Source organism: Poecile atricapillus, chromosome 1 (assembly GCF_030490865.1).
Source record: "Poecile atricapillus isolate bPoeAtr1 chromosome 1, bPoeAtr1.hap1, whole genome shotgun sequence".
Classification (NCBI taxonomy): domain Eukaryota; kingdom Metazoa; phylum Chordata; class Aves; order Passeriformes; family Paridae; genus Poecile; species Poecile atricapillus.
Genome location: NC_081249.1, coordinates 88,498,858 through 88,566,412, shown reverse-complemented (window position 1 = coordinate 88,566,412; position 67,555 = coordinate 88,498,858). Strand labels below are relative to the sequence as shown.

The window sequence follows — 67,555 nt, the reverse complement described above, 5'->3', positions numbered from 1 at the left end:
TCTCAGGTAAGCTGTATTTATTCCGCTTAAGGCTATAAGGGGGAGGAGTTAATCACATTCCTCAATTTGTCAGCATCCTTTTTGGAGTACACAGGTAAAAATGGCATGCACTACTCCCATAATTGCCTTACTAATCCTATATATAGTCAGGTAAAAATCATCTCTCTTTTCCTGCTCCTGAAGAATATTCCTTTCCCTGTGCACCAGTGGATTTCACTCATTCAGGAAAAGCCGCTTCAGAAGTCTTCTGCTGAGAACTGATGTTCCAGCCACTAATTACAAGGTCTTTTCTGATCTTCTGTGTATCCTTGGATTTTCATCCTTGGAAGCATTCTAGGTTCTTCTGTTCTTGACGTAAAAATCTTGGCTATTTAAGACACTTGTCTGGCTGCACGACCCCGTTGCAGCAGTAACACCAAGTGGTCTGTGCCAGAGTTTCCATGCCATCATTTACCATCTCTGCCTCACCTGCACACCTTTATTCAGCTTTCTGAAGACTTTGTTCAGTCGGTGCCTTCACCAGCTACCAGCAATATTCCACGTTTGGCTGCCGTTGCCTCTGACTGATGGGGCCTTGCATTGTGACAGTGGATCCATGTGTGACATCTTTTTTTTGGGACAGGTCGTGCTCGTGCCATAGCTGTGCACCAAGCTTTATCCCACACCTTGGCACATGCTGCTTCACAGAGATTACCCAAGGCATTAAAAATATCTCAGGCTGTGGTTTCTCTTTCTCTGGTGCCTTTTCTTGTGAGAGGGCAGTCCGAGTCTGGTTTGGGCTCAGTCTCTGGGCTCTTGAGTGGGTGCCTACTTGAGAGTCAGAGGTTTGTGTCTGTGCTTGCTAAGGCAGGTTGTACATCTCTATAAATGACAGCACTTCAGCATAGATGGCCTGCTTTGAATTCTCTTGGGATCACGGAGAATTTTGAATGCTTTTGACTTCTAATTCTTCTCTGATGTCATGACCAGGAAGACTGTGATTTATCCACAACCTCTTGTTTTCTGGTTTCATGAAATCACAAGGGCTAAAATCACCATGAGCTTGGTGAAGTGTGTAAGACAAAATCTCTCCTTCCTCCCAAGGGTGGTTCAGCGCTGGCACAGGTTCCCAGGGAGGGTGGAGATGCTCAGTTCTCTGAGGTGCTTGTGATGACCTTGTCTAGCTTTGCTGTTTGCTGTGAACAGGGTGTTTGAGTTAGACCTCCAGCAACCTCTTCCAAGGCAAATCTTCCTGGACACACCATGGGGTTTTTGTTTCTTAAGCCTCAGGGATGAGGGCAGCATCATCCCACTTGGCCAGTCCTGTAGACCAAGGAGAAGCTGTGGGATCCCAAGGCTAGGAGTGACTCAAAGTTTACCAGCGGCTCATATCTCCTGAACTATTGTTCCTGTGCCCATTTCCCTGGTCCCAGTTCACGTCTTTCATTGTGGGTGTGTCTGTCCATCTCCATTCTGTTCACATGCTTGCCCTTGGCACACATGGCTCTCGTGTTGCCTTTGTTGTCAGTCATGAATCCCTAGAAACAGAGAGTCTAAAGGGTGTCCTTTGGGTCAGTAGCTGCAAAGTCATAGAATCATTTAGGTTGGAAGAAACCTCCAAGATCATTCGGTCCAACTATTAATCTAATACTGTCATTTTCTAATCTAATCTAATCTAATCTAATCTAATCTAATCTAATCTAATCTAATCTAATCTAATCTAATCTAATCTTAATCTAATCCAATCCAATCCAATCCAGTGCCATTTTCCTCTGAAACTCTACAGCTTCCAGCTGTTTTCAGTGGAGGACCTGCCATAGACAGATAAGGTTTCTAGCTATCCAGAAAGTGCCAGTGATTTTTGCTTGAATGAAACTCTCCAGTCTCCCATCAAACACATAGAACCTTCTAGCACCCATGGTGTCCTTTAATTGGAAATTCTGCAGCCACCTGTTTCAAGAGCTACTCTTTCATTTTAGTGGGTTTTGAATGTGTTTGTAGTGTTGTTTGATGCTCATCAAATTTGTACTGGAAAAGACAGTAAAAAATTATTTCCTACCTAGCCTCTATTTTTCATATATGGCTTTATGGTCCGCAGTCACATCCTCACTTCCATAACCTTTTCTCTGGACAGAGATGTCTAACCCACTCAGTCATGCCTCTTCATTGCCCCTTCTAGTTCCCATGGAAAAAGCAGAATTGCACACACATTTCAAGATATGGGAAAGCCATAGGTTTCTGTGGGGGCATAGTGACAGTCTCCTCGGGAAATTCTAGCATGCAGTTTGCTTTCTCAATGGCTGCTGGATGCCAAGGTGCCATTTTCATGGATCTGCCTCTTATATCCAAATGGTATCTATTACTCTTGAGTTGCTCTGGTCAGCTCAGAGTCCGTATGTCCCTTCCAGCTAGCATCTTCCTTTGAGTCTCTGGGCAACCATCCTGTGGTGTCTCTGAGTAATTTGCTTTGCCTTCTTAGCAAAGGGACGTCTGCCTATCAAAAGAGGGGTGCGAGGTATTACAGTAGACCCTTGGCCCCTAACAGCTCCACAGGTAAGGTGTGCTCAGGTGTTGCAAATACAGAAGATGCTGCACTTCATAAAGTAATGAGTGGCAAGTGTGGTATGTCCTTCTTCTGGATCATGTATCTGTAGGCTCCATCCCACTTGCAGAAGGTAGAGCCCAGTGTGTTTTGTTTCGTGATCTGGATCTGCCAGCCTGTATCTCTGAGAGATCTGGAAGACCTCCTCTGGGGAGACAGAATGATTCTTCTGGGATTTTTAAGTAAATCTGTTACATACTTAACAGTCATTTTACTGTGCCCTCAGGAATTGTTTTATGATTAACATAACCTTCTTTAGTACATCTAACCTTCATTTAGTGAATCAAACTTTATTTTCAGTTGCTTTTGCAAAAATTAATATCTTCTTCTATGCTGTAAATTAAGCTATTGTTAAATGCATGAATGTTCTTATTATTTATTACCTTGCTTTAGCTCTATTATTTAGTTGTTAATCAGAATTTTTTTCTCAGATACATTTTTATTTGAATGGAGGTTCCAGAATTAGAGTTTTCATACTCAAAATAGCATTCTTGCTCCTCATGGTTGTGCAGAATTAAGAAAACAAAACATTAATATAGGCTTAATAAAATGTAAACTAGCTTTATCTCCTAAGGCTGCCAGCGCTCTGCACAGTTATTTTTAGTATTCTTATTTGGCACCCTTTCCTGAAGCGTGAGCATTTTAATTTTTCTTTATTATTTTACTGCAGAGAAGGAGTGCATAGGTAGCCTGAGAAGTGAACTTGTCAACAAGTACATATAAGAAGGATTGAAGCTGTTGCCTCAAGATGAGCTCCTTTTTAGCATGGGAGGTGTTATTTTGGCATCATTTTAGGATATTTTATACAATGATGGACTGGTGTGGGTTGAAAGGGGCCTTAAACATCATCCAGTTAACAACCTCTCTGCCATGGGCAGGGATACCTTCCACTAGACCAGTTTGCTCCTGGTCCCTTGCAACTTGGCCTTGAACACTTCCAGGGTTGGGGGATTCCACAGCTTCTCTGAGAAACCTCTTCCTGTGTCTCACTACCCTCATAGTAAAGAATTTGTTCCTTATATCCAACTTAAACCTGCCCTCTTTCAGTTTGAAACCATTGCCCCTTGTCCAGTCACTGCAGGCCCTGGTAAAAACAGTCTCTCTACCTTTCTTACTATCCACCTTTATATACTTAGAATCTCAGAATCACAGAATCATTAAGGTTGGAAAAGACTTCCAAGATCATTGAGTCCAACCATTGACCAACCATTGCCTCGTCAACTAAGCCACAGCACTGAGTGCCACGTCTGGTCATCTCTTGAGCACTTCCTGGGATGGTGATTCCACTGTTGCCCTGGACAGCCCATTCCAAGGCTTAACCACCCTTTCAGTGAAGAAACTCTTCCTGATGTCCAATCTGAACCTCCCCTGGCACAGCTTGAGGCCATTTCCTCTTGTCCCATTACTTGTTGCCTGTCTCCACCTGGCTACAGCCTCCTTTCAGGGAATTGTAGAAAGTGATAAGGTCCCCCCTGAGCCTCCTTTTCTCTAGGCTAAACATCCTTCAGCTTCTCTTCACAGGACTTGTGCTGCAGACCCTTCACCAGTTCCATTGCCCTTCTCTGGACATGCTCCAGCACCTCAATGCCCTTCTTGAATTGAGAGGCCCAGAACTGGACACAGGGTTTGAGGCGTGGCCTCACCAGTGCCCAGTACAGGGGGACAATCACTGCCCTGATCCTGCTGGACACGCTATTGCTGATCCAACACCCAGAGTCTTTCCCCCATCTGCTAGGCAGGTCACCTGATTGTAAAAGGAGGTCAGGTTGGTCCAGCAGGACCTGCCTTTTATGAACCCATCCTGGCTGGGACTAATCCCCTGGTTGTCCTGTACGTGTCATGGGATCACACTTGGGATAATCTGCTTTATAACCTCTTAGGGCACTGAGTTCCAGCTGACAGGCCTGTGGTTCCTCTGATCTTCCTTTGGACCCTTCTTGTGGATGGCCATCACATTGTCCAACCTCCAGTCACCTGGGACCTCTCTGGTTAACCAGGGCTGATTATAAATCATGGACAGTGGCTTGGTGAGCTCTTCCATCAGTTCCCTGAGCTTAAAAGTTACCAGAAGGTCTTTCTGGAGCCTTCTCCAGGCTGAACAACCACAGCTCTCTCAACCTCTCTTTGTAGGAGAGGTGCTTCATCCCTTTGATCATCTTCATGGCCTCTTCTGGACTCCTTCCAGCAGGTCCATGTCCTTCCTGTGCTGGGGACCCCAGAGCTGGATGCAGCACTCCAGGTGAGGTCTTGCCAGAGCAGAGCAAAGGGGCAGAATTCTGTCCCTCACCTTGCTGCCAGTGCTGTTTTTGATACAGCTCAGGACATGTTTGGCTTTCTGGGCTGCAAGTGCACATTGTTAGCTCATGCCCAACTTTTTGTCCACCTGTGTCCCCAAGATTTTTGCCACAGGCTGCTCTCAGCCTCTTCAATCCTCAGCCTATACTGATCCTGGTGATTGCTTTGACCCATGTTCAGGACGTGCACTTCACCTTGTTGAATTTCATGAGTTTCACATGGTTCCACTCCTCAATCCTGTCAAGGTCCCTCTGGATGGCATCTCTTCCCTTTAGCCTATCAACCACTTGGTGTTATCTGCAAGCTTTCAGAGAGTGCACTCAATCCCACCATCTGTGTCATTGATGAAGATATTAAATAGTATTGGTCCCAGATCCTTGGGGGACTCCACTGGTTCAAGGTTTCCTCTTTGACATTGAGCTGTTGTCTGTAACTCTTTGGATGGAGCCACCAATCCAGTTATCAAGTATCACGGAGACTGGTTTGGCAATTATGTCAGCCAACTCCCTCAAGACCCTGGGATGCATTCCATTAGTCCCAGGGACTTGTTCATGTTCAGTTTCCTCAGGTGGTCTCAAACGTGACTTCTTACAATGAGATTGTGAATCAGCTCTTACATACATGATAGATCTAAATCAAGAGAGTCCATTCAGCTTGTGTATTAGAAGTGTGTGTAATTCACCCTCTGTCACAGAGTGAAGTTTCTGAAAGCATATTATTAAGCAAATTTATTTTAACACATCTCATAGTGACCCATTCTCTGCCATATTTTGAAGACAGAAGAATACAGTGAAATTCCAGTATACTGCCAATATGAAATCAATGTATTTATAGAAAATAACAAAAATTGACAGCTGTCACTGTTTTCATACTGGATTTATATTTTGACCTCTTAAGCAGTAGTCACAGTTGGCACTTGAGTTGCAGGTGTTTCTGTCTGAGTTTGCCAAACCTCCCTGGCAGGGCAGGTCTCAGCCCTTCCTGGCTGTGTCCAATGGCTGCTGGTGGTTGGATGTGCCAGCCAAGCCTTGTGGATGGGTCTGCAGAGGACTGGTGGGTGTTCTGATCCTGGGGTCTCTGTGTGCAGTGACCCACATCAGAGTGATCTGCAAGAGTCCTGTTCCTTGATTAATTCACTTCCTAGCCTGAGTTCACAGCTCTTGCATCCACAAGTGTTCTAGTTATTTTGCAGGAGACAGAAAAATGCCTTCGTTTGAAAACTACTTTTCATTTGTATACCTTTTGTATATTTATTCTTAACAACATTTGCTGAATATAGAAGATTTTCCAGTCATGGCAATGTTCACATCCAGTATTAGCCACAAATGTTTGCCATCTTGGTATTCAGCCATTTTGGTGTCCTAATCCCTTTGCTTGCAGAATCATTTTCCCTTTTACAGTAATGTCACGCTCCAAGTATGTATCAAAGACTGTGACATGCAACCTGAACCCTGACCTGTTTTTTCATTGCTGTCCAACACTGAACACCGTGCCCTTCCCCTTCCCTCTCTTTCTCCATCATGCCCTATAGTAAAATGCCAGGGTTCAAGCATGAAATCAGGTAATTAGCTGTTGGGAAATGCTGTACTTCGGGTTGTCTGATTGCAGTATTTGGGACAAAACTTAATGTTTTCAAGATCCTACACAATTGTTAAAACTGATTGCATTTCTGGACATTTTCCCTTCATTTTACAAAATGAGGGAGATTGAGACAGGAGTTAAAAATATTTGGGACCATAATCCATTGGGCAGTCATACATATATATAGATATAGATATAGATATAGATATATAGATATATAGATATATAGATATATAGATATATATACTGCACTTCTTAGTGATCTTTACCCATCAAGGGGGATCCATCAGTTACCATTCCATCTTATTTTCAGGGCACTTTTCAGCATCTGCAATGTGTTAGAAAGCAGCTGTGATCATTTTGCCACCCTGGGTCCTCCCTCCAGTGCTAGTCCATCCCTTTGTAGAAGTGGGAAGAGAAAAAACAGGATGGGAACAGAGAGCTATTGAATTGCAGAGAACCAGACTCAGTTTAATTCTCACATCTGACTTCTGAGTCTCTGCCTTTGCATACCAAATGCCTTGCATTTCACGTAGGGTTTTGGATGTGATTCCTGCATTTCAGAAAATTACTTAATGAGTAGTCACTGTGTACTTTAAACAGTTCCCAAATGAAGAAGACAAGAGGTTTGCACTTCAGAACATCTGTACATAGGCTAAAGCAGGCATTCCACTGACTCCTTACTCCAAACTTGCATGGACTAGCATCTAGTGGAAGATGGCTTTGTCTATAGTAAGTAAACCAAAAAGGGGGTAATGTTAGCTCTTTTTCTTAAGTGGAACTGATGCTGGGAGCCCTCAGCTCTCCCTTCTGCTGGCACTGGCCCCAGAGAGGGCTAGCTGGACCTTAGGTGGCATTTGACCTTCTCAAGCAGCCTAGAGCCCTGGACTTGGGCTGCCCATCCTGGGGCTTGCTCTGCCATTGAGCATCTGCTGAAGCATCAAAACCCTCCATGGCTTTGGCAGCATTTCCCTGTCTTCCTGGTCTCGGTGGAAACGGGTTCCCTGCTGCTGGACATGTGCTGGGTGTACCTGTGCCTGCAGCCCAGCATGTGCAGTGCTTTGGGCATGTGACTCCTTTGTCATTTACAGCTCTGGCCAAGCCCTCAAACACCACTCCAGAAATTTGGTTCCCGTTTCCTCTGCTTCTTTTGCCATCTAGGAAAGTTTATTTTCGCAAACCCACAGCCTAATGTGTAAATGCTCTCCTGAGGCAAGGACAAACATTCGGCCTGCTTCCTAAGAAGTAAAACCTGAGTGCTTCTCATTTGAGATGTACTTGTTTCCAGTTTGGTTTCCTGGGAAAATTGCTCCACATGACAGCCTGGGAAGGCAAGAACCTGTCTGTGTCCTTCAACAAAAGAGGAGCTGGACCTCTTAAGTTTCTGGCTGCTGGTGCAGGACAGTCCAGGCTTTGGGAAGGAGAATTACTTGGAGCTGGGGAGGAGGAGGAGCGGGATCCATTTTGAATGGGGGATGCCTGTTGAGTGTGTGCTCGCAGGGGACTTCACCAGGGCTTACAGGAGAATATGGAGGGGTTTGGGCAATAAGCCAAGCCAAGCTGGGTTGTATGAATCTCAAACAGAAAATACCAATTCGCAATGCCTCATAACTCAATTGAACCCGAAAAGGGCTTCACAGGGCCAGGGAAAGGTTAACCCTTCCACAGCAGCCCTGTCACATCTCACCTCCTAACCAAAACCATGGAGCCCTAAAAACCCCTCAGGGTTTTGCAGGGATCTTCAGTGATGGGAAGGGTTAGGTGTAACTTGCTAATTGTAAAGGCTCACATTGCAAGCTTTGATTTCATACATGTTAAAATTAGAAGGCAGATTTGTGATCCTCTCATCTGGCCATAGCAGTTGCTATACTGAGCCTAATAATGAGTGTGTCAATTCTCTTACATATTTTAGTAAAGTCTTCACTGTCTAAGTGACAGAAACTTCTCCCTCAGTGGTTGATTTTGTCTCTTGAAATATCACTATTTGTTTCTGGCTTTGTTTGTTACTACATATTCAGTGGTTGGAATAAGTATGGAGTGGGTATCCCTTTCAAAAATGGAAGTTTCTGTTTGTTGGCTGCATGTTATTTTCCTGACTAGCTTCTCTGGGAAGAAGATGGTAATTGTCATTCCAGGGTTGCTGGAAAACTGAAGTGAGACCTGTGTGCTGCGGTTATCACTCTGGCTTCTTTGGTGTGGGAGGCGTGGGTGGTATCCCTGTGGAATGCAGGGAGCAGTGACATTGGTAGCGTGCTGCTACTGCTGCTGCTGTGCCTTCAGAGCTGAGCTAATACTTGCAGGTTGCCACCATGGTGTGAGTCAAACTTGAGTTAAATTAGGATCACCTTACGTACTACAACCTTTTGTTTCACGTAAGAAATGTTGATTCTGGGTGCTTATCTAGAATAGCATCAGTGTAACTGGCTGAATTAGCAACCAAAGGCCAAAGCGTGACAGAGACATGAGGCTGTAAAACAAGTCAGCGGGTGGGGATTGGGAGTGGGCTCTGCCTCCATTAGGTCAGTTATAAACCATTATCAGCTATTTTTCTATTAAAGAAGAGGTCTCACTTAATGAATTGATGTGTCTGGGAATTAATGCTGGATGAGTCCCCCCGGGGCTTTCATGATGAGGGTCAAATAAAATATTAATGGAATTAAAACAAACAATCCCCTGATTTTCCTAAGTACCTTCCGGATGGGTTTCTCTAAGCATTGGTCAGGGAAGATGTGGAGCCTCAGGAGAGACAGGCCGGTGTCATTACTCTCATTTCATGGTCAGGCAGATGAAGGCAGTGGAAAGCACTGACCCTGGGGCCACACAGTCCAGCAACAGGGCTGCACAGGAGGTCTGAGAGTTCTCCTGTTGGGTGCTTTTGCTGTTTTCAGCTCCCTTCTCAGAGATATGAAAGTCATCCCGATTACCCCTGCACTGCGTGGCTGGAAGCTGATCTTTCCAGGTGTGGGATGGTCTTCAGGAGCCCCAAATCCATAGGCTTCTTATTCACAAAACTTCTCTGTGCTTCCAGATGAGAAAATAAAACCCAGTAGTTGTGGCTTTTTTCTCCTGGTGCCTCTTCCATGGGATGCATTCCCTTGTCTTCAGATTGTCCATTCCAGAGGCTGAGTATAGCAACTCCAATAACAGGCTTGGGAAGGATAAAGTCTTTTTGGTTATGTGTATGCAGTGCAGAGAAGTACAAAAGGTCTTTAGCTTGCTAGATTCAAGCAAGCTAACTTCAGGAGCAGTACCTCTGAATAATTTCCTCCAGTTCCCAAACTAACACAAACATGGTACTTTCATACTCCAGAGTAGGAACTGTGTGATAGAACAGGGTATTAAATATCTACAGCAAAATGCTTTTGGACATGGCACAAAGCTGTAAATTGTTCCAGAGGGATCTGAGAAATCTGCTGCTGCTGCAAAGTGTAAGGATGTACTCTGCATCCCTGGGTATGACTTGGTCTGGTACACTGAGAAACATCCAATGTATTGAGGAGGAGAAGACCCTGGCAGGCACTCCAGGCTAAACAGAGCTGATGACTGTGTCGTGCAAAAGCAAAGATAATGTGTTTTCTCACACCTATTTGTGTACTTTGGGCATGGAACAGCCCAAGCAAGACTTGGCATATTTTATGCAGAACATGGTGGTGCATGAGTGCATGTGGATGTGCTCTGGAGAGGGCAGGGCTGTACAGTGCCCTTCAGAAAAGGCCACTTTGCTGAACGACAAATGACACAGGGCTAGCAAATGACAGCACATGGCCAGGTAAGGGTGGTGTGACTTTCTGCACTGACAAGTGAGAAGACGAGCTAACAAAGTCAGAAAAATTGTAATTGGGAGCATTTTAAAGCGCTTTCCTGTTATTTTTTTTCCCAAGGAAAATACTAAAATTATTCCAGAGGACAGGTATCCTGATAATCATTCCTTCTTGCATCCTCCAAAGCATCATTATTGGACCCCGAATGATAGAAGTAGATAATCACAGAATGGCTTGGATTAGAAGAAGCCTTAAAGATCATCTACTTCCAACACCCCTGCCATGGACAGGGACATCTTTCACATGACCAGATTATTCAAAACCCAATCCAGCCTGGCCTTGAACACTGCCAGGGTTGGGGCATCCATGGCTTGTCTGGGCAACCTGTGCCAGTGCCTCATCGCCCTCAGAGTAAAGAGTTTCTTCCTAATATCTAATCTAAATCTGCCCAATTTGAAGCCATTAAAAATGAGTACCTCACATTGTGCACATATCACTCCTATAGATTGGAAATCAGATATGGCAGTGGGCAAATCTTTTCCCACACTGAATGGAGAGTTTATTGCATTCTTGGTAAACATCCTTGAGTCTCTAAATAAGGAAACAATAATAATTTTGTCATATTTCTATAGCAAACCACAAAAGGATGTTCTATAGTCCACTCAGTCTTTCTCCCCGCTCATCTGCTTGTCTGCCTTTCAGGATTCAGTGGGATCTTACTGCGTGGCTGGTGTAAGCCCCACTTCCAGAAGAAGTGCCCACCTCCATCTCCTCGGAAACAGCCGAAGGGGGTTGCGGAGCCATAAATATTTATGTTTTCATCAAACCGGGCCAAGGAGAATGGGGGTCCCACACCCAAAAGAATGAAGACACGACAGAACAAGGACTCAGTACGTGAGGTGGGAGAGGGGGGTGGGACACGAGAGCCAGACCGGAGCTGTGGGTTGGAACTGAGGCTCCCTGCAAAGCAATGCCCATTCCTGTGGGCATGAGTTTGGCACAGTGGAGTGAAAGGGATTCAGGGGCTTTAGGAGGTTGGGCACAGAGCAGGAGAGGTGGGACATGCAAAGCAGGACTGACACAGTGATCCCTCTTTTAGATGTCAATGCGGAGTGGACGGAAGAAAGAGACTCCGGGGCCCCGAGAGGAGCTCAGGTCACGGGGTCGAGCTTCCCCTGGTGGCGTCAGCACCTCCAGCAGTGATGGCAAGGCTGAGAAATCCCGACAAGCAACAAAGGTAATATCAGCTAGAACACAAGTGTGGGGTGTGCAAGGACTGCCTAGACTGGGTGGGATCCATTTGAGGATCCAGGGACACAGAGCAGAAGAGATTCACTAAGGAACCCATGCTGGGTTAGCTTCCTGAAATGGGCAGAATCCCTCTTTGCTCTCATCCTCACCATCTTGCACTTTCCAAAGAACTGGTGTCCAGCCTTACCAGACCCTTTTAGGGCAAATTTTTGCCATATCCTGGGTCCACGTTTCTCTGCTAGTGTTATCAACACATGACCTGCTGCAGTCTGTGAAGGCCTGTTGGTTTGGAAGATTTCCCCACAACCCTCCACCTCTCTGTTCTCCTTGTCTCCATGCAGAAGGGCCGGTTGGAGGAATCCTGCACCCCCAAGAGCAGCAAGCAGGGCCGAACAGAAGAGATCTCAGAGAGTGAAGGGGAAGACACCAGTGCTCCCAAAAAAACCAAAACTGAGGTGAGCTCTCCCTGCTATGATTGCTGGCATGTGCCCAGTCCAGAGCAAAGGAGTCTCCACAGTTCCCTATCTGTGCTGCTCATGCCTGCCCAGCTTGAAGTTCCTGCTGACTGGGAGCCCTGACACCTTGGGTTTTGCACTGCAGCTCTTCCAACATAAACAGTATCTCCCTGGCTACAGAAATGCCATCAGGAGTGATGACTGAGCAGATGGAGGCTCTCTGTTTCATTTGCCTTGTGTTCAGAGGACTGCTATGCTGTAGGAGCTGGGGACGTGTCCTGCCTTTTCCAGCTTAGTGGCAAGAGCCTGGCTCCATGTGCAGCCGCAGGTTGGGTCAGAGTTGGTCCCTTCTGATCCCCAGCGCAGTGTGAAATGGATGTGCTTAAATCACCATGAGTTCCAGGTGACAGTCGTGGAAAACCTGCTCATGCACACACAGATTCGTGGCAGGGCTTTTCCAAAATGCTGAGAGCACCAGGATGAGTTGGTGGTTGAGTGGTTGGAAGACTCAGCTCTTCTGCTTCTTCATTCCCTGTTAACCTGTTCAGGGATCTGGCCTTAAAGGCCTACAAACATGGGGATGCTTGCTCACATCAAGAGGTCGTTATAATTCAACCACCTTGGTTACGCTTCTGTAATTTCTCCATGTGGACAATCTGTTCAGCTCAAGAGTGATATTCTTTCAGCTTGGCCTCCCTTGCTTAGAGTTAGTTACCCTTACCCATAATGACTGCTTAGTCACCAATGCACATTGTCTGAGGCAGCAGGTGGTGGAGAGGAGCAGGGTTGGGAAGGAGGGGGAACTCCTGGAAATATGGAGTGGAACAGCGATAGGGGTCTGGTGGGGAGCTGGTCTCCTTGGCAGGGGCAAGAAGAGCAGTTCTGGGTCTGGGGCCTGTGCTGGGAACACTGTGGTGTGTGCTGCTCCATGCCCGTGGTGATACCATGTCCTGGCCAACAGCCCATCCATCACCTGTGCTGTATCTGTTCCCTCGCAGCCTTGTGTGTAACAGCTCCCTGCCTTCCCTCACTGCCTCTTCACACAAGGTACCCATTGTTACCTCCTTCCTGAACATGGAATGCTTATGAAGGATCTGAGAGCACTGGGAAGGAGGCAGGAGGACTGGTGTTATGTATACCTTGCCAGACAATGTCTCCTTTGCTCTGTGAGGTTTTCTAGTGCTGGGGTTGGCAGAGGAAGGTCAGGAAACGAGTCCTCTGGGACCTCCTTGATGTGTGTCACGCGTGGTTTGGGAGGCCTCATAATGCCCCTTTACTCCTTCCTACTTCAGGAGCTGCCCTGTCCTCCATCCCCATCCGATGTTGACAGCCTCGATGGCCACAGCTTCAACGATGAGATGAGCAGCGACCCACGGGACATTGACCAGGACAACAGGAGCACCTCGCCCAGTGTCTACAGCCCTGGGAGCGTGGAGAATGACTCCGACTCCTCTTCTGTGCTGTCCCAGGGGCCGTCTCACTCCTACCACCACCCCCCGCTGTTCCCCGAGAGCCCGCCGGTAGCTCCCCCTCCCGACGGCCTGGCCCGCCCACCAGAACCCAGCTTTGGGCTCCCGGGCGAGGTGCACCCCCAGGGAGCCCCAGCAGGAAGTTACCATTCCCAGCTGGAGGGACAGGCCTCACGCATTTTCCAGGCTCAAGCCCCACAGACACCCGCCTCCTCCTCCTCCGCTTCCTCCTCCTCTGCTGTTGCCGCCCCTTCTGCTCCCCCTTCCTCCTCCTCCTCCTCTTCCTCCTCCTCCTCCTCCTCCTCTTCCTCCCACACTCCCCTTTACCCTACGGCCAATGTGGTCCAGGTTGGGGCCAAAATTGCCGGTGGTGTGGGGGGGCTCCCCGCACCAGGGGCCCGTGAGCAGACCCTCGGCGCCAAGCACAATCCACCACCCACCACCCCGATCTCACTGGCCTCGGTAGGAGGAGGGCTCCCCCCTCAAAAGACACCCCCAGCCAACCCCCCAGCTGCCCCCCCGGCCTCGGCCCCTTCCTTCCCCCACGTCTCCTCCAACCTGCCTCCTCCGCCGGCCCTGCGTCCCCTCAACAACGCAGTGGCCGCCTCCAGCTCCCCGGGCATGGTGGGGCAGGCCCTGAGCGGCCACCTGCCCCCTCCCCACAGCATGGGGCAGGACAAGGCACCGGCCCTGGCCCCCTCCCGCTACCCCTACGCCCCGCCACCGCTGCCGCCCTCCAGCTCCTCTGCCCAGTATCCCCAGCCCTCCCCGGGCCAGCCCCTGCCCAGCTACAGTGCTTCCTATGGGCACTCCTTCCCCCCGCCCAGCGGCCTCTCTGTCTCCAGCCAGCCCCCCAAGTACACCCAGCCCTCCCTGCCCTCGCAGCCCGTCTGGAGCCAGGGGCCACCCCCTTACAGCCGCCCCCTGGGCAATGCTGGCTCCCACCCCGCTGCCCCTTTCCCTGGCCAGTCCCCCCATCACCAGCAGCCGACCCAGCAGCACCACCACGGTCACGGGAGCAGCGGGGGCGTCTCCCCCGCAGCCACCGCTCCTCCCCAGCCCCCCGGGGGCTATCCCCACGGCCTGGAGTCCAACAGCCATCACCCTTCCCACCCCACCTACGGCCTGCGCCTCTACCCTCCGCACAGCCAGGCCGCCTACAGCCAGGCTCCCTCTGCCACTGCGGCCGCTGCCCCTTCTTCCTCCTCTTCGTCCTCCTCCTCTTCCTCTTCCTCTTCCTCCTCTGCTGCCTCTTCCCAGGGAAGCTACCCCAGCATGTGCACGCACCCTCCGGGGCAGAGTCCTGCCACGTACACTTTCCCCCCGCCACCACCCCCTTCCCCTGCTCATGGGGCTGGCCCTCCAGTCACCTCTGCTGCCACCACCCTCTCCACCGTCATCGCCACCATGGCCTCCCCCTCCGCAGCCCCCTACAAGACGGTCTCGCCTCCGGTACCCCCGTCGGCTGTGGCCCCATATGGGAAGCGGGCGGCCTCCCCTGTCCCCACCTTCCAGCCCCCAGCCCCCTACAAGCCAGGCTCGCCCCCCACTTCCTCGGCTGCCCCTTTCCGTGCAGCCACCCCTCCTGGCTACCGGGTGGCCTCTTCCCCTGTGGCGGGGGGCTACAAAGCCCCCTCGCCCGCCCCCTCTGCCCCACCACCCTTGCCAGGGAGCATGGCTGCCCCTGCCCCGCCGCCACCCCCGCTCCCCCTCAGCGCTGCTCAGATCAAGCAGGAGCCGTCGGAGGAGTACGAGCCCCCGGAGAGCCCCGTGCCGCCTGCCCGCAGCCCCTCGCCGCCCCCCAAGGTGGTGGATGTGCCCAGCCACGCCAGCCAGTCAGCCAGGTGAGGGGAGACTGGTTTCTCCAAAGGATGGGGAGGGATGTATGGAGCAGGGAAAGGAAATCACCCCAAGCCTGAGGTGCAGCTATGCCCTTTCGCGTTTTTCATGATGTCCTGCACATTCCCACGGTGCCTTTCCCACAGTGCCTGGCCCTGTCCCCATCCCTGCACACCATCCCTGTCAGCACTGATAGGCTTCACCTCTCATCCCCAGATTCAACAAGCACCTGGACCGTGGCTTCAACTCCTGCTCCCGCACAGACCTGTACTTTGTGCCCCTTGATGGCTCCAAGCTGGCCAAGAAAAGAGCAGACTTGGTGGAGAAAGTGCGTCGAGAGGCTGAGCAAAAGGCCCGTGAAGAGAAGGAGCGTGAACGGGAACGGGAGCGGGAGAAGGAGCGGGAGCGGGAGAAGGAACGGGAGCTGGAGAGGAGTGTGGTAGGTCTGGGGGTCCCACTGCCACAGCGCAGCCAGGGCGGATGCTCAAGGGCCCCCTCGGCCTCTTCCCGCTGGGACCCTGAAGCCGGTCTCTCTGCTCTTTTGCAGAAGATGGCCCAGGAGGGCCGTCCGGTCGAGTGCTCGTCCCTCGGGCCGGTTCCCCACCGCCCCTCCTTCGAGCAGGGCAGTGCCGTAGCGACTGTTCCCCCATACCTGGGCCCTGACACCCCGGCTCTGCGCACCCTTAGCGAGTACGCCCGGCCCCATGTCATGTCCCCCAGCAACCGCAACCACCCTTTCTACGTGCCCCTGGGCGCCGTCGACCCGGGCCTGCTGGGGTACAACGTGCCAGCCATCTACAGCAGCGATCCAGCCACGCGGGAGCGGGAGCTGCGGGAGCGGGAGGCCCGCGAACGAGACCTGAGGGACCGGGACCTGCGTGAACGTCTCAAACCTGGCTTTGAAGTCAAACCGGCCGAGTTGGAGCAGCTCCATGCCGTGCCAGCTGCTGCCATGGATCCGTTCCCACGCCACGGCGGGCTGAGTCTGCAGACGGCCCCTGGCCTTCATCCCGCTTTTCCCTTCCACCCAGGGCTGGGCCACTTGGAGCGGGAGAGGCTGGCGCTGGCAGCTGGCCCGACCCTTCGTCCAGACATGTCCTACGCCGAGCGCTTGGCGGCTGAACGCCAGCACGCCGAGCGGGTGGCTGCTCTCAGCAATGACCCTCTGGCCCGGCTGCAGATGCTCAATGTGACACCTCATCATCATCAGCATTCCCACATCCACTCTCACCTCCATCTCCACCAGCAGGATGCCATACACGCAGGTAAGGGCCGCATGGCGGTGGTGCCCTGTACAAAGCCCTGATTTCTGTCCCCCTGTGACTTCCTTGCGCTCCCTCCCTCTGGCTCTGGTGAACCCTAAAAGCTGACGAGACTAAACTTTGAGGCCATAGATCTTCAGCCAGAAGAGCCAAACATCATGGTCATTTTTCTTTGCCCCCACTCCCATCCCACCAAAGGATTTGACTCCACTGATCAGTGGCCAGCAAAATTGTTTGCACTGTGTTCTTTTGTTCTGGATCTCTGGGGCCACAGTACAAGGGCCAGAGTCACACTGACTGCCTGGGTGGTGCTGCTGTGAGCTGCATTCCTTAGACTGGAGTCTGCAGAGGGAGCGGGAGCCCTGCGAGAACAGATTTGGCAGTGTCCTTAGGACTGATGAAATGTTGGTTCTCAGGTTTGCTCCTATGGCTGCAGATAGTGGGATGGGATGGGAAAGGAACTGGAGACTGCTGTTTTTCCAAACTGGATGGTGGTCTTTTCCATTTCCACATCCTACAGGAAAGCAAAGTAAAATGTTTAGGGATGAAGATCTCAGGGAAGCAAAGCCCAAGCTACAGTGCAATAGGAAAAAAGTGTTGTGCCTGCTCAGGTGCTGTGAGCAGTCAGTGGGGTCTGGTAGCAGTCACAGGCGGTGGCTCTGAGCAGCTGCAACTGCTCAGAGATGGCACAAGGTACAAATGAATGTCCATTTTCCCTCCAATCCGTGGCTGGGCACCTTACTCTGGCTGTGAGTCCAAACCACTAGAAAGAGAATCTGTCCTGGATAAGACCTGGAAAAGAAAGCACCCAGTACAAGCGTGCATGTGAATGGCTGTCAGGGTGACAGATAGGCATGATAGGGGTGCAGACCTGATTTCAGAGCAGGTCCTTGCAGAAGCCTACTGAAGTTTTAAGAAGCTGTACTTCTAAGGAGCATTATTTCTTCCCAAGGTGTGTAGGGACAGAGCTCTGCCAGACTGGTTCACGTGGCAAAAAGAGTAACGGTCAGAAGGAGATGACACGGTGTTGTTTAGCTGTGAAATCATCCCATTCCTAAGACACCCTGACCCTCTTTCTCCATATCTGTTTTATGTGGCCCTGTGCCTGTCTCTGTGTTACCTGCTACAAAGACTGGGGCAATTATCTTGTGGTATCTTTTCTTCCCAGCCTCAGCCTCCGTTCACCCTCTAATCGACCCCCTCGCCTCGGGATCACACCTCACCCGGATACCATACCCAGCTGGAACCATCCCCAACCCTCTCCTGCCTCACCCTCTACATGAGAATGAAGTGCTGCGCCACCAGCTTTTTGGTAAGGAAGTTCACAGGGACTGCTGTTCTCCTCCAAAGAGCATCAGCGGAGTTCCGAGGGGCAGGGGCGTCCTGACGGGTCACAGGACCAAACTGAGGTCTGTTAAACAGAGCATAGGGCAGGCCCACGCTGTCAGGATGAGCAGGTCCTGCACATGGGCAGGGATGGGAATGGGAGTGCAGCAGGGTCTTGACTGAGCTGCGGGGGCCTTGGATGGGGCATTAACTTGGCTCTTCTCTGTGTCACCTTTGGCTGCAGCCGCACCCTACAGGGACCTGCCAGGCTCCCTCTCGGCACCCATGTCGGCGGCACACCAGCTGCAGGCCATGCATGCGCAGTCGGCTGAGCTGCAGCGCCTGGCTCTGGAGCAGCAGCAGTGGCTCCATGCCCACCACCCTCTGCACGGCGTGCCGCTCCCCACGCAGGAGGACTACTACAGGTGTGTGGAGCTGCTCTCTCCTCACAAGAATGCCTCCAGGCTCAGCCCGGGTGTGGGGCTGGCACAGGCAGTGGGAACAGGGAAGCATTGCCCTTGGAGCAGGTGACTGTGCCCAAGCCCACACCAGGAACAGGGACACTTTGCCACGGGGCACAGCTGTGGGCTGGCCCACAGGAAAGTCATACTTGGCAAGTGGATATTCAGTGGCTAATCCCTTGTGAGGTCTCAGCTCCTCCCCTCCGACTGGGGAGATAACTTATATGTGTTTCACACATGTCAATGCAGTTATGACTAACCAACACCCCTGCCAAAATACAAAACATTTATAAGGGTTTGATGGTTTTACCAGGCAAGGCATTCACAAGTGCATGGGGAGGCACACTGGGAAAGAGAGGTGCAATGTTGTACGTTTTAAGTTGTATCTCCTACTTCAAGGATCTACAGAACTTCCCAAGCCGGCAGTGTTGTGTGGGTCTAGATGAACAAAGGCAGGGGAATGTAGTAAATTACCTTTTTCCCTTTCACTCTCACCTTGTTCCTCTTTTTTTATCCTAGCCACCTGAAGAAGGAAAGTGATAAACCCCTTTAAATGGACTTCTACTGTCAGTGTGACATCATCATGTCTTTCTCTCAAGAGGAGCAATCAATCAACCAAATCCTGGGGGAGGGGAAGCTGCAAAGTGACACATCCTGATCGCACCATGCAGTAGAGTACAAGAGAAGATGACAAAAAGTACAGGATGGCATCCTGGGAAAAGTGGAGGAGAGAAAATGGGGAGGGACTGAAACACCACTAATGGACCTGAAGCGATCAGAACATGATTTCAGCTGAGCTCTGAAGAAAAGAGAATCGGCATTGCACAGAGCTCAGAAAGACAAAAGACTGACGTGAATTCAGGGTGGCAGCAGCTCCATCCTTTGTTTTGGGGGAACAGTTGCATTAAATAAAAAGTGCAGAGCATTGCAGGACTTCATGTACAGGATGCTCCTGCCTTTTCTGCTTCTGCAAGGAGGAGGTGCAGCCAAGAAATAACTGCAAACCCAAAAGAGCCTTTTTTCAAGATGCCTCCTCAACACCCCACCCCCCTTTAGGTGTAAGATACTGCTTAGCGATACAGAAAAGCAACATGGAACTTTTTCAGATTAGCCAGAGCAGCTTCCCATTCTCCCAACATCCCTTCAGATGCAAACAAAGCGTTCCAGGCCCCTTCCTGCCTGTGGAGGGTCCTGTCCCAGCCATCGGGGTGCAAAGCACCGCAGGACTGTTTGCAGGACGGACGGTGGCTGTGCTTTCCCCAGCTGATGGGAGCGGGCACGGCCATGAGGTGCGAAGCACCAGCAGACTGTTTTGGGGACTGCTGTCACCACCGTGACCCCTCTGAGCCCAGTGGGGAGAGCTGGCGTGGCCGAGCGGTAACACCGCGTCCTGGGACTGTCTGTAAGATGGTGGCTGCCCCTTTCCCTTCACCCATCCTAATTGATGTACTTTAACTCATGCACATCCTATTAGACGTGGCAGTTTTATGTAGCAACTTGTGACTCCCTTGACCCCGCGTGCGTGTTCTGATTTCACAGTTGTATCTCTCGATTGGTCCCCCATATATATATATATATATTTACTTAACCATTAAAGGAAAAAACAACCAACAACCCAGCTATGGAAAAGAAAAAGAAAACGACCACCCAAACGACGTTCCCCACGCACTCCCGAGCCCCGACACACATTCTAATAATTTATATATATAAATATATATATGAAGCTCTTAAAAAAGGGAAAAAAAAAAAAAAAAAGACAAAAAAACCCTTCCAGAAACGGGACTCCCGTGTGTTCATTTCTTTTCACTGGGGCCGGGACGGGAAGGGCATAAACACTCCCGGGAGAGGATGGAAGTGGGACCCGCCTCGGGAAAGGCGCGGCGGAGCCGCTGGGCGGGGAGGGGCGGGGCGCGCACGCCGCGGGCCAATGAGAAGTGAGAAATTTGCATACGGTCCGGGCGGTGCGGCGGGGCCCGTTCGGCGGCGGCGGAGGCCGGCGGTATCGGCGCGGATCGGGGCGAACGGGTGGCGCCGGTTCGGGGGCCCGCGGGGGAGATAACGCGAGAGAAGAGCGGCACTCGCCCTCACCCAGGGTGGGTCGGGCCGGACGGGGCCCTCGCACGGGCGGTAATCCCGGCAGTGATTTCAGCTCTTTTAGAATTTGTCCAGTAAGGTTTCCCGCGCCCGCGGGAAGCCGCCCCCTGACAGCGGTGCAATGGCAGAGCGGGGCGGGGAGGCGCAGGCGCGCTGGGGCCACGCCGGGCTGGGGCCGCTGCCCGTCCGTGCGGGACCGGAGCCGCGGGCGCCCCGCCGCGCCCCATGGCGGCCTCCGCGCAGCCCTCGGTGCCGCCGGCGCTGAGCGCGGAACAGGCGAAGGGTGAGTGCGGGAGGTTCCGTGTCCCGGGCGGGCCGGCGGCGGAGTGCCCGTACGGCGTAGCTGGATGCGGGAGGCCGGCGGGCGGCTGAGTGCCCGTGTCCCGCAGCGGTGCTGGCCGAGGTGATCAAAGCGTTCGGGGCGCCCGAGAACGCGCAGCGCATGGAGGAGGCTCGGGACAACGCCTGCAACGACATGGGCAAGATGCTGCAGTTCCTTCTGCCCGTGGCCACCCAGATCCAGCAGGACGTGATCAAGGCCTACGGGTTCAGCAGCGACGGCGAAGGTGGGTTGTTCCCCCGCCGGGCGGGATGCTCCGGGCCCGCCGGGGCAGCGGGGCGTCCCGCCCACCCCATTGCCTTGCAGGCGTCCTCAAGTTCGCCCGGCTGATCAAGTCGTACGAGTCGCAGGACCCGGAGATCGCCAGCATGTCGGGAAAGCTCAAGGCCATGTTCCTGCCGCCCATGACGCTGCCGCCGCACGGGGCCGGCACCGGCGGAGTTGCTGCCTCCTGAGCCCGCGGAGTTCTCCCGCTGCTCCTTCCGAGGTGCAGGTCCTGTCAGCCCTGGGTGCGGGGCACTTGAACAAGGGAGACGCGGACCTGGAAGGAATGGGATGCTTCGTGCCCGCTCGTGTGTTGCTCGTGAATAAAACCTGTATTGAAAATGCCCGTGTTTTATGAATGAGCTCAGCAGTGCTGCTCCCTGGTGCAGAGGCAGGTTCAGCAGTGCTCTCTGCATTGCACTTGAAATGCTGTTTTGGGAGTCCACGTTCTGCAGAAAGGTTTGTGCAGATCCTCGGTGTGAAGCCCTAGGACCTGATATCAGAGAGACAGCTGTTAAGCACTTTACAAGGGCAAGCGTTTTCAGATGTGCTGTTTGAAGCGTGCTAGGAAATGTGTCCCTCAACACGATCTAGTACCGTTCTAGTACAGCAGGTGGTGTAAATGCCATTGAGGCCCCTATCCCCAGCAGGGTCAGTGATAATTTATTTCTGCTTGCAGTGCCTGTGGCTGCCTTGTTTTATGGCTGGATGTGCAATCCAGCACATTATCCTTAGTGAAAAAGGCAGCACAGAGATGCAGCAGGGAGCGGCTGAGCGTGGGAGGGCTGGGCTTGCCCCATTTGGCTGCAGCCTGGATTAGAACAACATAAACAACATAAAAATTTTATCTCACGTTTTTTTGGACTGCAGAGGGATCAACCTAGTGGTGCAGCCTTGCTCCTTCGCGATGTTTCCTTTCCAGTGTGATTCAGAGGAACATCGGGTATGCCTGCTTGCAGCCTCCTGCCGTTTGCCGCTGTTGCCCGTGGAAGAATTGAGGTCTTTGGCGGCGGGGTGGGGGGGAAAAGGCTGCGAGTGAAGGAGCCTGGGAGAGCAGGGAGCTGCAAGCCAGGTGTGAGGAAGCTGTGTCGGGTTCTGCCTTCTGTGCTCTGAGTTACAAACCGGGCAGGAATGCAGCCAGCGAGGGCGTGAGCTCAGTGGATGGGAAGCAGGAAGAGCAGTCGGTCCCTTCCGTCTCCATCTACCTCTCCGAGCTTGGCCTTGGCCTTCCCCCACCCCTCTGATTATTCATTAACTACAGTCCAGGAAGTGCTTTGCAAATGGTGAAAATTAAGCCCTCAGCTTGAGGCCTGAAGTTTGCCTGACCTGGAGCTACCTTCTTCTTAGTCCGCCTGGGAGCAGGCGGAGTTCGGGGCTTTGCCTGTGCGGATCAGGCTCAGGTGAGTCACGGAAGGTGCTGCAGCCGCCAGCACTGCCAGCTGCTGCTCCAGCACCGCCATGAGCATCCAGCCCTGCCGGGAGGGTGCCAGGCCACCTCTCCTCTGTCAGGGTCTTTGATCTCTCTCCCAAATCCGTCTCAAGAGCCTTTCTTGGTAATTCCAATATTGCTTTATTTTCTTTAGTAGGACCCCCCTTGGTTGAGGGCTGTGGTACTTCCTCCACCAGCTCCTGTCAGTCCTCCATCAGTGGGGATCTGAGAGACAAGACCCTGATGCCATCCCGTGGGTGAGTGCTGTGAATGCTAGATAGGGCGAGAAAACAAAGAGTTGTAAAAGTATCAGCAGTAGGAATCAGGCACAGAAAGGAAAAAAGCCCACTTTCCAATAGGAGCTGCCTATTACAGATAGCCAGAGGGCCTGCCCTCTGGTAAGGGTAGCCAGAAGACTGGAGCTTTCTGTGCTTTATATTGCTGCTGTTGCTCCTTCTCACTTTGTTAACGAGCAAGCAGCATTTGTGATGTCCAGTCTGCTGCAGTTTCGCTGCCACCCTGCAGCTGCAGCATCTCTGAAGGGTTTTGCCGAGGGAGATGTCAGCTGCCTGGACTTTTAAATCCTGGTTATTCCTTTATTTGCTGCAGTCTTTCTAGCCCTTTAAGGAATGAAGAGTGGGACATACAATCCCCACAGTCAGTCCAAACACCCACCCTGCTCTGGAGACTGCCGTGGCAGAGTGTCAGGAAATGGGATTCGCACTGGCATTACTCTCTGGTAAGAATTTGGGCAACCACAGTGGTCCAGCACTGTCCTGGAGCCCCATGGCCTAGTGGAGAGCATGTGGCTTTGGCAAGTCACAGGAAGATGGTCCATCTGCCCATTCCCGGGCAGCCTTTGCTCTGCACTGATGTCTGAACTACAACGGAGTTCTGTAGAGAACAGCAAAACCTCCTGTCTGAAATCATCTCAGGGCTTTGATTTAGAAGTAACAAATGCAATGCTCATTCTCAGAAAGGGCTCCAAATTAGCTCCCCTCAAACGTGAGGGAAGCATGGAATGATAAAGTCATTATCTGAGCAAGAGGGTACACAGTATAATGGGGAAAGCAATGAATGTGGTATTGAAGAAAGTGCTGGCACCTGCTTTTGTAGAGGCAAATATGGTCCTGTAAAACTGGAAGGTTTTGAGGGAATTAGCAAGCTTGTGGATAAGGCAAGTCTGGCCAGTACAGTTTGCTTGGATTTAAAGAATTTGACAAGATTTTCCCATCAAAGTCTTTAAATAAGGCTGAAATCACGACATTTAAACCAAAAAACAAACAAATGGGTTTTCTTGAGTAAAGAATTATTAGAGAATAGTAAATGGAAGGTGGGAATTAACATCTCATTTTTACAGCAAAGGGGAGTCATGAGTGGTCAGATCACTGGGGCTTAATCTGAAGTACACACTGTTGAGTATTGCCAAGTGACCTGGGAATACAGCTTGGTGAGGTGAGCAAATTGGATGATGGTAGAAAGTTATTCAGGATAATAAGGTGGGAGTTGACTTGTGAATAATTTCGGAAAGACCTAGTGGCAGTGAATGAGTGGGCAGTAGAACAGCAGATGAAAAGGCTTATGTAAAACAGTGTTCATACAGAAAAATAATAAAATAATTGCATACAAAACAATGACTGTGAACTAATTGTAACCTTTCTGGAGTGAGACTTTGATTATAGAAGTCCATGCAATTGTTAGCTGAATGCTTGATTGTGGTGAACATCAGAAGTCATTGCTGTCCATGACTCACCAGCATTTTGAACACCACGGTTCTGTGCCCACCTTCACTATTATCTCCAGATCAAGATGCCAGAATTGGAAATATCGTAGAGGGACAGCAGAGGTGTAGAATAGTTCTGTCCAAAAAGAACCCCTTAGTAGGGCTGGAGTCTTCAGCCTGGCAAAGAGTTGAGGATGGACATGGATGTTTCAGGTCCTTTACCACAAGCAGCTTAGAGCAGGGGAGAAGAAACAGGAATCACCCCATGACTTTCTTTTCTTTACAACAACCAGGTGTTAAAAAAGAGGCAGGGAGCAGGTTATAAGTGAGTCAAAGGAGGGAGTGTTTCTGTAACTGAGCAAAGAAACTCTTTGCCAAAGGATTCAAAATTTGTTATGCGTTTGACAGTTGACTACAAGTACCTGATAATGGAGGCTTAGGAAGTACAAGAGCAAAAGAAACTCTATACATAATCTTTCTTTCTGCTCTTCCTTTGACAACCATTTTGACCTCAGGATTGGCTTGTCTCACCCCCTGCTCACAGCAGTGCTCACCCCAAAACCAGCTCAGGTGGCTCAGGGCCTTGTTCGGGTGAGTCCTGGCACCTGCCATGGTGGAGATTCTTTAGCTGTTCTGGGGACCTAAGTGGCAAGTGCTGAACTTCCTTTGCGGGGGAGCGAGCATGTGTGCAGTTTTTCCTGATACCTAATCAGAATTTCCCTTGCTGCAAGTGATGCCTGTTGCCTCTTGTCCTTTTATTGTGTCCCACAAAAAAGTACCTGACTCATTTGTCTCTAAAACCCCACAGCCCCTTTTAGGTAGTCGCAGACAAATGTTAAATCCCTCCTTAAGCATCTTTTCTTAAAGCTGAATAAAAACCCAGCTTGCTCTCTACTATGCTTCAGGCTCTTCATTGCATTAGTGGCATTATGCTGGATCCTTTCCAGTTTCTCAGGGCCTTTTTTTTTCTTGCAGCAATCCAGATGTGTGTGTCTTTTAATTAGCTATTTCTTTTATCTTGTGCTGTAAATTTGTTACTGCACTAGCTGTGGCCTGGTTCCATGAGGGATTTACAAGATGAGGTTCTAACACCTGTAAAGCCAAACAGTGTAAGAGTAGTCTCTTTGCTGAAATCTCTTGACCTCTTAATTATACTAAAAAAAAGTGTTTTAGTGGCTCAATTATAGTCTTATTATATTTAGTGGCTCAGCTGTTCCATGCTGCAGCCATTTGGGAGAGCAACCTCAAAGATACCAACTGATGGCTTCTCTAGGGTGACATTTCCATCCCTTACTGGTAGTTTTTAATTAGATGGCCCAGATCAAAGACATCAGGGCAGCTGCATGCATCCACTCCTTTCTTAAAATGAAACCAAGCAGAAGCATAAACTCATCCTGTAAATTATGTGATACGGGATTTGTGTCCACAAAAATACTGTCAAGATATTACACTGCACCCTCTGGCTTGTCCTTCTGGAGGATACTTAGTTACATGCGATAAGTGCTCTCTCACCCCTTCTTATTCTGGTCTGGGCTCTTGACTACCTTGTTCTTTCCCTGTTCCCTTGTGTCCAACTAATGTTCAGTTGGATCTCAGACAGATTTTCTTCAGTCAGTGTAGGGCACAGGGGTGCCTAAGCTTTGGGTTTTATCTGCTTTGGCTTCATACTGACTCAGCATACTCTAATATTCTTTTGATATCATGAATTATTTCTTGGGACTTCTCCCTGGAAGTTCCTGCCTTTTCTCCCTTAGCTGTAAACAACACTTGTTTCTTGTTCCTGCTAGATTGATTTAGGTCTTTCAGGTGCAACTTCTACAACTTTGTGCAGTTGTTCCCTTAAGTTGGTTCTATGCATTTGAAATCTCCTTAGTTTTTAATATCAGTTCTAAGTCAGTACCTCTGGCTGCCTGCAGCTGACTGCACCCCAGCTCACCATGTACATGAAACCAGAAGCATTTCTAAGGAAGCTGTTGTAGGTGCCTGGGTTGCCTTTCTAGCAATGAAGTTTAGCTTCCCACTCGTCTTTCCTGTACTTCCCTTTGTTGCTGGTTTCTGTCTTGGCCACGAGTTTTTGTCTAGGTCTAGCTAGCAGCCTGTTCATCTTTTTGCAGGATTTCCCAGTCCGGTGGTGTGTGGGGAAGTCTGCAGCTGCTGCTGCTTGAAATGATCAAGGCTCTTGCTGCTGCCCACACCACACAGGGTAGCTGAGATGGCCTCAGGGAAAAGTCAGGCTCCTTTGCCAGCTGGATTGCACTCTTAGGCCACTGCTTAGCTCCCATTCTTTAACCAGACCTGCAGACCTGGAAGCCAGTGTTGTGGACAGGGCAGTCATGGGCCACAGTTGGAAGCAGCTAGGTAACTGGAATGGTTTTCCTTCTTTTTGTACCTGGCTGTCCAGATTGTCAGCTTTGGCCTCAGTATGGGGTGCTGGGATTTTGAAAGTCCTCGACACTGCTCCCTCAGGGCTCTCTGTAGGTAGTAGCTGTTTGTCCTGGTCTCTGCCTGTCTTCCTGGGCAGCTTCACCACCCTCTTCCAACCTCCCCATCCCTTCTGAGCTACCAATGCCTGTGTGAGTCCCATCCCATGGCAGGCTGGCACTGCTGTGCTCAGAGCACTAGCCTGGACCTTGAAGTCTGCAGCTCTGGGTTCAGACGGATTCCCCCTTGTGCCTGTACAGAGCATGTAGGACATTTGGGACCATTTATGTTGCTCATTGGCCTTTCGGAGAAAAAGGGGAACAGAGGACGTGCAGATCTGAGTTTTGTGAACACAGCCAGAACCCAAGATGTATGCAAAGAGTCAGCCCTGGTGTGCTAACAACAGGGACCCAAAAATAATAGGGGCTATGGGGAGGAAAGACACAAAAGGAGAAGCAGAAGTGTATGCAAAGCAGCTTGGGGCTGCGGAGTGGATGGCTCAGAGCGCTTCCTGTTCCCGGAGCCGCGCGTCCCCCGCTGTGTACGGGCTCGCGCCTGCCTGTGCCCAGCAGCAGTGCACAGCAGGCCAGAGATCAAGGAAAATGTGGACAGAGAAGGTCTGAATGGACTGAGAGTAGACTCCAGGAGAGATACATGGCCAGCTCCCAAGAGGCACAGGAGCAGTTTGGTGTTGGGTGCCCCGGCACAGACCTCCGACTTCCCTTTCCTTTCCAGCGCAAACTGATTTTTCTTCTGAGTTTTTTGGGTTGCTTTGGTGGCAGCCACTTGGCCGCCTCTTCTTTCTCCCTCCACAATGGTGAGGTAAGAGGGTCTGAGAGGTCTGTGTGTGTAAGGAATGGGACCAGGGAAGTAGGGTGGATCAGGGCAGGGATGGCCCTGGAAGCCTCCTCTCTGATGGGAACCATCCATAGACTGGGGGAGGCATCAGGCAGGAAGGGATGCTGCTGCTGGCTTTTATTAGGGATGCCAATCAGGGACCATTCTTCACTCTACAAATCTCCACAGTAGTGCCTGACCTATTTTATTCACTTGGTCTTGCTTTTATTTTCTCTGCTAGGTGGTTTCACCGTGACCTGAGTGGGCTGGAAGCTGAAGCCTTACTGAAGGGACGAGGTGTCCATGGGAGCTTCCTGGCCAGACCCAGTCGGAGGAATCAGGGGGATTTTTCTCTTTCAGTCCGGTAAGTAACTTGAAGCCCAGCTTCTGTCTTTGCAGTGTTACATACACAGATTGCCTATATCCTCACATGTCCTGTGGCATCTTCTTCATCCTGTCTCTATTCCTTTGAGTTCTTTTCAAGCTGTAAAACAATCTCAGCTTCCCAGCATATTCTAGAGCCTCCCTCAAGTTGCCCAAGGAGCTTCTCTTTCCAGTCATTTCCATTCATGGGCACGGTTTGCTCTGGTTCCATGGTGGGAGGTAGTGCAGGACACTTTTCTGCCCCTTTTCCAGCCGCCTCATTGGACTGCCCTGTGCTTTATTCCCCAGGGTTGGTGATCAGGTAACCCACATCCGCATCCAGAATACTGGGGATTTCTATGACCTGTATGGAGGGGAGAAGTTTGCCACCTTGTCAGAACTGGTGGAATACTACACACAGCAACAGGGCTCGCTGCAGGACAAAGATGGAACCATCATCGACTTGCGATACCCGCTCAACTGTTCTGACCCCACAACAGAGAGGTACAGGGACAGCGAGGCAGCTGCTGTGTCTGTGATGAGATGTTTCATGGCCTCCTTTCTGTCTTACCTGCATCCCCAGAGCAAATCCTGCAGAAAGTGCCTCCTTTCTTAACTTCCTATGTGTCCATGGGGGCAGCATCCCCAGAAATAGCTGTGCATACCTTGATCCATCACAGCATACCTAATAGGGCTCTATTTTCACTTCTGGTTTCCGGTAGCCTTTGCTATTTATATGCTGTTTCTGAAAGCAAAGGTTGTGGTGTCCGCTGTGGGTCTGCAGTGGTCTGTGGAGAGACATGTTGTGTGGAAGCCCTCAGTCTTGCCCCAGACCTCCTTGGTTATTCTAGGCCTGGGTGACTCACGTAGCTGAGAGCAGGACCATGTTCCCCTGCTATTCCTGGCCTGCTTAGTCTCCTTCCTGTCCCCACTTTGCGTGTGTCTCTGACACCAAGTTCCTAAATCAAATCAGGTGGTTTTGCCCTTGTGTTTTGCTTTCAGGCCCTTTGATGCAGCTCGGGGGAGGTGTCATGCCCCGCTCTGGGGTGGAGAAGTCCTTTCTGCACAGGTCCTCCTTGGGCACCTGGAGGCAGGGAGCAGAGATGCCCTGAGCCGAAACATCAGGGTACACCCCAGCTTGCTCTGGGGTCAGGCTGCAGAGGGGGCAGGTCTGTTGCTGGCTGTCCTCTCCAGTCAAGGCCATTGCATCGTGGCCCTGCAGTTTCCTCTCTTCCTTCTGCGGTTGGAAACTTACCCCCTCCCCCTTCAGGCTCTTACGAAAGCTCTTCTCACTCTCCCCAAGTGATTTTCCGTCACGTGGCTTTGAAAAGCTGGGCTTTGCTGGGGGAGGGAGGAATGGGACCCATTAACCCCATCCTACATGTGGAGGAGAGGCTGGGAGACCTCTTTGATGAGCAGGAGGGCCCAACCAATCCCAAGGTGGCATCTTCAGTCATGGTGGCTGAACAATTCTCTGAGAAGAGGTTCAGAAATCAATGACAATCGTGCACTGAGAGTCACCAGCTGCTTCCTGCAGTGCGTGAAGTGAGGGTCAACAAAAGTTGCTTGCTGGTGCCAATAACGGTGTGAACCTCTTGCTGTCTGTGGAGCAGCCCCTTGCTCTGACCAGATGCAGGGGAGAATGAATGAATGCCCCAGCTGCCTCTGTGACTGGGCTATGGCCTCCTGAACTCCACCTCAGTTCTTAGGAACAAATATCCCCCTAACAATGTGAAGTTCACCAGTACCATACCAGGCCCTCCCTGTTACCTGCTCCTTGGGAAGTAAATTTGTTCCCACATCCCCATGGCAAGGCAGGAACACCTTGGTCAAATGGGGATGATTCTGACCTTCTGCTAGGAGGAGATGCTGAGTGTTTGCATTGAGGACAGGAATGTGCACATGGATCAGCTCTTGGTGCTCACTCCTGTGGCCAGGGTGATTGCTGCAGTGTGCTGTGCCCAGAGAATGGGAATTATCCTTTGAGTGAAGAGATGACTGAGTTTCAGAAAGAGGAGTTGCTGGAATGGTTCTTTAATGGATCTGATCTCAACACAACCATCTGGGTGCTGCTAAATAGGGTGGGAGAGTTTCTAACTCAGTGGGGGCTTATTTTTGTTTCCCTGGTGTTTGAGTTTGGAGAGCCCCCTGCAGCAGTAAAGCAACAATCCAAATAATACTGTGAGGTGCTGAAACACACAGACTGCCTTCTCCCAACTGGTATTCCAGGCAGTTTTACCTGTGCCAGGCACAGGTTTACCTGTGCCTATGCGTGTGTCACACAATGGATTACACTTGGTGTTTTCCCACTGTGTCCTCTGGTACCAGTCTTCTGCTCCCTAGATCCCTTCTGTCTCCACCTCATCCCTTGCACTTTCCTCTTCTGGCCATCTTTGATTTCATCTGCCTTTCCCAAGATCCTGCTCCTCCTTCCCTCTCTTATTCCTTCTTCTGTCTCCCCCTTCCTTTCTTCCTCCCTCATCCTTCCCCAGTATTGCTGTTCTTCACTCATCAGCTCAAGGGCATCCACTTTCTGCATCTCCAACTCTTTTTTGACCCTCTCTTGTCTATTCTTAGGTGGTACCATGGGCATCTGTCAGGCCCTGCAGCTGAGTCACTGCTCCAGGCCAAAGCTACTCCTTGGACCTTCTTGGTGCGGGAGAGCCTCAGCAAACCCGGGGACTTTGTCTTGTCTGTCCTCACTGACCAGCCTAAACCTGGGTCTGATGCTCCAGCTGGGGCAACCGGTGCCTCTGGGACCCGTCTCAAAGTCACACACATCAAGATCATGTGTGAGGTGAGCAGAGGGAGGGCAGGAGAGGCAGTGGTCTGATGGATGTTACCAAAATGGCTGTCACAATATCTCCTATTTCTTTCATGTGGGATGAGAAGATTCCAAGGAGAGAATGCACCTGACCTTTAAATGAGATTGGAGGGCAATACACCTTCTCAGGGCTTTGATCACTGAGAGCACTTACCCTGAGACCACTGTGCCATGAACTCCACATGCTCACAGCAAACTCTGACTTCCCTGCCAGAGGAAATGCTTTTCTAGATGGTGCAGGGTGGTGCCTATGGATCTGCACCCCAGCATTGCCTTTTTCTTGAGTGTCATCAGCTTTGTCTATGGGATAGGTGGAGAGAGTGGGGGCTGTGCAGCCTGGAGAAAGCCCTGGGGAGATGGTACAGCACCTTCCAGCACCTAAAGGAGGCTCCTGAAAAAGCTGGAGAGGGACTATTTACAAGGGCATGGAGTGATAGAGCAAGGGGGAATGCTTTGAAACTGAAAGAGGATAGGTATAGATGGGATATTAGGAAAAAAATACTTTATTGTGAGAGTGGTGAGGCACTGGCACAGGTTTCCCAGAGAAACTGTGGATGCCCCATTCTTTGAAGTGTTTGAGACGAGGCTGGAGGAGGCTTTGTGCAACCCAGTCTAGTGGAATCTGTCCATGCCCATGGCAGGGAGTTTGGAATTAGCTGCCCTTTATGATACTTTCCAACCCAAACTATTCCATGATTCTGTTATGAATGAGACATTACACATTCTTCCTCTGTTTAGAATGGACGCTACACAGTTGGAGGTGCTGAAATGTTTGACAGCTTGACAGATTTGGTGGAGCACTTCAAGAAGATTGGAATTGAGGAGATGTCTGGTTCCTTTGTGTACCTGAAGCAGGTAAGTCCAGTTTCCTGGTTTTTAGAGGTCCTTTGGAGGGACTGATTTGCTGTTTGTTTCTGCTTTGTGTCCCTTTGCTTCTTTTTCCCCATGGTGCACAGAGGACACTTTGCTCTCCAGCAGCATCTCTCATTCTGTCTCACTCTCACCTATTGTGTTTTCCCATCCCCAGCCCTACTATGCTACAAGGGTGAATGCTGCTGACATTGAGAACAGAGTGCAGGAACTGAACAAGAAGACAGGTCTCTCTGAGGAGACATCCAAGGCTGGATTTTGGGAGGAATTTGATGTAAGAAACTGCAGGGGGACATTATTTGGCTTTTTGGGAATTTTGCATGCACCATCTCATTCTCCACCCTTGATTTCTTCCTGTACTGTACACAAAGTTCTTGTGTGTCTTGTCAATTTATTTCTGAAAGAAATCTGTATTTGGAACCAGTTCCCCTGGGAAGTGAGTCTCACCTTTAACTAAGACCAGTGAGGTAGAAATGTGCTTTTTTATGGTTGGGAGAGTGAGTCACCAAGACAGTGAGGGCACAGACCTCGGACTTCTCAAGTCTAGGTTTAGTTTTCACTTCTCTGCTCCCCCGCAGCATGCCCACGTGTCATCAGAGCCACCACTGGGCCTCCTAGTGCCCACCTCCCCTGTCATACATTGTGACCTTGCCATGGCTGTTCTTTCTTCTGCTCTCAGAGCCTGCAAAAACAGGAAGCTAAGCACCTGTTTGACCGTCATGAGGGCCAGAGACCTGAAAATAAGAGCAAGAACCGATACAAGAACATACTGCCTTGTGAGTCTTGCTTCTCCACTATAAAAGAAACAAATAGACACAGGTAATGAAGAGCTGTCCAAGCCATCCCTGCCTCAGCCCACTCCATCCTCCAGAGCAGGTTACAAGGTGTTACACTGAGGATTTAAGAGCTGATGAGGGAAGTCACAGCTTTTTCCTGTCCTTGAAGGAAGGAGGGAGGGTTGCACTGGACCCATTTAGCTTCTGTGGTCCATCACAGAGGCAGAGAGATGGGAGGACAGAGAGAGATTGGTCTGAACCCAGAGAGGGAGAGCTAAGGATACAAGGCATGCACTGGGAATGATGACCAAGGTGGGATGGGGCAGTGAGTGAGCTCCGTGTGGCTGTGCATGGAGTATCTCATTGCACTGTTCATTCTTTCTCTTCACCCCCAGTTGATCACTCCAGAGTCATCCTCCAGGGAAGGGACCCAAATATACCTGGATCTGACTACATCAATGCCAACTATGTCAAGGTGAGATTCTTGAAAGATGGCTGTGTGCCCAAACACAAAGCAGGGGAAGGCCTGCCTGCTCCTGTAGCCCTCCTGACCCTCCTCTGTCCACACTCAGAACACCCTGATCAGCCCAGATGAGTGCACCAAGACCTACATCGCCAGCCAGGGCTGCCTGGATGCCACAGTCAATGACTTGTGGCAAATGGTGTGGCAGGAGAACACGCGCATTATTGTGATGACAACGCGGGAGGTAGAAAAAGGCCGGGTGAGTCTGGAGGTGTCTCTTTTCCCTTTCAACCATCACTCTGCTTTTTCTCTCTCCTACCTTCTGATCATCCTCACCCTGACCTCTCTGCCCACACAGAACAAATGTGTGCCGTACTGGCCAGAGCTGGGCAGCACGAAGGAGTACGGTCCCTACCTTGTGCAGAACACTGGGGAGCACGATGCACTGGAGTACAAACTCCGGCATCTCTGCGTGTGCCCGAAGGATAATGTGAGTGTGTCTGACCAAGGGCTGCCATCCAACCCCTGGGTCTAACAGCCACCATACACCTAAACCTGGGAACTGTTGGGTGCTGTGATGATGCTGCTGTTTTATCATTCTTGGGGCTGCTGTTCCCACCTGGTTTGGGCTGGAATCACACTGGTGGAATCACAAAGAAGTGTGCAGGAGACACTCTGGCTTCAGACCTGCCTCTCCCTGGAAGAGAGGCCAGGGAGAGGGCCGGGTTGCAGTTTTACCAGGGGGGTGGTTTTGCTTTTCTCAGGGCAAGGCTGTGCGTGAGATCTGGCACTACCAGTACCTGAGCTGGCCTGACCATGGTGTACCCAGTGAGCCGGGAGGAGTCCTCAGCTTCCTCGACCAGATAAACCAGAAGCAAGAGAGCATCCCCAACGCAGGGCCTATTGTGGTACACTGCAGGTTAGTGCAGAGGCTGGAGTTTGAAGCACCCTGCATCCCTTATCTAGGGTGAGATATGGAAAGTCTGTCCTGCTGCTTCCAGCTGTATCCCAGGACTTGTGAGTGAAGCATATGCCAGTGCCAATGTTCGCTTTTTCCTCTTCCGCCCCCACACCAAACTCCCTACTGTTGAACCCGTGACTTTTGTGGCATTGCTGAACAGCTGCTATGAGCCACATACTTCCCCAGAAGCAGCTGCATTTTGTTTCAGGAGCTGTCTTGCTCTGACCACCGCTTGTCTTCTCCTTGCAGTGCTGGGATTGGCCGCACTGGGACTATCATCGTCATTGATATGATAGTGGAAACAATCTCCACCAAGGGTAAGAGGACCCCAAAGGATCTCAAAATGAACTGGACTACCCAGTAGGGCTTTGCCTTTAAGATCAGCTGCAAAGGGATGAAAACTATCAGGTATCAGTGGGAGAAGATCCTGCCATGACCCTAAGAAAGTTGTTCTGCTGGATTTCTGTACCATATCCACTCCTTATGGTGTCAGCCTTCCCTGAGCTTTGGCTCTTCCTCCAAGGCCAGACTTGAAAGATACTGAGTAGGGGGAGAGATAGGACGTCCATACAAGAATAGAGTATGGAAAGAGGTGGAAACTTCTTGACTGTCCTCCACTGTGGCTGCTTTTGGTAGAGAACTGGGAGAGGGGGCAGTGAACATGTCCATAAGCTTTTCTGGTGCTCCTTGCTAGGGCTGGACTGCGACATTGACATCCAGAAGACCATCCAGATGGTGAGGGCCCAGCGATCTGGGATGGTGCAGACGGAGGCCCAGTACAAGTTCATCTACATGGCCATCTGCCAGTTCATAGAAGCAACCAAGAAAAAGCTGGAAGTTATCCAGGTGAGAGAGAAGGGGCTCTACTGCCCTGTGAGTCTAAGCCCTGCATGGTGCTGGCTCTGAGCCCAAGAGCTTGTTTCACAAGCTTTAAGCTAACACTCAAACTTACACAGACTACAATGGTGCAGTAAGATCTGTGTCCCTATTCCTCTCTTTGAGACTTTTAAATTCAGGGGACAAGTTCATTAGCAGCTCAAGTACCAATCCCTTCTGAACTGCTTGACAGCAGTTAAATTTTAATGCAATTACATCAACTATGTTCTGAATAACATCACCAAGTGCTGTTTTGTTACAAATGTAGTCTTATCAAAGACTTTCCCTGCCTCTTCTTTCCTCTTTGTCTTTCACATCCCAGTTTTGCAGCTGCAAGATCTTTTCCTGCTATTTGATAAGTGGTGTCTTTTCTCTCTCCTTGTAGCCTCTGGCAGCATACTGTAACTCCTGCTGTTTTAATATTCTTTAGCTGAAATTTGGCACTTTTAGGTGTTCTAGTGCCTCCAGAGATTTGTTGCCCCACTGTTACCTCCTATCCAAGGCTGCATTTGCAGCTGCTGCTCACCTCTGGCAGTGTGCTGAGCCCAGGCATTTCAGCAATCCACCAGCTTCCACTGAGATTCTGGCAGAATGGGGTTTAACAGCCAGAACTTTTCCACAGTGCCTCAAATGCATCTCTCAGACCACACTCTTCTAAGCCTGTTTTTTCTCTCCTGCAGTCTCAGAAAGGCAAGCCAAATGAGTGTGAGTATGGGAACATCACCTACCCCCCTGCAGTGAGGAATGCACACCCCAAGGTTTCACGAAAACCCTCCAAGTAAGAGCTCACCTAAAGCAGAGGCCCAGCTCTGCCTGCCTCTGGCAAGTCTGCCTGCTGGCTTGGCTGGCTTTTTCCTCTTCCTCACTTTTTCCCTGGTCTTACAGGCAGAAAGAGGAGTCAACAGTGTATGAGAACTTGGGGAAAAAGGAGGAGAAGGTGCGGAAACAACGCTCCTCGGAGAAGAAGCTGAAAGGCTCACTAAAGAAAAAATAATCATACACTGCAGGTAGCCCCATAGGGGTTTGAACCTGGGCTGCAGGACTGGAGCTCACATCCCAGCTGGCCTGTATCACATTCCTTGCTCTTGGACTGGAACGAAGCCTTCCCCTTCTCTTCCACGCCAGCTTTCAGTGCCGTGAACCAGAACGCTTTCCAGCTCAGCTGACCAACGCTGTGGTCCCTTGCCTGTGCAGGCAAAGTCTCTTGCTGCCCCCTCATCGTCCATTAGCAGGAAAAGGTCACGCCCCTCCTTTCCTTGCTCCCTGAGCACCGGCCCCCAAACTCACCTTTGGTGGGCCAGCTTCAGTGGAATTCTCAGGGAAGAGCTAAGGAAGGTCATCCCAGGAGCTACATCTCTGCCCACTGCCGTGAGTTAAAGAGTTTAGCTGGTTTGTGTTTCCTGAAGCCTCAGCCTCAGTATGGAGGTTTTGACCTGTTTCAGCTCAGCTCCTCTGCAATTCAACAGACTTCCTCTTTCCTTAATACCAACCTTCTGCCCCTCATATCCTTTTGCTATCTCATCCTTCATCTGGATGCTGTAAATATACAATTTGATGTGATGGCCATATTTTCTTCTTTGTTTGTAAATAAACTTGTATTTGTTTGACTACCAGGTCCCAAAAGTTTTTTTTCTCTAATTTCTCTGGAGTATTAGCTGTACTCCTGATTTCATTTGCAGACCTGCAAAGACTTACAAGGATAGCTCCAGCTTAAGTTTTTCTTATTTTATGTTGCCTTCAGGCTTCTGAATAGAGGCTGTGACCAATTATGGCAGTTCCTTGCTGTGAGGCTCAAGTGTTGGTGGTCATTAGGGAAGTCTGAGCACAGGAAGTCAGGTGTGACAAACTCTGACACAGCTCTTGCACCTAAATTTTACTTGCAGGTTTTCAATATGTGAACAGAAAAAGCCACAGCTGCTCTGACCTCGTGCTAGTGGCAGTGCCACTTCCAGCAGCAGCCTGGTCCAAAGGCCTCCAGAGCCCCCTTCCCACCACCATTTATTCACAATGCATTGGAGGACGGACACTGCTGTCATTTGATATGGCAAGAAAGTTGTTTGGAAGTGTTTGGAAGACAAAGGACACTTGGTGAGCAGACCCTCTTTCCTTGTGCTGGACTTTAGTTTCCCTTAGCCTGTGAGCCCATAGGCCTGTATGTGCATTTCCCAGCTGGCTTTGCAATCCCATTGCCACTAGAGGAAGAAACAGGAAAGAGGCAGTGGGGGAAATAAGGAGCAGAAGTAAAAATGGGTGGAGTGACATGTGTTTCATGATGCCAAATATCCTCTTTTAAACAATGGGGAAGGGGCTGAAGTCCTAGTCTAAGGAAACACCTACCTTTGCCTTAGACCCCTGGGTAGCTTCAAAGGACAGGATCCAATTGTCTTCCTTGTTAAAAAGCTGCCACAGCCTAAAGCAAGGCATACCAAGGGTTAGCTTAAACTCTACCTGAAGCTTGAAAATGAAGACATCTTGTGGAACAAGGTTCCTGAGAACCTCATTTGTGTTCAAATGCCTGAGCTTAATGTGTCCATAATGTCTGGTCTACAAAAAACTTAGACTGAGGAAGAACTTTCCTGATTGCCTATCAAGAAATACAGACTATCAAAAGCAGTCTACTCTTCTTTACATAAGATCTGTTACACACAAATACCTTGTGATGATTATTTGAGAATGCATTTTCAAAGCTGGATCAAAGAATTTGTGCTTCCTTGATGTTGCAAGCTATGGGCATTAGTTATGGCTCTGATTGCCAGTAAACTTTAAACCAGGAATGCATAGATTATATCTGTTCCTTTAAACATCATATGCTGTGCTTCAGCATAGGAAGACGTCCCTAAAGGCCTCTCTTCTTCCCCAGAGAGCCCAAGTTAGAGCTGTTTGTAACAAGAGATGGTTGGTTGTAAATAGACATGGTCTTGTGTGTGACTGTCTTGACAATCATGATCATGAAATAGCTGAGTTTAAAATTCTGGTGATAGGAGAAAAACTGTAAGTAAAGCTACTTCCCTGGACCTGGGGAGAGCAGACTTCAGGGTAGTAGTCAATAAGGTCACCCGGGAATCTGCTTTAGAGGTAGTGGGGTACATAAAAGCTGCTCACTTTTTAAAGGCCTCCTTTCAACAGCACAGGAGCAGGCAATTACAATGTGTCAGAAGTCTGGCCAGTGAGGCTGAGGGTTGGCTTGGCTGAGGAGAGATCTCCTTCTGCAACCTTGCTGAAAGTGTATGGACTTTGGAAAAACAGATTATACAGGAGGACAGACAGATATGCTCCTTGCCACTCTAGGGAAAAAATGCCCAAGCTTGAGTTGAAGCTGGCTAGTACTGTGGCGGGTAACAATAGGCATTTTAAAGGATGTTAACAGCAGAAGGAAGAATAAAGGAAACACTGGTCTGTCACCTGATGAGGTGGGTCATCCCCTTCCCCCAACAGTGATGAAGCAGAGACATTTAATGCTGCCTTAGCTTCTTCCTCTGACACTCGTGATGGAGGGTGGCCGGAGCCCTGGGGTGGATGGCCATGGCTGGGGGAGTATGAACTGACTTTGAACTTGTATGGGATTTGCTGTTGCAACTGAATGCACGCAAGTCTATGGGACCCAATGGGATTACTCCCAGGGTACTGAAGGGATGGCCAATGTAACTGTGAGACCTCTCTCAGTTACTAATCAACAACCTTGGGAATCTGTATAAATTGACATGGAAGCTTGTAAATGTTGTCCCAATTTTCAAGAAGTGCAAGAAAGAAGATCTTGGTAATTACAGGTCAATCAGTCTCACTCTGGTGCCTGGTAAAACTGTGGAGAAAATTAGTCTGGAAGCTATCAAGAAAAAGACTTGAAAGACAACACAGTCGTTGATCAAAGTGTGCACGAGTTCTTGAAGAGAAAGTCATGCCATACCAACTTAAAAACCTTCCACAACAAGGTTACCCACCTAGTAGTCAAAGGGAAGGCCAATGTGTTGTTTGGGTTTTTTTTTTTTGTTTTGGCAAAGCTTTTGATATTCTCACCATATCCCTCTGGACAGCATTCAGTGTACAGCCAGACATGTACACAATTTCACCCACACAAAACTGAACAAGAACAAATGCCAGATTCTGCACCCAGAATGCTGTAATCCTGGATGTAAATACAGACTGAGGGATGAGACTGGGGTGCAGCCCTGCAGGAAAGGCTCTGGGCATTTTGAGTGATGGCAGGCCCTGACATATATTATGCTGTACTAGGCACAGAGTAGTTAACTGGCCAGAGAAGTGAGGGTCCCACTGCACTCATGTCCAGCCTCACCACCACCATGTGCAGTTTCATGCTCCACAACACAAGGAGGATATAAAAATGTTATAATGTGTCCAAAGGAGGGCAAAGACAAAACAAAAACAGCAAGGAAAGGTGTGATTTACAAGGAGCAGCTGAGGATACAAAGTTAGCTCAGCTTGGAGAAGACCAAGGGCTGACCTAATACCTCCTCATCAAGGGGAGCAGAAGGGGAGTGCTGATCTCTTCTCTTTGGTGCCCAGCACCAGGACATAGGGAATGGCTTAAAGCTGCATAGGGGGGAAGTTCAGATTGTATATCAGAAAAAATGGTCATTTACTGGGTGGCTAGGCTCTCCAAGGGGATTCATGACCCTGAATCTCTCTCTGTTCAAGACATGTTTAGACAATGCTCTCACTTATAGTTTAACTTCTAGGTTGTCCCGAACTTGATCCTTGTGAGTCCCTTCCAACTCAGGACATTCTATGATGCTGGGATAACTTCAAAGTCCTAAATCCTAGTACAGGGCAGCCCAGAGAAACAGCAAACAAACTACCCCTCAAGAACACAAGATCTTGATGTTGAAACACAAGCAAAGTTTAGTCAGTGGAGGAAGATTTCTCCTCCTCTTTTCAGCCAGAAAAGCAGAGAGGGGGAGAAAGGCTAAGGTGTAACAATGGAAGCCAGGACACAGCATAAAGATGCTTCTGTGACCTGGAAAAGCAGGTAAACCTACCCTCACCTGCAGCCCTTACAGGCAGCCGAGGAACCAGCCCTGGTCACCCACACAGCTGTATGAGCATCCAAACATCTTTCTTCTCTCTCCGCACTGTGATGATCTGCCAGTGACCACGAGTATATTTCTTTCTTTTATTCCTTTCCCTTCATCATTCTCATTCTAAATTCAACTAAATAAAATCTCTGCTCCACCTCCCACTACCTAAAATAACCTTTTTTTTTCCATGCACTAAGCACACTTAGACATGATATAAATTTGGTTGGTTGTTTTTTGTTGTTTTTTTTTTTAATTTTTACAAATATTTGAAAGCATCACTGAGCAGACAGTGACACAAGTAAGATATTCCAGCAGTGACAGGCACCCAATGAATGGCATTGTCCTGAATTCAGTCCCAGGTTCTCTTGGGATCAAGAGTGAAAGAGAAACAAAATTTACTACAAAAAAGCGCCTGGTGCTGATGGCAGAAGAGCTCCCTCACTTGGCCAAAAAAGAATTTGATATCCTACACAAATCTAAATATTAATGAAGATTAGAGGCAAATATCCACATGGGTTAATACCAGTAAGCCCCTTTGCCCCCTCTCCAAATTTAACTGGTGGGATGAAGAAGAAATTACAGCTGCCTAGAGGCAGAGCCCATTCCTGTAACTGAATCACCACAGTTGGAGCAGAGGCATTGGGACCAAATCTGGCTACTGGATTAAAAACTTCATAGTGAGGAGAAACAATACTAGTGGAGGGAGTTCAAAGATCCTCACTCTTATCTTCTGCTGGTCAGCAATGCTGGTTCTAGGAATCTTCAGCTTCTTTCATTTCTTCCCTTTGAGTAGACTGTCACTGAAAGAGAAACAGAAGGGAGTCACCAATCCAGAAAGCACAAACAAAGCTGTACCAGCCCCTCAATATAGATTCTGAGGTATGGGGTACCACACCCAAAGGATCTGGACTTCTAAGTCCTTCCTATTCGGCAGGGTTTTTTCCAAAGCCCCTTAAATCTTCTGGAACAAATATGACAGAATCTGGTCAGATGTGAGGAAGAAGGGTAGGGTATTAAAATTAAATATCCCACAGAAAAGAAACCAACTCTGGTTTCCCTTCTCAATTCTGAGAAAGCAAAGCTTTTAGCTGCATCCTGTTAGTTCAGTTGTCACTGCCTTTTTCAGTAAACACTGGACAGGTTAGGCAAAGCCACCAAACTCCTGACAGCTCTGAAAGCAGGAAATGGGGTGTTGTCGCATGATCTGGAAAGCTTTTGGAGAATAACAAAAACATCTTCCCTAGAGATCATCAGCACAAACCAACACAAATTCCCATGATCATCTTCCTGCCTCCTTACAGCCCTGTTTGCCATGACCACAGGATGCCTTGTACATGTGATGGATCAGAGAATGCTCCACAGTTACTCCTGCCTTTCCATGCAAGGCTCCTTATGAGGCATACATGGAGCTCCAATTACTGCTCCCTCCATGTATACGTTTGTGTGGTCCCTGCAAGGAAAGCTTCAAGTTTCACATCACAAATGGGAACTGAGGTAGAGATTGGAATAAACTTGCTGGGGCCAAAATGGCCCAGGCCAGAAACATCCCAGGGAACAAACAACACCACCCTGGTTCCAGTACTAACAAAAAGGATCAAAATGTACAGTGCCTTACCTTCCTCTGTGTCAGCAGATGCAGTAAGGAGTGGAGGGTGGGGAACAAAAAAAAAAAAAAAAAAAGCAAATTTATTAGATTTAACAAAAATTTCCACAGGAGAGGCTTCTCCCTACAGAGAGGGGAGAAGCTTCCCAGGTAGGGTGCAGACAAACCTAGGCACCCAGCCCCTTTACCTGGTGAAACCCTCATCCTGCAGGTTCAGTACCAAGTTATCGGCTGTGAGATACACACGGTTTTGTGAGGCAGCAATCTGAAAAAGAAATGCATTACAGACATGGCATCAAGGACTAAAAATGCACGTGGAACAACAGCACTAGGAATCTATCTCCCCCTTCAGATACAGCGCTCTTCCTTCACTGAAGACCTCAGTTAAATAAATGCAATTCTCCAAAACAACTCTCTCACTTCCCATCCCAGAGCCATCAGACTTTCTAAAAGAAGTGCTCATTCTGTGTCTCTGTCACAAAGACCTTTGATCCCAAATTTAACTGTCCCCCTTTCTCAGCTGCAGGTAACCAGAAGCTTTCGGTATCTGCAGCTGAGGGTGGGTGATGGAATCTGATGTGGATCTGGTCTTGTCATATGAAGGGCACGAACTCTGAGCCTCCCATCTAATTGCAGATCCTTGCTAAACTCTTAAGCTCTACTTGAGCAGAGAAGGGCTGGGCAGGAACAAAGATCAGGACAGGGCAGATCACATTCGCCTTAAATTCATCATGTGGCCACTGGGCTGGGGGACAGCACAAGGACTGCAAAAAGACAAAGGGAATTCTGTGCCCCAATGCTCACCGTTTTTGAGATGTTTTGAGCAGCTCGGATCTTACGTAGCTTGATGTAGCCTGGATTCCTGCTGAGAGCTTCCCCAAGGTACAAGGGAACAAAAGTTAAGGAAAATCCCGCAAACAGAAGCCGCTTACCCTCAAGGAATTCTTCCTAAGCCATATTAAAGAACATCTTAGTGAGTAAAAAGCAATCTCTATCCCAGTAACATGGGCCTTTGGGTAGGCATACTTTCACCTGCCCAAATGAGGAACATTCTGGATTACGGTCACACACAGCCAATAAAAGTTAAACTTTACAACAAGGAGCACAGGCCCACGGCCTTCTCTGCTCTGACCTGTAACCTCAGACGAACCTCTCTCCAGCCAACTGGAGAAGAGGAGGGGGAAAAGAACAGTGACCTACTTGAAGCTATCATCCGATCACAGTCTCCTAAGCATGAGCCCAGTGTGACAGATTCTCAGGACTGTCAAGCTCACAAGCCACATCCCACAAAATCTCCCAAAGCAGGATATCATCTTGGCAGCTGTCGCTTCCCCCTCAGCCTGAACTATCTTCTGCTTCTGCTCCTGCTTGGCCTTCTCCACCAGGAACTGGGCACGCTGTGCCTCCTGCTGGGCTGCAAGGAGAAAGGACACAGGCATTGGAATCATGTTGTGTCTTCCATCATAACTTGAGAACTGAGGCCTAGGGGCTCTGCTTCCCAAAGAACCGGTAACATTCTGGGCCAAGTACAAAATGTATCTGAGAGCACTTCACTTTTTCTTGAGTAAAACCCACAGCACCCAGACCCTCCACACATAACCCCCATAGTGAGTGACAAAGTCCCATTCTGAAGATGAACCTTAGTTTTGGGAACTCAGTCCCTCTGATGGTCTATCCCATTAGCTATGGGTTTCTGGTAACACTTGTAAAATAAATCTGTTCAGCTCTGTTACTAAGGAGGCTTAGAGATTTGTAACCCTGTACCTGTACTGATACAGTGACACAGCAATGACACACTAGCCCAAATTCTACCTCCTTGCTTAATAATTCAGTGGAAAGGCAATCCATCCTTTTCAGGCACCAGTGGAACTCACCCACTTGCTTAGCCTCCACAGCGGCTGTATATTCACGACTAAAACTGAGCTCTGTGATAGCCACATCATCCAGGATGAGGCTGAAATCCTTGGCTCTTTCTGTCAGTTCTCTCCTAATGAGCAGAGACACCTGAAACACAAACACAGCAACAAGAGTAGTACCGAGCACAGGCTGTTCCTCACTTCCTGCACGCTCCAGAAGAGAAGCACAACTGCTCTTCACAGTGCTGGGAGAGACATCCCCAACCCAAGCTCCAAACCATGGCCATCAATACCATCTCTGAGTAACATATCCACAGCCACAAAAAGCATTCTCAAAACTATATTACAGCTCATTTGCAGCTACTACTTCACTGCTCTATGCAAGTAACACTGTGAAAGTAAAAAAACCTTGAAAGAATCTTTTGCTTTCACATCCTGCCACATCCAGTTCCATAGTTCCCACAGTTCTGGCAATAAGCATTTCCTTCTCCATCTCGGATTTGCCACTGTTAGGAGGCTGTGCTTTCATAACTGTATTCCAACACAGAAAAAGAAATGACCACATAATTTTTTTAACCTGTATCACATCTCTTAATTAACAAGCTCCTTGTCTAGTGTAACTGCTCCACTTCTTTTGGCTGCTTTGGAGTGGGTGTTGCTGCTCGATACTTTGACTTATTCTACATTTACTTGCCAGCACCTTTTTCAGGCAGCCTGACAAGTCCTAAATATCGACTTAAACAGAATGTATTGCTACAGTATCACATGCTCCGCCAGTCCAGCATTTGCTTTTACTTTTACTGCAGCTGTTTCTAAGCAGGACTCTAAACAGTGACAGAAATCTTTCCTGTGTGAACTGTGAGTGCACAACTACATAAAGCCACTTAGTTTTTTTCTGACTTTCAATCCCTTCAATTCCACATTGCTTTGTAATAACAAGCACTGGATGGATACATGACAAGAAGACACATGCAATTCAATTTGTTCAAAAGTTTCAGAGATCAAAGAATGACTGTTATCTGAGATCACAGATGCATAAAAGCCTTTGCTTCTAATACAGCCAAAACTCTCTCTCGTTTGCTGTCCCATCCTCTCCACGCCTTCTCTTTCTACATGAAGACTAACAAACCCCTCCAGTGCACTCCATGTGGATGAGCACAAAACCTTGAAACCCCTGACCAGAGGGATACAGATCATTCCTCATAACAAAACCTGGATACTCAATTCTACTCTTTGGCTCTTTTGACATGGATCAGAGATATGGTCTCTGATAGCTGAGAGATGCTTTGTACTTAATCCAACAACTTTCCTCTTGAGCACCCTCCTAGTCCTGCAGGATCTCCTCTAAAACCTTTTAAAGACCAGCACCTCCTCTCTGCACCAGCTGCTGCAGGTGATGAGAACTCTCAGAACCCCTGGCAATCAAGCCATTACAATACAAACTTTCACAAATAGGCATTTTTAAGCTAAATATTTCTAATATTTTGCAGCACTCCCCCAGAGGACACTCTAAGCTTTTTCTAATCAGTGCCTGCAGGGAGGCTGCCGAGACAACGGAGCCAAGCTCTTCTCAGTGATGTCCAACAACAGGACATGAGGCAATGGGCAGAAACTGGAATACAGGAAGTTCCACCTCAGCATGAGGAATAACTTTCTTACTGTGCAGGTGACAAGAGCACTGTAACAGATTGCCCAGAGACACTGTCCCTCGCTAGAGACATTCCAGAACCATCTGGATGCAATCCTGTGCCACATGCTCTGGGATGACCTTGCTCGAGCAGGGAGGCTGGACCAGATGACCCACTGTGGTCCCTTCCAACCTGGCCCATTCTGTGATGGTAAACAGAAGTTACTTGCTACCTTTCTGTAGCATCCACTACTGACAGGTTAATGCTTTGTTAGCTGCTCATTCCCATTGCTTTTCAGATTTTTCAAAACTGTTTAATTTGCTCCAAGAATTGTTCTGAGATCCATATTTTTAAAGCCACTGATGCCTGTTGGACCATGAAGAAAAGCAGCTCTCCCTCCCCCAGTGCTACATTTTGGTGAGTTTTGTACTCTGTGTACTACCAACAGAGCCAGCTTCCTCCTCAGAAGCTGCCAATACAGCATTTGTACCTGTACCAGAATCAAACCCTGGATGGTACACGCTTTCCATGTGGATGCACTATCCACAGCTGGATACAGTTATCCATCCTGTATCTGCCCCGAGGCTCCCCCCACCCTCCGCTCTGCAGCTCCTCTGTGAGCTGACCCCGGGCAGGCGTGGCAGGGCTCACCTGGGCTCTCTGCGTGATGAGCTGCGAGGCGTTGAACTTGGCCACCACGCTCTTGAGCACCTCGTTGACGATGGAGGGCAGGACGCGCTCCTCGTAGTCCAGCCCCAGGCGCTGGTACATGCTGGGCAGCTCGGCCGCGTTGGGCCGTGTCAGCACACGCAGGGAGATGTTCACCATCTGCAGGTCTGCGGGGACAGACAGGGGTCAGGGGCCTGCGGGGAGCATGGAGAGCCCCTGCCCAGTCCCTCTGCATCAGGAACTGCAGGGATGGGACACGGAGCAAGCGGCACCATTCGGGACAGGGACGTTTGGGTTGGAAGTTAGGAAGAAATCCTTTGCGGTCCGGGTGGTGAGGCACCGGCTCAGGTTGCCCAGGGAAGCTGTGGATACCCCAGGCCTGGCGGTGTTCAAGACCACGTCGGATGGGGCTTTGAGCAACCTGGTCTGGTGAAAGGTGTCACTATCCGCGGCAGGAAACTGCGATTGAACGACCTTTAAGGTCTATTCCAACCCCTTAACATTCCATAATGGTCTGAGAAGCGCCAGAACTACGGCCGAATTCCTGTCCCGTGCCTCCCACCTCGTGGCCCCTTTCGCTCACCTTTGGAACCAGTGGGGGAGGAGATTTTCCGCGGCCGCGCTCGGATGTCGTAAATGATGGGATACTGGAACCAGGGGATCCTGCGGGGGGCAGAGGCGCGTTAGGGGCGAGGGCCCCGCCGGGCCGGGGGGGCGGGCGGGGGCCGGGCCCTACCTGAAGTGCAGCCCCTCGGCCAGGATGGTGTCCTGCTGCACGCCGCCAATGCGGTTGAAGAAGATGGCGCGCTGGCCGCCCTCCACTGCGGGGAGAGAGCGGGGGCTTGGTCAGCGCGGGCGGCGGGCGCGAGGGCTCCGAGGGGTTGGGGGGGGCTCCACTCACCAATGAAGACGGACTCCCGCACACCATAGGCCAGGGCACCGGCGCCCAGCAGCAGCTTAAGCGCGGTGCCGACACCGCGGGGCCCGCTCGGCAGCCGCCCCGCCAGGTCCTTCAGGTTCTGCGCCATGGCCGCCCCGCCGCCGCCCCCGCCGGGAAGGACACCGGAAGGAGCGACCGCCGTGAAGCTCCGGAGGGAAACTACGGCGCCGGGAGCGCCCCCGCTGCCCCTTCCCGCCCCCAGCGCTCGCCTTCCGGCGCGGCGGCCGCGGCGCTCCGGAAGCGGGTCCGGCCGGAGCCAGATAGGGGGCGCGCCCCGGCGCCATCTTGGGTGGCCGCGGCGGGAAGGGCGGGGCCGGGGCGGGGCCGGAGGGGCCGCGTGACAAAATGGCGGCGCCCAGGCGGCCACGTGGGGACGCGCAGGAGGAGGAGGATGAAGGGCGCTCGCTGGCGGCCAAGCGCTCCCGCGGGCAGCGGCGGCTCCTGGTCGTGCTGGAGGGGGCGAGTCTGGAGACCGTGAAGGTGCGGGCGGCGGGAGGTCAGGGTGGGTCCGGCCCTGCCGCGGATGCTGTCCCTCCCCGCTCACCTGTCCGTGCTTTGGCCGTAGGTGGGGAAGACATTCGAGCTGCTCAACTGCGATAAGCACAAGGCGCTGCTGCTGCGGAACGGCCGGGACCCCGGGGAGGTGCGGCCTGACATCACCCACCAGGTACCCGCTGTGGCGGCCTGGGCTGCTCGGAGTGGCCCGGCAGTGCGGCTCGGGGCGGTCGTTCCTCGGGTCTGGGGGTCCGCTTAGTGCCCCTGAAGGCTGGGAACGAGTTGGGCCTCCCCTGCTATGCTGGTGCGTTTTAGATAGAGTCGCTATTTGGGTCTGGATTTAATTTCTTAGCATCACACCATTACATTCTGTAATCAGGTTAGCTTTCGGCCTCAGCATCGGTCCTTTGTGCAGCTGTGGGGGCTAATCCTATTTTTTCCCTAGAAGTCTCTCGTGCCTTTCTATTTTCATTACCGTGTGCTTTTTGCTTTCAGAGTCTCCTGATGCTCATGGACAGCCCCCTGAATCGGGCTGGGCTCCTGCAGGTTTATATCCATACCAAGAAGAACGTTCTCATTGAAGTCAATCCCCAAACCAGAATACCAAGAACCTTTGATCGATTCTGTGGTCTTATGGGTAAGTGACTCCAACTCTACACCAGCTATAGAATAGTACAGGAAGGTGGACAGGATGGGAGGAACTCTGGGAAAAGTAAAAATCTGGCACTGAGTTTATAATGTGAAAGTGAAAAAAGAGCAGAGAAGTGAAAGCATCTTTTTGGGATGTTCCAAGATGCATACCCAGGCAGCTGTGTGTTCCTTAGCACAGTGGGGAGTGCCTGGAGGAGGTTGTGCTGTCAGCAAAATAGCTTTTTTCAGACTGTGATGGGATCTCTGAAGGTGGACTTCTTGTGTACCTCAGCTCAGGCAAAGCAAGGGATTCCTCCAGCAAATTACCACACATCTTAAGTAATTTGTTTGTTTGTTTGTTTTCCCTTTGCCAGTTCAGCTGCTGCATAAGCTCAGTGTTAGAGCAGCTGATGGGCCTCAGAAACTGCTGAAGGTAAATATTCTGTAACTCTTCACAGCTACTGTTACAATGTTCTAACAGCAGTGTAGGAGGTGTTTTTTTGGTTGGGGGTCCTGGTTGTGGCTGTGGTTGCTGTTCTATTCTGTCACATCATTGTGGGGGGTGCCCTGGTTTCAGGGGGGCTCTCCCACATGCTACCTGCCTAGGAGCTGTTGCTGCAGGAAGGAAACCCCCAACACACCTGTCTCTGGAGCTGAGGGATCTGCTTCCTCATGTCAGCCTGACTGCCATGCCTGGGCATTGACACTTTCTGGGTACAGCTTTTAAAATGGCAGAGAGAGGTGGAAATGAAGATATAATTAACTGGAACGACTTCTGCAGTTACAGAGGGGAAGAGTGGATAAACCACAGGGACAAAGGGTTTATCAGGATATTGGATTCCTTCGATGAAGAGCTACCCTTGTTGCTGGAAATGCCAGAAAAGCAGCATCCTGAGGAAGGTGATGATGATGTCATCTTGGTAGAGAACATTTGGCCCTAGTCAGTGCATCTGCCCCAGGAAATGGGTCAGTAGGCAGGGAGGGACAAGGAACAGCCTTTTCCACACAGGGTTGTCATGAAACTGGCTCAAGGAACATGCCAGAACAAGGAGCTTCTGGGCCAGAGCAGGGCCTCACTGTGCCGCTCCTCAGGCAGCTGCAAGACTCCCAGAAGCAAAGAACCAATTATGACTTAAATGTGTTTTGTAACTTTCTTCTGGAAAACCCAGATTCCCCAAAGAAGGAGAGTGGTTTTAAATCCCAGCAGCAGCCTGCTTGCCAGCCAAGATGAGACAAAGTTGCCTAAAGGGGACTACAGGTCCTCCTTGCTCTCCTTCTGCACCTGTTTCAAGAGCATCTTCCAGAAAAACAGAGAGACTGGCAACATCTGGGCACATGTGCTGGGGTTTGTTCCACCCCTCTGCTTGGGGATCCTGACCATGCTGCCCATTGTATAGCTCATGGCTTCTCTGCAGGAGAAGGTGGTGTTTGGGATGTTCTTCCTGGCAGCAGTGTTGTGCCTCAGCTTCTCCTGGCTATTCCATATTGCCTACTGTCACTTGGAGATCTTGTGGACTTTTTCGATTTTGGAATGTTCAGGAATTGCACTGCTGGTCATAAGGAGCTCTGCTACTCGTTCTACTGCTCCCCACAGCCAAGACTCATCCACCTCTACATCACCTGTATCCTGGGCATATCTGCCATCACTGAGCCTCAACCCACCTGGCATTGTTTTTGCTCAGGGACCTGGGTGTGCTTGGTGGGTAATCGGGGGACAGGGAAACAGGGTGTGTACCTCAAGGGGATTTGATTTGTGGGCAAGGACAGTTTTTGATGTTGAATTTTGTATGTAATGTTGGTTGTGGAATGACACCACCGCTGTATTTTGTAAATCCAGTGAGGATGGACTGCTCCAGATGCAGCAGTCATGAGCTCCTGATGCAGCCTGCAAACAGCTGATGAATTTTTTGTTTGTTTGCTGCTTTTAGCAAACAATGGATCTAGTTGTGTGTCAGGGTCTGTTACCTCTACACCCCTGTTAACTTTCTGCTTTCTGTAGGTGATTAAAAATCCAGTCAGTGACCACCTGCCCGTGGGCTGTATGAAGATTGGTACCTCTTTCGCAGTGTCGCAGGTGTCGGATCTGCGTGAGCTGGTTCCCGCAGCAGAGCCAGTTGTCATTGTGGTGGGAGCTTTTGCCCACGGGTCGGTAAGTGTGTGTATCCCTTCTCTGGGGTTGTAAAAAGGTTTCAGTCTTGTTCCGAGTATGGAGGTTTGATCTGCCCTTTTTTTTCTGGCTTGGTTTCTCCTCCACCCAGCCCCCCATTTTTCTCTGTATGCTTGTCAAATAAAAGGCCCAAAACTGCAACACTTGGGACTGTTCTCCCTCCCAAGGCAGGGCATTAACAAAGGCTAGTAGTTCCCTGCTGAGGAAATATTGTGCCTCTGCAGTTGTTAGGGTTGAAAGGGATCTCTGGAGATCATCCAGTCCAACTCCCTGCCAAGGCAGGGGAGCAGGTGACACAGGAACATATCTAGGAATCTAGGATTCTGAATGTCTCCAGAGAGGGAGACTCCACAGCCTCTCTGGACAGCCTGTTCCAGTGCTCTGCCATCCTCATCATAAAGAAGTTCTTCCACCTCAGGAACTTCTTGTGTTTTAGTTTATGGCCACTGCTCCTTGCCCTGTGGCTGGGCACCAGAGGAAAGAGCCTGACACCATCCTCTTGTCACCCATCCTTGAGATACTTACGTGCATTAATGAGATCCCCTCTCAGCCTTCTCTTCCCTAGACAAAACAGGCCCTGCAGTCTCTCCTCATAAGAGATGGTTCCTTGTCCTAATAATCTTTCTAGCCTCTGCTGGAGCCTCTCCAGTGGCTCCTTGTCTTTTTGGTACTAACAGAGATGGGGCTCAATGAAAACTTTTTGCAACTTTTTTTTTTTTTTTTCCATTTCCCCCTCTTCTTCCAGGTCAATGTTGACTATACAGAAAAGATGGTCTCCATCAGCAACTATCCCCTTTCTGCTGCCCTGACATGTGCTAAAATTACTACTGCCTTTGAGGAAGTGTGGGGAGTAGTCTGAGCTCCTGATGCTACTGGTGTCATGATGGACTTGTATACAGTGACTTCACATTCTGGAAAGGCTCTTTAACTTGGGTGTGGACCTGGTACAACTTTGGGCTCCTGGAAAACACTTCAACTTTGTCCTTTTGGCTTCTGAAGCAGTGAGACTTTAAACGGACTGCCCCACTGACCCTTTTTCTTCCTATTAAAGGTACCTTTTTTAATTAAAAAGTGCTTGTGAATTTTACTTTCTCACTTTTCATATGTGGGCAGGTTGGATCCCTTTATAGCAGGGACTTGGCCCAAATTTGTCACAGAACTGGAATTCTTAGCTGTGCCCTGCTCACCCTGGTGTCACTTGGTCCTGTAGAATCGCCTTACTTGGTGGCATCTGCCAGTTCACACTCCCACACCAAGGCACCCAAGAGGAAAGGAGCTGAAGCCGATGTTAAAAAGACTAGGAGCAATTTTTATCTTAGATGACAAACGTAGAAAAGTCAGAAGGTGGCTCCAATCCAACGCAGCACCTGCCGTGAGTGTGGTACAATCATCTGGTATCAGCGGAGAGACGAGTGCCGGCCGAGGGGCGGCAGAGATAAGGCAACAGACAGAAGGTGGAGGGTCTCAAGGAGGCTCGCTCAGATCCCCTCTTTTGGGGTCTCTGACCCTGTGCTTTCTCCTTCCCCCTCCTTGCGTTGAAAAATAGTCATACTTCAACACAGCAAACTTGGCAGGTGATGCTTTGCTTCCGGAGTGTAAAATCAACTCCTACGAATGCACAGGTGGTACAATCTGAAAAACAGAGGAGCCCTATATTTGCTTCGGTTGATTTGATATTTGCCTTTCACCTTGGGCTGCAGCATTGCTTCCCCACTTTACCTCCTGGTCTCTACCTCATACAGCCTTACCTTTTGGCTGTTACTCTGCTCTTTTTAGCTTTTCTTTTCGTGGCACAATTAATCTCCGAATGTAAGGCAACACCAGCAGTAAGGTGAAGAATAACACGTGGCCAAAGAAATAAATAGACCTGTACACCTGTAAAGAGAAAGGCATGGTTGGGGATCAGCTTTAAGCCAACACAGGCGAGGGGAATGAGGGAACAGGGTTGACCATGTCGGGTTGTCTGTGGCTACTAAATACCTTCATCCATTTGTCCCAGGTGAAAAGGCAAAATGGCACCAGTGAGTAACCCATAAACATCCAGTGGTTAGTCTGCTGCAGCACGTAGAAGATGGGCCGCAAGGCAGTGATGGAGGCCAATGTGCTCAGGAGAGGACTGTCTCGAACAAGGTTCATGACCTAATTTAAAGAAAAAAACCCAGAATTCTCAACAGTTGAATGTCCTGTGGCTATATATGCAGGCTCTGGGGCCAAAGTTCTCCAGCTTTGTAAAACGTGTTTTAGTGAGCTAGTCTAAAAAAGTAGCTCAATACCCTGTCCTGACCAAAGTTTTAATTAAGAAAATGCATTTTAATAAGGAATACTGTTCTCTCAGTACTAGGAGATTAACAGAGGCATTCAGCTCATGTGTTTGTCCTCCAATCTTTCCAGCTGCCAAGCACCTCAGCCACCCTCTGCTCATGTGCCAAGTTTTCCACTTTTCTCTCTGTCAGCTTCTGCAGTATATTTATGGTTTGCCCACACAGAAGGCAGCAACCTACTGAACTCTTGAGAACAAAACTCTGCCATGCTTGAAAACCAATTCCAAAGTGAGGGGCTGTTTTTCATATTTAATGCAAGTAAAGCCTTCAGCGTGGCACTTTGCAGACAGAGGGAGAGAGGCTAACACAGGCACCCCTGTTCTGGTAAGGCAGACAAAGCGCACCTGTCTTTCCACGATGACTATAAGTAATTCCATCTGAAAGCACACCAGGTAGCCGGAGTGCAGCCCGTGCCAAATGGCCAGGAAGAACAGGGCCAGTGCCTGCGACAGCAGTTTGTTGCCCAGGAACTTCAAGCGCTTGAAGATGTAGCTAGAGCAGAAAAGAAACAAAGTGTTTCCAGGTTATTATCTGCCCTCCCCTGGCTGTGTCAGTGCCCAGGGAACCCTATGCCTCTGCATGCCCAGTGGCGGCAGGACAGCATGACCAGGGCAAAACCTACACCAAAAGTCTTAAAGAAACCCCAGCTTTAAGGGGGAGAAGGAGGTCATTACATACAATTTAGCTGTGTGTCCCAGCAAGTGCTGAACCAAAACCCATCTGAGTTTGGCATGGGGAGCACCAAGAGCCATGATGCAGGCAGCAGCTGTCAGAGCAGCTCTGCGGCTGGCTGAGCAGGCAGGCAGCCCCAAGGGCTCACCGTAGTCCCATTCTAGTCTTTGCTGCCATCAGCTGCTTGCCTTTATTAATGAACTGCCCTGCCAGGTGGATTAACAGATCTCTCTAACCCAGTAACCCAATAACCTGTTTCTAAGGGCACAGCAGCAAAACATGGAAAGAGGTGCACAAACTGAAAACTGGCAGATTCTTTTTCTAATGCTCCCACTTAGTCTAAGGTCTTGGATCTGCTGACAAAACAGAACTGACACATTACAGAAGGAAGATTTTTGTCCTGCTCACCGGGCCACCCAAGCATTGGTGTTGATGTTGAAAGAAGCAATGGTCCCTGTGAACAAAGGTGTTGTCTCATACAGCCAGACCTTCATGTTGGCACAGGCATTCCACAAAGGCTTTCCATTCTGGTCTTTCCCATTGTACCCCAGACCAACAAGGATGCAGACACCTTCCTATCAAAAAATGCACAAGAAAGAAGAGATGAAAATACTGCCTTTCTTTGCTGGAGAAGCAGAGCTCAGGAAGCGCTGACTCTCACTGTGTTGCGAGCATCACTAGAGACAAAACAAATGGGTTAAAAACTGCCTTTTAGTTAGCTAGCCTTTGCTAACTTAAAGCAAGCTAAACTGACCTGCACTGATCTCCAGATATTTGGATTTCTTCCATTTAGTGCTAAGTCCAAGAGGCTTGGACCTTTATTCATTTGTCTTTTTCTTCTGGTAGGACATCTAGACTCACCGTAACAAGCCAGCAAGTTACGTATTTGTAGAGTATCATTTTGCCCCAGATCAATATGTAACCACAACGGAACCAGAAAGGCTTCTCCTGCAGAGATAAGAGTGAAACAGAGTAAAAATAAAACCTGGAGTTGAGTGGCCATAATGATACAAGGTAAATGGGATCTCATCACTGTCTTTTGTTTTAATCTGATGGATGTGTTAAGACATATGGAGTGGGCTGCCAGGTTTACGCAAACTTACACATTGTTCTCCTTCCTTTGGTAATATTTGGCTGTACTGAAATAGATAGAGTTTGGGAAGACTCTGGGATTAGCATAATCAAAATGCTTGCTGATAATCTGCCTGTAGGAATTATTTGTTAAGAGTTTTCCAAGCACCTCAGAGATTATGGTAAGCCTTACAAGTTACTCTAGTGAAATTCTTTGCACATAATGGTTAAATGGAAAGTCATTAAAAGGTCATAAAATATGTATGTTAGGTTTCCAAAACCAACAGTAGCATTAAAGATCAATTATCTATTTGTAAAAGTTTTCATTTGTTTCAGTTCTGCTTAACACATTCCTGTTCTGCATCAGATGGAATCCACAGGACAGGCTGTAAAGCCAAATCAGCTGTGGAAAATCTTATCACTAGTTGCTGACTTATTTTTAAATTGAGGCAAAAATAAAAAAAAAAGAAATAAAAAACCTAATTCCCCTCTTGTAGATCCAGTGCCCACCAGAGATGTGGAATTCTTCCAAACCCCGCAAGGCCAAGTGAATACATACCATATAGTCATCTGAGGTGAGGTATTCATCAGAGATGTACAGGCTTGACAAGGTGTAGGTTACTAGAAACAAGAGACCCAGGCTCAGGCGCTTGAGAGCAGGCACGAAACTGAGAAAGAAAAATATGAAGGTCAATGAAATGCCTTGGGAAGAGACCATCACATTCATAGTTTTAAAAACAGAGGTGGAGAGGAGGAAGAGGTAAGGGTGACAGTGATGGGGAGTCACTACATTCCACTGCAGCAGCTGCCTCCATTCGGAAGGCTGGGATGCAAACATCACCAGGCTGGAACCGAGTCTGTACTAAATATGTCAAATGGTTGTCAGTGTTCATGCCCTGGAACAATGCTGGGACATTAAGCAGAGTTATGAGCAATTTTTGAAAGACTGCCTTGTCTCACAAATCACTTCTGGTCACAATACTTCTGTGTCCAGGTAAGAAGGCAGTCTGCTGCAGGGAATGTGGAGGATTCAGCATTCTAGGATCGTAGGAAGGGGAGAAGCCAAGCAGCTTTGTATTACCTATTGGGTCTCTGGCCTGGAACGTCAGTCATCTCACCCCTTGCCAGTTTCTGATAGTCTGTCATGGAGAACTGAGGCCCAACCATGAAGGCACCATAGAAATAGGAGAATCCTGAGACCTCCAGCAAGGTAGGAACCCCCCGAACAGCAAATCGCCTCTGCTCAGGGGTCAGGAACTCCTGCACCAAAGGGAGTGGCATTAACATCATCCCAGGGGTTTCATACTAGCTCTGGATGTTATGTCCTTACCCTGCCTCCTTACTGGCTTCAGTTCTTGCTCCCCATGGACGAGGAACTTTACACTTTGTATTTCATGTCCATTCCTCTCCCCAGCCCTCTCTATCCCCACCCCATCCAAACAGCAACAAGATCCGGTGGTTGAGACCAGTTGCACAGATCTCTATTCCCAAATAAGCTCCAAACATGGAAGGGATCTACTGACATGCATTCCTGACAGCAGAGTAGGCACAGTAGGAGCACTGTATCAGACCCATTCCAGTCCCTGACTGCAATTTCATGTACTCTCCCAAGACCTTATTGTGCTACAATTCCTACTTCTTGATGAGAAAATTGTCTTTACTTGAAGCTTCAGCTCAGGAAGTTTCAGTTTGACCTCATTTTCCTGCAGTCAGCAGTGACTCCATGGATGCTACGTACTTGGTCAGGCCTCAAACAGGAGATGGGGAATGCAGGTACTTGAAGCAGGATTGAGGGACTGTAGCACGTGTAGTGCCCTCTCCCATGGGCTGTGCAACTTTTCTGTTTCATCTGAGCTAAAAACAGGGTCCTAACCAATGGTAAAAGGCAGCCATTGACAGGGACACGGTAAGACTAATCAAAGGAAAGGAAGATGGGAACTGAGATCCAATACTGAGATCCAGTCTGAGATACAATTGTGATACATTCTGCAAGTTAAAGGTACACTACCCACAAGACACAGAGCATCAGGGATTGGGAATCTAAAGCAAAAGATTTGGGGGAAGGAGATGGTGGGGAATTTGGAAGGGTCAGAGTACTATTCTGACATAACTGAAACAACTTCTGGCCATCTCTAATCACTACTGTCTCTGTTCCAAATTATTCTGTTGCACTCTAGAATTCAGTGCCTTCAAACACTCACAGAGGCTCCCCTCTCAGCTGTGGCTTTTACCTAACAATGCAGCTTGCTAATTCACATCCTTTGAACTTGATTTCCTGATCTCTAGCTCACTGGGATGGCATGGAATGACAGAGAAATGGTTTCTGACTCACCGGATCTTTTCCTCCATCATAGTAATCGATGGCCAGACCTAGAGGTGAGAAACAGTGACTTGAAGCCCTGGGATGGACACAGCTTGCAGAGTGCAAGGTAGAGAAGAGAGATGTCACTCACCAATCAACTTCAGTGTCAAGACACAATGTGGCATTGTCCACTTGATGTCATAATGCTCTGTGGCTGTGAAGTAATATCCAGCCATAAGGTATGTCTGAAAGAAACCATTGTTTGGGTTATTCAAACTAATTCCTCCAGTTGGTTTTGATCTGCCTCCACTTTTCCACCCACAGTTGCTACTGGAGTGCAAAACTGAACAGAGGCTTCCCTTCTACAAACCCAGGGAATAAGAAAGAGGGTTTACCATCTGAAAGAGGAATGTGGTGATGATGGCAGTGACTGTGCGACCCATTAGTCTCAGTATGAGGAACTGGACTAGGACACATATCAGGGAATGAAGAAACTGCATCCCTGTGGGCAGGAAAAAGAAAGAGATAAGAAAAAGAAATTACATTTATAGGTCCTCCCAAATCGCAGCATGCCCTGGGCCAGGCAGCTCTCTCTTCCCAAACATATCTTACCAAAATTGAAGTAAGCAATTGAGAGTCCCGTGAACACATTGTAGAGATGAATGAGGTAGGCATCCTTCTGGAAGAGGAAATAGCGCTGGAACAAGGCAAAAGGATATCCTGAGAGGGAGGAAAAAAAAAAAAAAAAAAGAAGAGCTGTAAATAAGTTTAGACAAGTATTTGTCATGAACCAAACTATAGCCTTCTTGAACATATCATTAGGAATATGTACTTTGCATGATACATTATCAACACAGGGCATGGTGTTAATTCCTGATGCTGCATTTGCATCTTGGGAGACAGACTCCAGATGAATTACTCTGTACAGAAGAAAGTACTTTAACAGGAACATAATTATAGCAAAACTGACATTGAAGCGCAAAAAATAACAGGATTACGGTTTCTGGCCTCATTCAATTTACGAGATGGATAATGCTGAAATACATGAATCACACTTCAGCCTCTGATTCATTTCCAAATTCTGTGACAAATACAATGAACATGGCAAGAAGCCAGATCAAAACAAAAAAAAAAAAGGGGGGGAAGGGAAAAACCTTATGGTGAATACCATTACAATGTCCAAAAAACCTCAGTCCCACTCCCACCCCAATGAGTTCCTTCAGCTTTAATTTCAGAGCTCCTCAGGTGACCTCCAGTAAGATACTCTTGCTTTTCTAACTCTGCAACTTCGGATTTGCATCTGATTTGTGAACTACTGAGTACACAAAGCTGTAACTAAAATCCACTGGTACTATGCATGTGGTATTTTTGAAAAAAAAAAAAAAATCAGTCAGAAGCATTTCATATAGAGCAGCTAAGAAAAGTGGAAGGGTTTTTTTCCTTGCATTTTCTGCGAGGTAATTCCTAGTCTGCGTTAGGAATGCCTCCAGATTATTCATCTGTGGCTCAAGTGAGAAGCAAACATTTGTGAAGCACTCTGGTAGTACAGAGAAAAGCGTCACACAGAACACCAGGATTCAATTAAATTCTGTTGTCTAGGTGAGTTTCACAAAGCATACCACAAACATTGCCACTAGTAGACAGTAAATATAATATGTCTCAATACACAGTGGCACAGGAAGCATTGCAATTAGTGTTTCTAAAGGCATGTGCACAAGGTACTAAACTGGGATACCAGAAACCACTTCAATTCTGGCATTTTGTAACTTTATCGCTCTACTTTGCAAGCCTGTGTGTTCTCTTACCCTGCTCACAAAAAGGGGAAATTCATCACATCACACAGTACTGGCATCCACACCACTTATCACCCTAGCTGAAATCAGGAGCAGTGGATGGAGCTCTGCTACCTGCACTAATGGAGTTGTAGCAGGAGGTGGTCATGTTTTATATGGAGCAGTAATAAAAGGTGATGAAATGCACATTCTGACGAGAAGTGTATGATGGATGGAAGGCTTCCAATAAGCAAGACCAAGTCTAGTCACTACTGTGGGAGGAAATGAGAAATCCTGTCACGTTATTTAAATACACATCTGGCAGTCTGTCAGTGCTGACAGGCTGGAGACATTTTAAGGCCCTCTCCGTCCCCGCAAATCCCTTGGGAGGGAACCCTGCAGTTGGGGACTTTAGGGCTCTTTTCTAGACCCTTTTGGGCTCATGTTCTACTGTGTCCAGATGTGTACCTGCTGCCTCCTGTAACCCAGCTGCTGCTCCCTATTTCCTCAGCCTCCCACCACCCCTCTTTAGGTTCTCCCTGCCTCCTTGTTGCTGTTCCTTGCTCCTTTTGTGTCCCACGCCACAGGCTGCTTTCTGGCCAGCCCCACATACCACTGCTCTCTGCTCCCAGAGCCTGGCAACCTCCCTCCTGCACATCCAGCCTGCTCTCCCTTCCAAAACAGTGGCTCCAAACTCCCCTACAAAATGCCTTACCCAAGCCATCCCTCTCCCTTCCCGCTCTTCCATGCTTTTCACACAGCCCGCTTCTGCCCCATTCTCCCCCCACTGCTGCCCTGAACACCAGCCGAGGGGAAAAGAGGGAATTGGCAGAGAGTGCATCACATGGGCTCTCTGGGGATACAGGAGTAACTCAAAGAATTAGAGCAATTCACATGATTTAAAAAAAAAAAAAAAAAAAAGTATTTTTTACTGGTCTTTTACTCAGAAACATACAAATGGGGATTCTTTGTTCATGAGCCAATCTTTCTGCTGAACTTTAATAAACACAGGAAGAATTGGCTTTGAGAAATGGAAAGTGGTAAAAAATATGAAGTTTTACTATCAGATTACATCAAAAGTTAAAAAGCTGAGATTTACTGGAGAAAAATGTTTCCCCCTTCTGAGCAAAAGGAGAAAAATCAGATCAGAAATACAGGCAAAGCACAATTTATTGCTGTTCATCAATATGCATGGTTTTAAACCTTCATTTTAAAAGGTCTCCCACTCTCCTAAAAATCACTAATATTTTGCAAAACAGTCAATTTCTACCACATTTTTTCCCTCCAGCAATTTCTATAGACATAATTAAGTATGACTGAATACTGTAACTAGTGCTCCTACACTTTCAGAGACCTGTCTCACTTGTCAGCCGTGTTCCTTTTTAGCTCTACGCAGGAGATCATGTCATGGTTTGGGTAATGCTGCTCTGAAGGAAGACTTATGAACCCTTGCAAATAGAGAGTTACTAATAATACACACTGTATCTAAGTCTTTATAAACTTAAAGCTACTAAGTGGCTGCTGTTCCAGTTCAAAGGTCACAACATCAGCCTAAATTCTCCTGATATCCAGAGTGTTAGTACACACTTGTTAGTACTCTGGACTGCAATTTACCTACAACTTTGCTGCATGAGATAATTTTCCCAGTTTTAAAACAGGGTCTGTGGCATGCTGCAGATACAAACTTTGACCCCCAAACAGCAGCAGATACAGGGTAGCAATGGTCATTCTGAACTGGCCTGTGCCCTTTTGAACACTCATAAACTATTAAATAACAATTTCTGCTGCTAACATCAGTGCTCCTGCCCCACTACCATGTCCCTGAAGCAGCCTGAATTAGCACAGCAGCTTTTGGAGTTATGGTTGCCTTCTGGCAAGCTGGATGTCACCTTTGGATATGCCAGCAGCAGGATGCTGCACTGCTTTGCTTCTGCCATTCAGAGCAACAGGACAAGAGTTCCTGCTCCTTGCTGCCAGGAGGCTCTGCCCAGCAGCTCCCACTCTGCCAAACTCCTCTTTCACAGCTCCCTAAACAGAGTGGACCGAGGCGGGAAAGCGGCTGGAAGACTCCTGCAGAAAACAGCAGGGAACCTCTGATCCAAATTCATCCTTCCCTATGCACCATGGAGCTGAAAAACAGCCTGCAAACAGAGCTGGGTTTTGCCTCTAGATACACTTTCTATGGAATGGGATTAGCAATTGGGATTATTTTTATTTTTTCACTTCACAGGAACAAGAGGATGATCTTTGGTTAAGAGAACCATGGAGGTGGAAGGAAAAGACAAGCTCAGCTTCTTGGCCACAGCCATTTGGGAGAGTAATGGGCCAGTGCCCAAAGCATGGGTTGTTCACAGATACAAGAATCTAACTGAGCAAAAGGAGTCAAATCATCAAGAAGGTGGATTAGGCAGGAGAAAAATTAATCTAATCCCAATTAAAAATAATGCTGTCAAGTTTGCCATCTTCTGGACTGGGTGATTAAGATGCCTCTCTTTTTCAAGAGATAAAGCTGCAAATAAGAGCAGCAGAAACATTCTTTTCATCTCTGCTCCCTTTATTTCCCCTTTTATATGCACTAGCTTTGTCTCATCTTCAAGCCAGTACCTCTATTTTTCCTCTTCTCCCTCTTGCAGACCATTTAACTCCTCCTTTGTTAACATCTATCAGGGCAATTGTCTCCATTTTTTTTTATAAGAATGGTAAAACTAAAAGGAATGGGACAATGGGGGAAAAAAAAGTGTTAAAATATCAGCCTTACCTCAGATTTTGACTTCAAAGTTATTCCCTCCTGTTTCTATCACTGCAAAAGTGCCACACCTTATTAAACACTGTGTGCATAAACATGAGTATTTTAATTCAGCTCAGGAGTTTACCTTGAAAGTCCACTTATGGTGCTTTAGTTTGCGTAACAGAGCTGTCTCAAAGCCTGTGAGCATGGCTCTCTTCACACGAAACTGAACTGAAAACACACTCCAATAAATGTGTGCTCAGTGTGTATGACCTGACTGAGGAAAATCCAAAGCAAATGCTCAAAACAAGTCTGCTCTATACGTCTTCTCCTACTGCACCATTTTTCTTGCTAATGTAGACACAAGCACTGTGCAGCATTACTCAGCTCCCTCTGTTTTTTTATTACTTAAGATGTATTTGAAGTCAGGAGTTTAAACAATGAGTTTGCAGCACATGAGTGTTCTATGAAAGGGCTGGTTTTATGACAGGACAGTGCTGCCTCTTAAAACTTTTCCCAGAATCAGTTGTTCATCAGTTGTAGCTTGGCTGACCAGCTGGAAACTTGACTGGGATAAGCCAGCAGCTTTGGGTGACCACAAGAAGGACCTCACTGAGCCTAAAAATCTTCAGAATGCAGGGAGCATGAAGCAGAGCATGTAAAAAAATTGCTGAGAGATAGAAGAGGAGGAGATAAGACAAGTTGTGAGTGAAGCAGTAGGTTTCTGGCACCCATTGAGTAAGAATGTGTTACTTTCTGCAGGACCCTATATCTGTGGATGAAGGAACACTTTCCCAATGCTTTTCCTGGCAGCTCTGGGCAAACCAGCAGGGTCATTTCTGGCTCAGGGCTGTAAACAGCATGTTGGCCCTTCTCCATATTATGCAGGTAGCTTGCAAGGCACTGTGTAATATCACGGTCAGATAAATAGCTTTAACTCTTTGGGATTGTACAGCCATGCAAGAAACACGAGCAACATAAAGTATGAAATAGACAGTGCCATAAGGCCTCCTGTATCCTGGCTTATGCTTCAAGTGGTGACAGCAGGAAAGAAATCTGTCCCCTCTCATGTGAGGACAGGAGCAGCAGCACAGAAACCCTGTTATCTTCTTCACACCACCAGAGCAGCTCCAGTGGGAACACTGGGCCCTGGACCCACTGAAGAGTGCAAGCTAGAGTTCATCTCTCAAAGACATTCTCATGTGATTGATAAACATTAGTGTACTGACATATCACAGTTTTTATTGTGGCAGGGTCCAGAACTGTGCTTCAGGTATTCCCGCTCTTGGTACTGCTGCCAAATTGCAGATTAATTTCTTCAAATGTTGCCTATGCAAATTTTTACGTGGGGGAAGTCTGAAGCAAGTTTTTCATCTTTTACAATCCAGGTAAGGGACTTCAATTCTAGCTGTATTCTCTGCTTCAAAATTGCAGCATGTGTAAACCAGTCTCTTGATTTAAATACAAAGCTGTGACTAAAATCCCCATAATTTGCTCAGCAATGTGCCGTTACTTGTTCAATTAAATGATGTGGTGCTCTTTAGGACTACTCTAGTTTTAGTTCTTGAATGTTCTTCCTTCTTTCTCCTTCTTGTTCTCTCCGGTATTTAATTTTTTTTTCAGTCATGTCACAATGCCAACAGTTTTAAATGACCTCTTTTGGTTATTTCAGATCATTACTAAACAAACACTTATTCTGAATCAAGAGAGTAAATTCAGACTATTTTCTCAACAAGAATTCAGCTTTCTTCAGAAATTAATGTAAGAAGTTGGAAAGTCCTTTGTGATTCTTCCTCTTTTTCAGAAGACTATTTTTACCGGTTTGTGGTGATCTTCTGAAAGTGAAACCCTAGAAACTGTTGTCACAGTAAAACTGCACAGTGTAGATGGGAAACTGCATGACAGAGGAAGAAATAAGCAACAACATTTTAGTCCATCTTTGGAACCATGCTTCACCCTCATGGCCTTGTTCTGAAATAACTCAGCAGTATTAGCTGCAGCCAACAAAAACAGTTTTCTTCCTGAATCTATGTAAACACCTGAAATGGAGGAAGTGAAGGAAAAGCCATACTTAATGTCCTAATGCCACTTCCACCTTTTAGAAATGCCTTTCACTTATACCCCATGCCATCCTATGAAGTGGTCATCAGCACTAGCTGCATTACCAATGAGATTAAAAGGAATGCAAACTAAACTGCAATTAAACGAACATTTCTTTGTGCAGGGCTAAGGAACTCCTCTCACTCTCCTCTCATATTGCTCTGGAGTGTTTGGCCCTTCCTTTTAAAGTAATGGTATAGGTATAATGCTTTACCACCCCATGCTTACCCATCCATTAAGCAGGAGAGCTGGAGTCAGCCCCCTTTGCCTGAGTGGCTCAATCTATATGACCTGCAAGAGTGCCAAACTGCAGGCAAGGCTGTTTTGCATGCCCTGAAGCCTTTTGTCTGAAGTTACGCCTTCCACTGCATCTAATTAAAAGATACTGAGCTAGGGAGAAAGGGAAAAGTGCAGCTCCAGCCTCCTGGTTTGGTTTATCCATTTAAGGCATGCAGGGGAGAGATGTAAGTGGTTTTCTGGACCCTGATCCCCACAATTCTAATACAGATTATAAAGATCCACTGAGACCACGCAAAACAGATAGTGGTGTGCCTTGGGAAGGGACACTGTGGCATCTCAGTGGCTTACTGTCAACACTGCGCATGGAACATTTGTAACAGCACACAGGAGTCCCACGCTTCCTTAATCTACTGACTGCAGCAGGCAGCTCTTATCATCATTAGGACAATAAGTATCTGCTGTTCATTTCAAAGTAGTGGTGCAGGAAACACCCTCCCAGTGTCATGTCCCGACTTACTGCTAGCAAGAAGCAACTCGGAGGGTATGATCAAGGTGCATCCTGCAGAGCCATCTCTCTGCTGTGTCTGCCTCCACACACGCTTTCTAGGACCTTTTCTGCATCAGCGCTTGTTAGACTGGTCCCTTGGTTGATGCAGGTGACTAACTGCAGAGTGAACTATCTGCTTTTTCTGGTTTAGGTTTCTGCCAAGCAAGTAGACTCAATCAGATCACAATTAAAGGACCAGAGAAAGACGCAGGAGAAAGGCAAGCGCGACTTTTCGTGTTCAGTGGTGGGGAGCTGCTAGACTAATTAATGCTGACTTCTGTGCATTGTCCTGTGTGTTTCCTATTACTTCATCCTTTTCTTTATAGAAGTTTGGTTTAACAAACTTCAATGCTGAGCTCAAAACGATAATCAGTTCAGTCTCCTGCATCTACCCTTCACGGGTAGAATGTTTTTCTCAGTTTGATCTCACACATCATAAACTAAATCAGGCAGAAATAAGTCTGGTGCAGACCACAGTTATGAAGAGATACAGTTTTTCTTGCTTGCATTTCCTTTAAAAATATTATACTTGTAGTTAGCCAAAGCAATTTTATTTTGACAGATGACATGGTAGTGGCTGTATCACTTCAAATATAATTTCAGGTTCAGAGGGAAGCTTGTATTTCCTTTCTGCTAGGTGACTACACCACCAAATGCTTTCACAACCCAAAGTTTCCCTGAGCATCTGCAGAGATTTACACAGATAGCATGTATACATACACTTGAATTAATGTTTTAGGAGCTACAACCTCCCCCTCAATCGCCAGCCCACATCACAACTCCAGCCCTGCCTTAACCATTTCGCATGGAACTCAAGTATCTCATGTTTACATAAGCACAGGCACCGTGTGTTTTGCAACACGCTTCGCGCTGCAGGTGGAGCGCAGGACATCACCCCAGTTCTCCTGCCACTGAGCTGGAAGGATTTGCTCACCCTAGCTCCTAATGCCCCTGATGACACGCCACTCCTCCACAGTGCCACCGCCGCCGCCGCAGACACGGCTGATGTCCCCGGGCAGTGACGCCCGTGCACTCGGACGGGGCAGCACCTGAGGGGCTGAGGAGCTTCCCGAGCGGAGCCCGCTCCGGACACACGCTCGCGGGGCACTGGCTGCACACGCATCACCGGGCACTCACGGGACCACCGCAAACAAAGTTCCTGGGCCCGGGACACGGACCCAAATCGGGGTCTTTCGCAGGCACTTCGCGCTCCTCCTCGCCCCGCTTCCACAGGCGGCCTGCCAGGACCGCACCCCGACCTCCCGCGGGGAAAGAGAGCGTGCTCCCCCTCTGCACCGGGAGGGCGGAGGGCCGGCCCGGGGCAGCTGCCGCGGGGCACTTCGCGGGCTGCCCGGGCGGGACGGGCGGCTCCGGTGGCGGCGGGATCTCGCCCGCCGGCTCGGCGCGCACACGTGGCCTGGCGCGGCGGCGCTGGCACAGGTGAGGCTCCGCGCGGGCGAGGCGATGCCCGGCCCCGGCCCCCCGCTCGGAGCGGCACGGCGGCGGCGGGGTCGCCCGTTCCCGCGGCGGGCGCGGAGCCCCGCCCGGGGTGCCAGCCCCGTCGCCCCCCGCGCTGCCTTACCCATGAGGATGGACAGGATGAGGCGCAGCGCCTGCTCCGACGAGCCCAGGGCCTCGGCCAGCCGCGCCAGGCTCCAGCCGGACCCCGCCACCGCCATCTTCCCCGCCGGCCGCCCCGCCGGCCGGTCGCGCCCCGAACCCGGCAGCGGCACCAGCCACCGCGGCCCCCGCACCGCGCGCGGCCCCCTGCGCGCCCATTGGCTGCGGCGCGGCCGGCCCCGCCCCGCCGCGCCTGCGATTGGGCAGCGGTGGCAGCGGGGCAGGGCCCTGCGCGCACTAAGGCAAAGGTTACCCGCGAGTGGGCGGAGACGCGGGCTGGCCCCGCCGGCCAGTGATTGGGGGAACCGCGGCCGGGGGCGGGCCCGGGGGCTCGGCTGGGCGGGGCCGGGAGGGCGGGGCGGGGCGCGGCTCCCGATTGGCTGCGGCGGGACAGGAGAGCGGCGGGGCGGGCCGGGGGTTATTCGCGGACACGGGGCGCGCGCGGGGAGGGCGGGAGCGCGGGCGGCGCCTGGGCCGCGCTCTGGGGCCCCAGCCAAGGTCTGGGTCTAGGTGTAAACCTGCGTCTAGCTCTGGGTCTAGCTCTGGGTCTAGCTCTGCTTCCCGGCTCTGTTGCTGGGTCCCGGACACTGGCTGTGGCTTTGCCCTTGACCTCAGCCGTGGCCGTGGCCACAGCCCTGTCCCTGGTCTTGGCCTCAGTCTCAGCCTCAGCTTCAGCTCAGGGCACTGCGTGAGCTTCCCCAACACTGCCAGGTCCCGCTGCCCCAGTGCCTCCCAGAGGACAGAACCCCGGTGCTTGGCTCGTGTGGCCCAAAGGGATCTGCTTCCCCTACGGGCAGTATGGCAGCACCTGCGCTTCTCCCTGCGCTTGTGGCACCCCACTCAGTGTGCCACGGCAGCAGGCACAGTGTCAGTGCTGCCCAGCAACAGGGCGAGGAGCAGTGGCCATAAACTAGACCACAAGAAGTTCCACCTCCTCGAGGAAAAACTTTACATTGAGGGTGATGGAGCACTGAACATGTTGCCCAGGGAGGTTGTGGAGTCTCCCTCTCTGGAGACATTCAAAACCGGCATAGAAGTTCCTGTGTCACCTGCTCTAAGTGACCCTGTCTGGGCAGGGAGGTTGGACTGGGTGACCGGAGGCTCCTTCCAGCCCTAACAGTTCTGGGATTCTGTGACTCTGTAGTCACTCAGCAGCTGGGCCCACACAGACTCCTCACAACTCCTCTGCTGGATGGCCTTCTCTTAGGTGTGTCCCTTCATGCAGCTGTCCATGTGTGCGCCTCAAGTTCTTCTCAGCAGTGCAATAGATGTGATCCTCTTCCCTTGCTTGTGTTGCCATTTTCCTGCTGGGTCACTTGGTTGGACAAACTCAGCAGAAGGGGCAAACACAGGCTCACACAAAGGTTCACTTAAAAAGGAACCTCTGGAGTTCTCAGATTCAAACTGCAGCTCACAAGCAGCACTCAAAGCTGGAGCCATTTGCTCAGGGCATTGCCCGGGTAATTGCTGTACATTTTCATGGTTGGAAAGCTCCCAGCCTTTCTGGGCTTCTGAACCAGTGCTGAATCATCCTCTTTATCCTGGTGCATCCTCCTTAACACCACCCTTTAGGTAGCAGCACCAGCACCAGCCCCTGTTAGATCCCCTTTCTTGTCAAATCTGACTGGGAAAGGGACTGACTAGCAGCGTGGCCACATAGACCTCATTTACTTAGGAGACCAGACTTTGCCTCTTCTTGCCCTTTTCTTTTTTGGGCTAAACAAATCCAGATTTCTCAATAGCAAAGCTGTAGTCACCTATCCACTGGACTCTTCCCATTTGGTTCACACCTCTTGCACTGGGGAGTGAGGAAGTGTGTGAAGAAGCGGATAACCTGGCCTTCTCCTCCAGAAGTCCCCTGAAGGCAGTGTAAGGCTCCTGGGTAGCTGACTCCATCAGGTTAGACTTTACAAACAGGTTTCTCTATTTGTCCATCCTAACTAGTGGACGAAATTGCCAATTTTTTTGCAAAGTCCGAAGACTGGCTTTTCAAGGCATATCTATCTCACATTTCCACATTCAGCTGTGTGTTTATGGTGTTTAGGCCACTTTCCTAAGTAGATCAGTTCTGTGTGAGCATGACGACTGTCTGTGCCTCCTCAAGTAATGTTTGGCAAGAAATGATCCATTTAATTCTGTAATTTACTGTTGTCAGAGAAGAGTTTCAGAAGCAGCATCTGTTCCTGAGATTGCCTAACAATTTCCATTGCAAGATTGTTTCCAGTTGCTTGAAATGTTGCTATATTCAACCTGTTTAGATTAAATGCTTGATAGTCACTTAGAGTCAGAACACAGTAGCTCTGAGAGTAGGTTTTGAGAGTCAGACCATGATGAGTGTACCGTTACTTTTGAGTAGTATTATTGTTTTAATAATCAGGGCAGTGTTATTCTTGAGAGGAGGGGCTGTAGCAAAAAATCTTGATTTATTGTACTTTAGATATACCATGATTTCATAACATTACATAGGTAATAATGTGAAACTTGAGGTTCACATGAGCTCAATGTGGCACAATGGGAATGCAGCTGCTGAAGCTTCTGCAAATCCAGTTCCACTGACTGTGTTCCAGTGGCTCATACAGCTTTCCCACACACCAGAGCCACGAGGCCTCAGATGCTTCTTCAAGATCTCCTGCAAGACT

At 49.3% G+C, this 67,555-nt stretch overlaps 6 protein-coding genes and 1 non-coding gene across 10 annotated transcripts in view; 5 read left to right on the top strand and 2 right to left on the bottom strand.

The window, feature by feature from the left end:
• The window catches only part of ATN1 (atrophin 1), a 25,334-nt gene extending 5,285 nt beyond the window's left edge, over positions 1-20,049 (top strand). For both annotated transcript variants that reach the window (XM_058843737.1, XM_058843726.1), the window contains exons 2-10: positions 10,921-11,108; positions 11,318-11,455; positions 11,811-11,924; positions 13,217-15,237; positions 15,449-15,671; positions 15,780-16,497; positions 17,663-17,806; positions 18,065-18,245; positions 18,801-20,049. In XM_058843737.1, the coding sequence (XP_058699720.1) occupies positions 11,031-11,108; positions 11,318-11,455; positions 11,811-11,924; positions 13,217-15,237; positions 15,449-15,671; positions 15,780-16,497; positions 17,663-17,806; positions 18,065-18,245; positions 18,801-18,834 (3,651 nt within the window). In that variant the 5' untranslated portion in view covers positions 10,921-11,030 and the 3' untranslated portion in view covers positions 18,835-20,049. The remainder of the gene's footprint in view (positions 1-10,920; positions 11,109-11,317; positions 11,456-11,810; positions 11,925-13,216; positions 15,238-15,448; positions 15,672-15,779; positions 16,498-17,662; positions 17,807-18,064; positions 18,246-18,800) is intronic.
• A 369-nt stretch (positions 20,050-20,418) lies between these two features.
• LOC131575040 (U7 small nuclear RNA) lies at positions 20,419-20,480 on the top strand. Its single transcript, XR_009276685.1, has one exon. It is a non-coding gene; the product is annotated as a U7 small nuclear RNA (small nuclear RNA).
• An 18-nt stretch (positions 20,481-20,498) lies between these two features.
• Positions 20,499-21,323, top strand: C1H12orf57 (chromosome 1 C12orf57 homolog). The gene is made up of 3 exons (XM_058843847.1): positions 20,499-20,658; positions 20,765-20,941; positions 21,022-21,323. The coding sequence occupies exons 1-3, from the start codon at positions 20,601-20,603 to the stop codon at positions 21,168-21,170; spliced, it is 384 nt and encodes a 127-aa protein (XP_058699830.1). The 5' UTR covers positions 20,499-20,600; the 3' UTR covers positions 21,171-21,323.
• Positions 21,324-22,566: 1,243 nt separating this feature from the next.
• On the top strand, positions 22,567-36,129 carry PTPN6 (protein tyrosine phosphatase non-receptor type 6). 3 transcript variants are annotated; one of them, XM_058843749.1, is made up of 16 exons: positions 22,576-22,665; positions 23,018-23,147; positions 27,631-27,753; positions 28,062-28,256; positions 30,330-30,549; positions 31,315-31,431; positions 31,604-31,720; positions 32,126-32,222; positions 32,618-32,697; positions 32,795-32,944; positions 33,044-33,175; positions 33,450-33,604; positions 33,896-33,963; positions 34,341-34,492; positions 35,203-35,300; positions 35,408-36,129. In XM_058843749.1, exons 2-16 carry the CDS (start codon positions 23,038-23,040, stop codon positions 35,514-35,516), a joined length of 1,923 nt encoding a protein of 640 aa, XP_058699732.1. In that variant the 5' UTR covers positions 22,576-22,665; positions 23,018-23,037; the 3' UTR covers positions 35,517-36,129. The 3 variants fall into 3 exon arrangements, with proteins under 3 accessions (XP_058699744.1, XP_058699732.1, XP_058699753.1); XM_058843761.1 differs by lacking the exon at positions 23,018-23,147 and having other exon boundaries at positions 22,567-22,665; XM_058843770.1 differs by lacking the exons at positions 22,576-22,665; positions 23,018-23,147 and adding an exon at positions 26,141-27,374.
• Positions 36,130-41,318: 5,189 nt separating this feature from the next.
• PHB2 (prohibitin 2) lies at positions 41,319-46,426 on the bottom strand. The gene is made up of 8 exons (XM_058843819.1): positions 46,213-46,426; positions 46,048-46,132; positions 45,895-45,974; positions 45,294-45,478; positions 43,033-43,162; positions 42,469-42,572; positions 41,963-42,040; positions 41,319-41,423 (listed from the first exon to the last, which is right to left on the bottom strand). Exons 1-8 carry the CDS (start codon positions 46,337-46,339, stop codon positions 41,343-41,345), a joined length of 870 nt encoding a protein of 289 aa, XP_058699802.1. The 5' UTR covers positions 46,340-46,426; the 3' UTR covers positions 41,319-41,342.
• A 122-nt stretch (positions 46,427-46,548) lies between these two features.
• Positions 46,549-50,605, top strand: EMG1 (EMG1 N1-specific pseudouridine methyltransferase). The gene is made up of 6 exons (XM_058843832.1): positions 46,549-46,731; positions 46,817-46,918; positions 47,242-47,383; positions 47,751-47,809; positions 49,376-49,525; positions 50,289-50,605. The coding sequence occupies exons 1-6, from the start codon at positions 46,597-46,599 to the stop codon at positions 50,400-50,402; spliced, it is 702 nt and encodes a 233-aa protein (XP_058699815.1). The 5' UTR covers positions 46,549-46,596; the 3' UTR covers positions 50,403-50,605.
• Positions 50,606-50,831: 226 nt separating this feature from the next.
• Positions 50,832-65,075, bottom strand: LPCAT3 (lysophosphatidylcholine acyltransferase 3). The gene is given in 14 exon segments (XM_058843783.1): positions 50,832-51,175; positions 51,292-51,418; positions 51,524-51,682; positions 52,209-52,356; positions 52,945-53,111; positions 53,398-53,484; positions 54,167-54,275; positions 54,689-54,867; positions 55,940-55,977; positions 56,061-56,154; positions 56,305-56,411; positions 56,522-56,629; positions 64,879-65,032; positions 65,034-65,075. Coding segments are annotated over 13 exon segments (1,509 nt in total). The 3' UTR covers positions 50,832-51,175; positions 51,292-51,301.
• Positions 65,076-67,555: the final 2,480 nt, after the last annotated feature.

What these genes read in the sequence shown, in the direction of transcription:
- C1H12orf57 (XM_058843847.1), top strand. Translation starts at nt 20,601, where the DNA reads ATGGCGGCCTCCGCGCAGCCCTCGGTGCCGCCGGCGCTGAGCGCGGAA. An exon ending in GAGCGCGGAACAGGCGAAGG is followed by an intron (nt 20,659 to 20,764) that starts GTGAGTGCGGGA and finishes CGTGTCCCGCAG; the next exon opens with CGGTGCTGGCCGAGGTGATC. An exon ending in GTTCAGCAGCGACGGCGAAG is followed by an intron (nt 20,942 to 21,021) that starts GTGGGTTGTTCC and finishes ATTGCCTTGCAG; the next exon opens with GCGTCCTCAAGTTCGCCCGG.
- PTPN6 (XM_058843749.1), top strand. Translation starts at nt 23,038, where the DNA reads ATGAAGAGTGGGACATACAATCCCCACAGTCAGTCCAAACACCCACCC. An exon ending in CCTTTGTGTACCTGAAGCAG is followed by an intron (nt 31,432 to 31,603) that starts GTAAGTCCAGTT and finishes TCCCATCCCCAG; the next exon opens with CCCTACTATGCTACAAGGGT. An exon ending in GCGTGTGCCCGAAGGATAAT is followed by an intron (nt 33,176 to 33,449) that starts GTGAGTGTGTCT and finishes TGCTTTTCTCAG; the next exon opens with GGCAAGGCTGTGCGTGAGAT.
- PHB2 (XM_058843819.1), bottom strand. Translation starts at nt 46,339, where the DNA reads ATGGCGCAGAACCTGAAGGACCTGGCGGGGCGGCTGCCGAGCGGGCCC. An exon ending in CTCCCCCACTGGTTCCAAAG is followed by an intron (nt 45,479 to 45,894) that starts GTGAGCGAAAGG and finishes CTGTCCCCGCAG; the next exon opens with ACCTGCAGATGGTGAACATC. An exon ending in CTCAAAACATCTCAAAAACG is followed by an intron (nt 41,424 to 41,962) that starts GTGAGCATTGGG and finishes TTTCTTTTTCAG; the next exon opens with ATTGCTGCCTCACAAAACCG.
- EMG1 (XM_058843832.1), top strand. Translation starts at nt 46,597, where the DNA reads ATGGCGGCGCCCAGGCGGCCACGTGGGGACGCGCAGGAGGAGGAGGAT. An exon ending in TCGATTCTGTGGTCTTATGG is followed by an intron (nt 47,384 to 47,750) that starts GTAAGTGACTCC and finishes TCCCTTTGCCAG; the next exon opens with TTCAGCTGCTGCATAAGCTC. An exon ending in GGCCTCAGAAACTGCTGAAG is followed by an intron (nt 47,810 to 49,375) that starts GTAAATATTCTG and finishes TGCTTTCTGTAG; the next exon opens with GTGATTAAAAATCCAGTCAG.